The sequence below is a fragment of the Zeus faber genome (assembly GCF_960531495.2).
Source record: "Zeus faber genome assembly, chromosome: 14".
NCBI classification, from domain to species: Eukaryota; Metazoa; Chordata; class Actinopteri; order Zeiformes; family Zeidae; genus Zeus; species Zeus faber.
Window position 1 is genome coordinate 18,996,566 of NC_137200.1, and position 72,089 is coordinate 19,068,654.

The following is a 72,089-nucleotide window of genomic DNA, read 5'->3' on the forward strand; positions in this document are numbered from 1 at the left end:
AACACACTGGTTCATCCAGGTAAATCCTAAATGTGGGAAACATTGGAATATGTAACTTGTGGTGACTTTTCAATAAATGAATCTTATTTACAAAATCAAGCTTAAGATTGTAACCTTGATATTTAACAAAATAGGTTGTTTTTTCGATGTCTTTTGAATTTAATAGGAATTATGGAACCGTTTTTGTCAATGTTTATAACCTATGTTTTGTACAACAAATTATTCAAAGTTTCATCAAGTTGCAATTTGAAGTGCGTTTTGAAAACCACCACGGCCGTTCAAGGCATCGTTACCTTCGGATGCCATGACAGTAATAATAATAATAATAATCATAATAATAATAATGTGTAAATATTATTTACAGATCACTGGAAAGTCTGTTAATGTTGACATTTGAGTAAATAAAATTTGAAATTCAAATACATTTGGAAACATCTCCTGTAGATCTCCAAAACCAGAAGTTCTACAAACCTTAAGTTCGAAAATGATCATCTGACTGATCTTTGATTTTATTCAGCCACTAACAGTGAGCGTATCAGCGGACAGTAAATGCCCAATCTTCCTGCCGACATTGATTAACAGTTAGTTTATGCTAAAGTCAATTTCCATCTGCATTCCCTGCTCAGCGAGTGTTAATTTCGGGGATCCTGGAGACCATTAGGGTGCACAGAGGCTGGGCAGGTACCACAACTCACATCTGTACCGAACAGAGCAGAAGCGCATCAATATAAGAGACATGTCTGCTGTAAAAAGATTTTGGTTATGCACAATGGCCTGGAATACTTTGGCTTGAACCTTGGAAAAGTACGGCAGACATTGATGTTGACTCACCTGTGCTGTGTCTAAAAAAAGAATCTTGTTTCATTAAGCCTCTCTGAACTACCTGTTAAATATTTCCCCAAATACTCTCCAACACATGACTTTAGATCTGTTTCCACCTCTTCTTCTATTTCCCATCTCTAAACACTGCAGAGACTCTTAGGTTCATTCGGATGATGATACAACCCCAATTTCATACATATCCGAGGCCAAGCTATCTCCTTTAATATTTTCAGCAAAAATCTTGTTCCCCTCTTGTGCTGTTTTCAAAACATTTCAAGATCAGTAGAATAATGTACATTCTGCATTCCAAGTTCTGGGGAAAAGCCACTGCATCAACCGAGGAGTAGTACATGGGCGAATCAATCGGACCAACGCGTGACTGGGCTGGGGTGAAATGGAAGATAACCACTGAGACAGTGAGCGCCGAAACATCAAGGTCAGTCAGCGTATATAATCTACAGCCCACAGTTCTACGTGTACAGCGCACGTGGACGGTCCACTTCATTGCTGCGAGTTGTATTACCAGTAGGGAGTAGCGTTCATGCCTTCAATTATAGAATTAAGGATATACACGCACGGCTGCATTTATATGCCATGGACGACAAAAGCCATGATAACTATTCATCTGTCCTTATTGAATTTGTCTCAATATACGTCTATTAAAATGAAATTTGAATAGCGGTATACATCATATTGCTTCCAGTACAATTGCGTAGAGTTTCTGCTACCATAGGCATGTTCATGAATCATAAATACTGTACGTACCAATATCAACAGTGAAATGCATACACTCAAAATGACTTGCAAGCTGTAGAAAGTTTTACGCTATAAGGCGACATACTGCCCAAGAACTGAATAACTTCAACTGCGTGGTAGCGTACAGCACTGGATGCAGGACCGAGTAGGACTGTCCAAGTTAAAGAGAGAAGGACACAAAGGCTCATTTGTCCACTCTGGAATTAGATAAACGGAGTTCTAGTCTATATTTGCCATCATGATCACAGCATTTGCCACGTAGACTGCTGCAACCTTAATACAGTTGTACATATTGGAGTGAGAGTGGTTTCTGTGGTTACTGCGCTGTATCAATGGTAAAACCAAATCTTTCCTTTCGGCAGGTTTGTAAGCTTCACGCCATTTATTTCCAGTCGGTGATGCCATTTGACAGACGTAAGGAATGCTACAATAAGCTTCACTGCTATTACTGAACTCCCCTTGGGGTATCCATCTAAATATATCCCACATGACGTCGCTGCATTGCTCTAAGCTTAACCACTAAGCTTTGATCACATGGGTCTCTTCAGCGGAATATGAGACAAATAATGTTCAATTAAACCAACACTTTGCCAACTTGCAATCTTATTTACGTATGCATGTATTCGTCATGCAGGTGGCGTGTCTGAGACATCCACAAGCTTCACGCGGTCATCTGTATTGCCCGAGCCAGCTGTAGAGACCTAGCTTCCTTCCGTCACACACTGTCAATTCCCTGAGCTCAGGGTGCAGGGTGCAGGGTGCAGGGTGCAGGGTGCAGGGTGCAGGGTACCGTCCAGGGAGCCTCTGCGGAGCGCAGTGGGCGTCCAAAGTGAGCAGAGACAACTTCTCTGATCACCGTAGCCCGAATGGCTATCGTGGCACACAATGACATTCCACAAAGCAAAAAGCGATCTCAAAATATCGGCACAGAGGACATAATGGATCGCTTTGTGTTTTGAAAATGTTCTTGTATGAGCCACCATGCAGATCAAACCAAGAGAGGCTGCACACAACTACCGGGAACAAGGAGCCGCTGTGAGCCGACGGTGACTGGTGGCGTTGTGTTGGTGTTGGTCAAGTCACCGTGTTTGAAACAACTACACTGTTAACCGTAATAGAATTGGCTATTGTGCATGAAAACGGCATTTCTGAAAGCAACGGCGGAGGACTGTGCTTTCCGCCGAGAACTCAACCGTTCTACGAGGGCAGAAAAATGTCCAAAATACAGAAGCCGTCCCGAAACACCTGTGCAGCAACACGTCGCTTGCCAGAACAAAAATAACGTAGCTCACACTAGATCCTGAAAGTTTACTGTAAGAAATAGCGAATGGTAGAAGCACTGAAAGGGAAACCGACTACAGAGTAGGTATTCCTGTTACAAAACTCTATGTTAACATGGGCAGCAATGTTACGTGACATCGGTGCTGTTTCCAGTTGTTAAATGTGCTTAGTCCAACTGCTAATGGAAGCTAATTCGCAAATCTAATGACGGGGTGTTCATCTGCACAAAAGTAGTCAGAGTTATGTTGTTTTTAGTGGTGACCCAGTCAGCAAAAGGATGGATTTGGAGCTCTCACTAAAAGCCAGTGTGTAGTCCTGAGTGTATGCCATTGAAGACGACGGACTAAGCTCTCGCACAACACCTAATAGTACATAGTTAAGTGCCAGAGATGCCAAAATGAATGGTACCTGAGGAGTTTCAAAAGACTACACGGAGCACTCGCACTTCCCCGGCTGTCCACAATATTAGTCGCAAAGTTTTCCACTTTTTTTTGAGGAGCAAAATTTACACAAGGCATACATGCAACAGAATGCACATATACACACTACGTGTAGGCTGTGTATACTTCGGCCCGTACTGCCAAGCTTGTGCATATGCTGACCATAGAGAAATCCTTGACCACAGTGAACCCCAATCTCCCACTGAAGCCCCTCAAGCTCGAGACACAATACAAATGCAGAACAGAGGCTCGCCTGGCATTAACAGGTTCGTTAAGTACCGTAACTGTGCCAAAACCCACGATTTCCCACAAAGCTCTCAGCCTCTGGGTTATTATTAAAGCAGCATTGGGAAACATTTACATACACTTGCACAAATATTTTGCTTGACGCAGCTGAGTAGCACGGAAAATCTTTTTTCTGTTACCCGTAGCAACACAATCACCTTGGAGCTCATTAAATTGTGCAAGGAGGACTCGGGGAGAACACTTTTTGGGCACGTGCTTAAGCTGGGGCCACATTACGTGATATTCCAAGGCCGATTCGGCAACGATTTGGGATCAGAGATACATTCGCAGATACACTCCCGCCGGCGCCGGAGCAACACAAAGCTCTGTTCGTCTGTTCCGTCTTCAGAATCGTACTCCTCAAAGACAAGCAGTTATTATGTGCGTGCGCGCAGAAGAGACAGGAAAATCTGCAAATTTCAGTCGTTGAGTGCGCGCTGCTCCATCTTTCCGCTGTCGTCACGCGCCACGGACGAGGCTTGGGCCACGCTCATCTTTCGCCCGGACCTCAAAGGTTAAAAACAGTCACCATGGCTGGCGACGCCAGTGGCATGACAGTGATAAATGTCACCACCGGGTCTGAACGGTCGGAGAGACATGTATGTGTGTATGTGTCATTATTCATAGACAAGATCAAGACAAGCAGCGCGCGTGTCCGGTCTCCGCTGGTCAAATGTTTTGTATGAAGGCCCTGTCTCATACGCGGCCTGTGGCCGAGAGGGAAAAGCCGTCTATTAATAGAAGGCTTTTCGTAAAATGAAAATTTGCTAATTTTAGTACGTCGGATATCACGGGCTGGATTGGATACGATTATGTGTCCGCTTTCAGGAGCGTTGTCAGGAAATTTAGTCGTCCAAATGAATTATGATAAGATCTAAGATATCACGTAAAACATCTGAAATATTTAATAAATTAATTATTAAACGAATCATTTATTTTCAAATTAGTTTTCATGTATCACACCGGCCCTTTTGCTAAAGTTCAATGTTATCCGCTTCGGTTTGTTTCACATGATTTAAATGTATAAGCACCCAGTGGTGAACTATGTCAATACGCATGGAATTCACCATTTTTGGAGTGATAATGGGTACATCCTGCAGTAGTACCTACAATACTTCCTGAGAACCCGGTGCCGGTGGTTACACCCGCGTTAGTGGGCCTTCTCCTGTCTTTCTCTGTGGGGCCGCTTTGCTTCGCCCCTGACATTCCATCCATGCCAACTGGACATTCCAGTCCTGACCCACAACACCCGACATTCAGTATCACACAATATCTGACGTAAATGCAGTTTCACCACCTGCTCCACTGACTGGACTCTCTCAGAAGAGTTTAGATCTAAGAAACATTTGACAAAGGGAAATCTCTTAGATTCTCCCTTAATCTCTGAAATCACTCTGAACTACTTTCCTCCGCCCCTCCCCTCCTCTTAACTCCTCCCCTCTCCTCTCCTTCCTCTCTCCTCCCCTCTCCTCCCCTCCTTACTCCAGGTAAGGGTTAGGGTCTCCTCTACTTTTCCCCCCTCCCCTCTCCTCCACGTCTCTCCCCCTCTCGCCTCCCCCCCTCCCCTCTCCTCCCCCATCCCCTCTCCTCTGTCGTCCCCTCCCCACTCCTCTCCTCTCCACCTCCCCCCTCTCACCCTACTCCTACTCATCCTCCTCAAACTCCTCCTCAACCTCCTCCTCCTCATCCTCCTCCTCTTCTTCATCCTCATCCTCCTCCTCATCCTTCTCCTCCTCCTCCTCACCCTCCTCCTCCTCTTCTTCATCCTCATCCTCCTCCTCCTCATCCTTCTCCTCCTCCTCTTCATCTTCTTCTTCCTCCTCATCCTCCTCACCCTCCTCCTCCTTCCCCTCCTCCTCTTCTTCATCCTCATCCTCCTCATCCTTCTCCTCCTCCTCCTCTTCTTCATCTTCCTCCTCATCCTCCTCCTCCTTCTCCTCCTCCTCCTTATCCTCCTCTTCTTCATCCTCATCCTCCTCATCCTTATCCTCCTCCTCTTCATCTTCTTCTTCCTCCTCATCCTCCTCACCCTCCTCCTCATCCTCCTCACCCTCCTCCTCCTCCTCCTCCTCCTCCTCATCCTTCTCCTCCTCTTCCTCCTCATCTTCTTCTTCCTACTCCTCATCCTCCTCCTCATCCTTCTCCTCCTCATCTTCTTCTTCCTCCTCCTCCTTATCCTTCTCCTCCTCTTCCTCCTCCTCCTCTTCTTCTTCCTCTTCCTCCTCATCCTCCTCCTCATCCTTCTCCTCCTCTTCCTCCTCCTCCTCATCTTCTTCTTCCTCCTCCTCATCCTCCTCCTCATCCTTCCCCTCCTCCTCCTCCTCATCTTCTTCTTCCTCCTCCTCATCCTCCTCCTCATCCTTCTCCTCCTCTTCCCCCTCCTCCTCATCTTATTCTTCCTCCTCCTCCTCCTCGCGCGGCGGGTCAGGTACCAAACGCGCCAGAAATGGAGACGCATGAACCAATCAGAGCGCTGCAACCAGCCCGCAGTGATAACAGAGCAACACACCGTCATCAGCAGGGAGCGGACAGCGGGAGGACGTTGTCGGGAATATGTATGTGTGTGTGTGTGTGTGTGTGTGTGTGTGTGTATATATATATAAAGAGAGGGGGAGAACGGTAGTATTGTTATTATTATTAAGTGGTGCTTCTTATATACAGATAAATATCTCTCTCTCTCTATATATATATATATAAATATCGATGTTTTACTCACGTGAAGTTTGTAACTGACGAAACGGAGGCAGGAGGCAGGAAGTTCAGCGGCAGGTCAGGTCGTTTCGCCTCCGGCGGGAGGGATATCCGTCCGAAAGACGCGACATGGCGACAGCGAAGAGGGGAGGCGGGCGGGGGGGGGGGGGGGGTGGGGGGATAGGCCCCCGGCGGTGAATAAAGGCAGTAAATAGAGAGGGTCGTTCCGGGGGCTGGATGGTGGACGTTGTGATTGAGGATGGACGACGGCTATGGAGACCGGGGAGGGGGAGGAGGAGAGCGGAGGCAGGGGGCGGCGCCCAGATGTCCTGCAAGCTGATTGGCTGCCCGCGAAATGGGCGGGGACTAACTTGCCCAATGGGCTGGGCGATAAGCAAACCAAAGCGGAGCTAGCAACAAAGAGATGGAGGTCATCCCATTATACCCCCTCCCCTGTATTTGGGAGTGTTCTGAGGATATATATATATATATATATATATGATCTGTGTGTGTGTGTGTGTGTGTGTGTATATAGATATATATAAAGATTAATTATTTATATTATATTTTATATATATATAAAATATAATCTATCAACCATCTATCAACCATACTGCCAGTAAGCCCCCGTCATAGCCTTTTAATTGTATTTATCCTGTGCATAAAATTACTTTCAATTATGTATTCTGTTTATATATATATTTTTTTTTTTTGTTATATTTTGGTTTACTTCTCAAGCGAATTCTCCGGGCGTGACCAACGACAGACGCTCCACTGACACCCCTCTAAACAAAGCCCATGATGTGGCCACGCCTCCGGTGGAATGGGCCTTTAAAGCGTTAGGGGGCTGCAAACCCGGACACCCGATGAGCCCGGTCTTTAGTCTCCACGATCCCGTGACAAGGTAGGGGCGAGGTGAAAGGCTGCAAGTTCCACTGTGGGACACTCACATCTGTGGCATCATCTGTGGCTGGCAGGGAGGAAAAAGAGTGGGCATTGAGTGTTTCCTTGTGATGAAAAGGGATCGTCGTACGCTCGGACGAATCGCCGCCAGATCGCCTGGGCGCGAGGTTTCCATTCCCCGTATTGGGGATTTCCCCTTGACAACAGGTCCTTCCTTCATTTGCGGATTTTTGCCCGAGAGAATATAGTGGCATGGTGCCCGGTCGCGGGGTTCGACCTGTCTGTCACTGAGAGACGTGATGTCATTGGAGCTTCCATAGTTCCAGAGAAAAACTGTGGAAAATTATCTGAACTGTTAACAAATGCATGGTAGTTTGATCTACTATGTCTGTGTGTGAGTGCATTTGCATGTGTGTGTGTGTGTGTGTGTGTGTGTGTGTGTGTGTGTGTGTGTGTGTGTGTGTGTTCAGCACCTGGGTTTGATGCACATGGCGGTGGGGGCTAAGACTAGACGATCATCTTCCTGGGATTTTTGCAGCGGGAGCACCATGTTGCCATGGAGACTGCATCCTGTGCAGCAGGCACACAGATGGCCTCTCTCTCTCTCTCTCTCTCTCTCTCTCTCTCTTAACCTCTCAGTGACGGCAAAACGAATCCCCTACATGCAAATCACAAAGGCTGGTTTCCATGTGTTCTCCTTACAACGCCTTCCAGCTCCTCACCGTGGTGGTGACTCAGCATCGGCATCGCTGTGCACAGAATACTCCATGTGCCCATGTTACATAAGAGGACAGACACTTTGAGAAGATACTTCACGCAAATCACCCAAATGAAGTTTAGCATGTATAATAGGTTTTATCGCCTACGGTATACACAGGGATCAGCCACAACATTAAAACCAGTATCAGGTGAAGTGAACAACCTTGTTCCTCCCGTTCAATGGCACCTGTCAAGGGGTGTGATGGTTAGACGACTGCGTCAGAGCATCTCCAAAACGACAGATCTTGTGGGGTGTTCCCAGTATGCAGTGGTTAGTACCTACCAAAAGTGGTCCAAGGAAGGACAACTGGTGAACTGGCGATAGGGTCATGGGCGTCTTTGGGCTCAATGATGCACGCGGGTCTAGCCTGACTGGTCCGATCTCACAGAAGAGCTACAAATTGGCCGAAAACGTTAATGCTGGCTGTGATAGAAAGGTGTCAGAACACATAGTGCATCGCAGCTTCCGTCAGAACTGGACCATGGAGCAATGGAAGAAGCTGTCCTGGTCTGATGAATCACGTTTTCTTCTACATCATGTGGATGGCCGGGTGCGTGTGCATCATTTACCTGGGGAAGAGATGGCACCAGGATGCACCATGGGAAGAAGGCAAGCCGGTGCTGCTAACGTCTTGGTGCCAGATACCACAGGACACCTTCAGAGGTCTTGTGGAGTCCACGCCTCCACGGGTCAGAGCTGTTTTTTTGCAGCACTAGGGGGATCTACACAATATTGGGCCGGTAGTTTTAATGTTGTGGCTGATTTTTGGAAATGGTCCAAAAGCCAAACTTTCAGATCCAGTCTGTAAATGTGTTCATTTGTGGAATGACATCCTTATCACAAAACCTCCATGAACAAACTTTCCGATTGTTCCTGGGACGGAGCAGTTCTACGGGAGTTTATAATTAGGCTAAACCCATGCGTCCACGGGCATTAGTGTAGTGAGCGTACTGTAACCTGAGCATCATGCGGTGATGAAAGGTCGCTTACCAGGACTAATGGGGATGTGAGGGGACTCGGTTTTAAAGGTGGCTCTATTAGGGCTGAAGCGAGAGCAACTGAAAAATAATTAGGAGTCGTAAATAGTCATTGTTCATTGTGGGACAAAGTTGTTTTATATTAACACACACACACACACACACACACATTCTTGTACTGGTACCAAAGTGAGGTCACAGTCGATACACCTGGTAAGTGAGGGCCCATGTTTCTGGTGCAAAACCAAAACAAACAGTACAGTGACACATTAGAGTACTCAGAATTACTGTACTTACTTTTTTGTTGTAACGAGTAATGTAACATGTTAGTTTTGCAATTCAAGTAGTCAGTTGTTCAGATAAGTAATCGGTTACCGTTGACATCCATTTCCCCGCTGCGTTTGTTGCCAAAAAGAAGATAAAACGTAATAATAATAACTCCATTCGCAGTAAACGGCCTCTCGCGACAGAACACGTGACAGCGGAACCCTGTAGTCGGCGTAGTTTCCGGGGGAACATTAACGACGACACACCGAGAGTCCGGAAGCTCGTTGGGCCTGTTTTGATTTTTCCCCGCGACACTTGTCCGCCCGTTGAGACGTGGAGTGCGAGAAACCCGGAGAGCAGATATCAGCCGTATTTCCTGCAGTTTATGTCTCTTTCCTCACGGTGCTTCGTGGCGGGTGGGTGCGTTGTAGTGGACGGTGTCCAGTCCTCCGGTTGTGTCGCACCGTGTGCAGCTCAGCTAGCGAGATGGCAGCGCACAGCCTTTACGTCGTGGGAGTATTCGCATTATTTCGAATTTAAATAGAAACCAGGTACCCTCGGTTTCTATTTACTTTCTCGCACTTCAAGTAATCAAACGGGGTTTTGTTTTGTTTTTTTATTGCCGTTGAATTGCAAAAGAAATACATGTGAGGTTAGGCATATGAATTCACCTTAACCACAGTATATGCACTGAGCCCCGGTACCCTTTTGATTTTATGTTTACATGTACCGAACATAATCGTTAATAAAGATCTGTAAAGGGGATATTGCGTCTGTCCTTCCTATAACTAGTCTGCAGTTACAGATTATGGGCCGTAGACAAGGCGATACGATGGTAGAGTCAATACATTTAAAGGTAGTCGTACAGGAGGCTACGCGCCCCTTGGACAATATAACTTGACCGACATGCGCAAGGAATTGCAAAGAGGTTTTCGTTTTTTTGGTTGGAGTTAGTTTTTTCAGTCGGTAACACTGGGGTGCCAGGCCAATGTTGCAACGGCCCATTATTCTGAAACCCCAGTAGTCGGGAAAATGTCCCATTGGGATGTTATCCCTAACCCTCATGTCCCATCTCTAACAGTAGACCTTAACTTAACCATCTCTAACCTTAAACCTAAACTTAACCATCTCTAACATTATACCTAAACTTAACCATCTCTAACATTATACCTAAACTTAACCATCTCTAACATTAAACCTTAAACTTAACCATCTCTAACCTTATACCTAAACTTAACCATCTCTAACATTATACCTAAACTTAACCATCTCTAACATTAAACCTTAAACTTAACCATCTCTAACCTTATACCTAAACTTAACCATCTCTAACATTAAACCTTAAACTTAACCATCTCTAACCTTATACCTAAACTTAACCATCTCTAACATTATACCCAAACTTAACCATCTCTTACCTTATACCTTAACGTAACCATCTCTAACATTAAACCTTAAACTTAACCAGCTCTAACCTTATACCTTAAACTTAACCATCTATAACATTATACCTACACTTGACCATCGCTAACATTAGACCTAAACTTAAACACCTCTAACATTAGATCTAAACTTAACCATCTCTAACCTTATATTTAAACTTAACCATCGCTAACATTATACCTAAACTTAACCATCTCCAACCCGACATTTTTCGGAATACTGGGGTTTGGGTATGATGGGGCGTTCGGAACAATGGGCGGTCCCAAACGCTGTAACATAACTTTTAATGGCAGTAATCTTGTAATGTAACAAGTTACTTTTCAAAGCAAGGACCCACGGTGCACTTCTAAACCAAAAAATATTCAACTCAGAGAGTCCTCACAAGTATTGCAAAACACACACACACACACACAAAGATGCACTCAAAGAAGAAGCTTACAGACTCTGTATACTCTTAAGTCTTTGAATGGACCCCACCAAACCCATCACGAGCAAACCACACCACATCTTTTTTTTTTTCTCTGTACATTCTTGTATGTCTTCTCAGTCCAAACAACATTGTCATATTGATCCTTTAAGTAGGTCAATCACGTCCCCCGGTAGTTACGGCGGCGGCTCTGTGACGGGACCGAAATAGCTTCAGCCCCCGCGAAGGGCACGTCTTGAGTCCCCTGTCAGATAATCCATAGCGGAGGCACCGAGCTGTTTCAAGGGAGCCACAAATGAATGGCCAACCTTGTCCCGTGACCCCTTTGGACTCTGGGATGCGCAAACTGATTAGTCTTTCTCCGGTCATCCGGTAAGTGGTCGATTTAAACAATCCATACATACATTTCTCGCTGTACTATTTTGCAACATCATGATGTCTCAACAGGGATTGCATCTTGGGCAAAACTTGTTGATCGGAGCAAATACCGAAAAAGATATCCTCTCAGTCCTCATTATACATTGTGCTGTCTACGTGATGACATGTCTCTGAACTAACGAACGCGCCGGGGGAGCTTCATCGTTGTTCTCAGCTCTTAGTGTCTTTCTTCGGTGAACAATGTAAGAGCTGCTGTTGTGTTTTTTTTTTTAAATACGGTTTTTACAAATTATACTTATGTTGTTTTTTTTTTTTTATGTGAGCATCGAGGGAATTAATGCATCACTTACCTGTTCATCTTGCGCTGAGGATGGGTGGTCACTAATGACGACGCGTGGCCTCGATTCTGCGGAGGCCTGTTGTCCTGTGCAGGAAGCAGCTTGCAGGAAAAAAAATTCAATAAATAAACTAAGATAAAATGATAAAACATTTTATTTATCACAGGGGAGACGTTCAAGTGTTAAAGCAACAAAACAGTCCAAGTCAAGAAAGAGATAAAAAATAAATAAAAGAAAAAATGTAAAGAATGCATATGCGTGCACACATCTATCAATCATATAACTAAGTCATATGTAATAAAAATTTGGAAGGAAAAAAAAAAAACGAAATAGTATGATTTTTTTTAAATAAAAGACATTGTTCCATTGATATGTAGCAGGCCAGGATTGGATGTCTCCACTGCGCCATCTGGCGGCTGCAGTAAACAGCGCCGGTGGAAAAGAGAGCGCACTGTCCTTTTCAAAGATGTTGTCCTTTAAAACTGGACTTCAACGTTTGCATGTTATGATGAAACGTGGAGCCGTGACGTGAAGACTGGGCCGTCGGTGCGGCGCCGCATTCGCGTCCCCGGGCACATAACTACCGCGCCGGGGCAACTATCGTGCAGCCCGAACCGGGCGTGAAGAACGTCGGGCGCGCCTAGAAAACAAACCGGCCACGTGGTTGCCGGGGTGAGTTGTAACTGATCACATTGTGTTTGTCCCGTGCAGCAGTGCAGTCTTTGTGCAACTTCTGTGTGATAGAGACTGAGGTGTCTTGGAGGGTGTGGCGTCCCAAGACAGCCCCATCGTATAAGATAATTACTAAGAGATGGTGCCAGGGGTCCCAAGAGAGAGAGCCCATTGCCAGGGGGCCCGGAGATAAGGGAGATGGAATGTGTCCTGTGACCTATGTGGGGGATCAAAGTGGTCACCATTGTCTTTGGGCAAGGATAAAAGAAACCGCCCGTGTCTCATTCAACAGAGAATCCTTTCGGCTCGGTTCTCTCCCAGAACGTCCATGGCAAGTCTGGTCTGATGCTGTTCTTTTGTAATAAATCTATTATTTTACTCAAGTCAGCGTGAGCGGTCTCTCCTTCTTCATCAACACATCAAATTCATCAAGAAACTACAAGACTTAATTGGCCAGCAAATGTAAGATTCATGCAAAAAAATAAAAATAAATAATAATAATAATAATAATATTAAAATAAAAACAAGGCATTAATGCAATGCAATGAAATGCTCTGGTTGACCATGCAGCCGTCATGGGCTGGAAAACAAATTGTCTGGTTATAACACGATGAGTCCGATACGGTTTTATGACCAGTTTTCTCTCACTGAGAAAAACGTAGGGTATATCCGAGCCTATTCATTGTAAGTTTCCTTTGGGTAATAACCGATGCGATTTAATGCTCAAACCTCAAACCTCGAATGACAGCACTTTTCACACCATTCCACGCGGGGTTGCTGTTATGGCCAACCCGGAAAACAGCTACCATAAAAAAGAACCACAGCCGCTAACAATGTGATCTTCTGTCCGTCCCTCTTTTTAAATGTGCGTTCCACTTATGTCATTATTAGAATGAAATGATCTCATTTTGATTCTAAGAATTCCAATTCTGAATACAGAATGTAAAAGAGCATTCAATGGATACAGTCATTTAATGTTAAGTCAGTTTTAAAGGTTACCTGTTGTTGCATTGAAAACTCCTGTTACGAATAGAGAAATATTAATACACAAATACCTTTTTTTTTTTTTTTTTAAGTCGGATTGCCAGCCTTTCACAACTCAAACAAATTCCTTCCCCTCAGATCGGCGATCCTCTCGTCCTTATTTCTTGCTCGACGCAAATAAGTTCATTTACTTTGAGTCACCCTCCGCCTCCCTGGTCCGTCCTCACAGCACAACTTCACTTCTGCCTTTCATTCCTCTCCTTTCCAGCCTTCCCCCTCCTACTCCGCCTACCCCTCCACCCTTTTCTCTATTCATTCCACTTTCTCGTCTCTCTCTGGAACACACAAACACACACACACACACACACACACACAGAACGAGAGAGAGAGAGAAGGAGAGAGAGAGAGAGAGCCTGATTAGTGTAGCCCTGGAGAGAGGGAAACTCTGCAGGTCACCTCCAGTCCTCAGGTGATGGCTCACATGAGACGGCACTCGGCGCGACGTCACAATGGTCCGATTATGTTCCGGGATCTCTCAATTTACCCGAAACAGCTCATCTGTCCCAGACATAACGTTGTGTTCCAAGTGCCCTACCATTATCTCTCGGCTTGTGGTAAAGGATATTGCTTTGAATGCCTTTTTGTTTATGCACCCAATGGATTCGAAGTGCTGATGTCAAATTATCGAACGCTGGGTAGTGGCTGCCAGTGGGAGGATCTGCAAAATAGTGCCGCGGCGAAGCTGGCCAAATTAAATGGTTGTCGTCAAGTCAAATTCATTTGTACAGCGCTTAATCCCAGTACAGTCTCAAAGGATCTTCACAGACCCACATTTCACATAGAAATCAACGACATCACCTTGTCTGAACCCTCATATGGGCAAGGAAAAACTCCTAGAAAAGCCTTTGGGGGGAAAAAAGGAAGAAACCCTTGAGAAGGGAACACAGGAGGAATCTCCCTTCCAGGAGGACCAGGGTGCAATGGGCGACCAGGGAGCAACGATGATAGTATAACGTAACAAATAATAGGATATTGTACTTCTATGCCACGTAATGTCAAAGCTAAACATTATGTAGAAGAGCAGAGTATTTGCTGGTGCAGAGCGCCGCAGGTAGACGCCTCCAGGGATGCGGTCCTCATCAGGCCTGATCCAGGAAGCTCGCAGCAGCCTGAGCCCCCCTTTCAGAGCAAAAATAATACACTGGGTTCACATCCAGACATCATCTTCCAGCGCTAAAGGATGAAGGCAGGGTGAGAGGCAAGCTAACAGGACAGGTGTAGTTTACCAAAGGAAAGACTCTATGAACGAGTCTTAAGTCTTGATTTAAACATTTCAACAGAAGTAGCTCCAGGGGCACCGGGGCCCGGAGTGAGAGTGCTCTGGAGCCTGCAGACTTCTTTTTTAACTCTCTGAATCGCTAAATAGCCAGCATGCTGTGAGCGTAAGGCTCGAGATGGTACATAAGGTAGCGCTAAGACAGGAAGGTGTTAGGCTGTGTAGTACTTTATATGTGAGTAACAAAACCTTATGGTCACGTCTGAGGTTAACCGGGAGCCAGTGCAGGTTGAATGGCCAATATTGGGGTAATAAATCAAATCTTTCAAGTCCTGGTCGAGATCCTAGCCGCAGCGTTTTGTACTAACTTAAGGCTTTTAATACCAGACAGGGGAAGGCCAGAGACTGACAGACACATTACAGTCATCTCGGCGGGATGTTACAAATGCATGGACTGTGGTCTCCTCATCAATCACAGGTGGGATGGGCCGTATCTCAGCAATATTACGAAGATGAAACAATGCAGTTCTGGTGACTTTCTTAATATGCAGTTGAAAAGAGAGAGTGGGGTCAAATATAACTCCTAAATTTCTTTCTGAGCTACTTTGGCTAGAGCTATCAAAGTTCAGAGTGGTATCCTTAAACAAGTGCCTGTGCCTTGCAGGACCAGTAACGAGCATCTCAGTTTTCTCAGAGTTGAGAAGCAATAAATAACAAGACATCCACTGTTCACCTCTAGGTTCTGACAATTGCGTGGGTTAGTTAGTTCTAAGGCGAGTATAGTTGGGTGTTACCGGCACAGTAACGGAAGCTAATTCCATATTTCTATATATCTCCAAGAGGCAACATATAGATGCTAAACAGTAAAGGACCGAGTACTGATCCCTGGGGGTCCCCACGAGTAACACTACAATACTCAGAGGTCACGTTGCTGTGAATTACATGGTGTGTCCTTTCTGAAAGATAAGATCTAACCAGGACAGTGCCAAACCTCTTATGCCAATAGACGCATCAAGGCGAACGTGGAGTATTTTATAGTCAACAGTATCAAAAGCAGCGCTGACATTGAGTAATAGTACTACTGAGGAGGTGTCAGTGTCCATTGCTCATAAATAATCATTAACCACTTTTGTGAGGGCCATCTCAGTGGAGTGGAGCGCTCTGAGTCCAAACTGAAATAATTCAAATAGACCACTGGAGGACATGTGATCAGTATTCTGTTGTGCTACAATGTTTTTCAAGAATTTTGGGAATTGAGACGGCCTATAGTTGCTAAGACTCTCAGGGTCGAGGTTGGGTTTTTTAAGTAAGGGTCTAATCGTGGCTGTCTTAAAAGCCAAAGGTACAGTGCCAGAGGACAGAGATGAGTTGATAATGTTATTAATAGTGGGTCCTAAAATTGGAAACAGCTCTTTAAGGAGTTTTCCAGGGAGTGGGTCTAGTAAGTATGTTTTTGGTTTTGCTGCACTTACAAACTCTGATAGAGTTTGAAGAGATACTGTATCTGCCCTAGTGCCTGTTCCAGTCTCACTATCGGGAGCTGTTATAGTCGCTCGCCATTTACGCTCAAGGTTTCCTACAGGATCTCTTCAGCGCTCGGGGCTCATGTGCAAACCAAGGTGTCGGTTTCTTCACAGGTGATTTTATTCCTAGTGGTGCTACTGTTTCTAAAGCATTACGGAGGGCCGCATTCAATTCGTTTGTGAGGTTATCAGTGGGACCTTTGTCAAATGGAAAGGAGGCAACAGCTGTTGGCAATTGGTCAAAAAGTGCAGTGGTAGTTAAGGTACTAATGTTACGGCTGCTATAGCTCTGGTCATACTCGCAACGCTGGCGGTGAGTTAAGATTTAAAATTTGATCAAATAGTAGTCAGACATGACAGAGGTATAGAGGAGAACCACAACGTTAGAGGTATCAATGCCCCGGGTTAGTACGAGGTCAATGGTGTAACCATTATTATGGTTCAGTACATGTATTTGCTGTGTAAAGCCAAATGTATAAATTATTGTCTGGAATGCCCTGTTAAGGGGTGCAGACGGTAAGCTCATATGGATATTAAAGTCACCCATAATTAATATATTATCTGCGTGCATCACCATGTCGGAAATAAAGTCAGAGAATTTATGGAAGAAGCTGGAGTAGGGGCCAGGAGGACGGTAGATCACCGCGAGATAGTTAAGCAGTGGTGATGAGGACCACATAAGAGCCTCAAAAGTTTTAAAGTCAAAGTTAAATTCAGGATTGGGGCTAAGAGAAGATTTTGCGATAAGGGCAACGCCACCGCCTTTCTTGGATGAATGCGCAACATGGGAGTGAACATAGTTTGGGGGAGAAGCTTAGTTTAGTGATAAGAAATAGTTTGGCTTCATCCAAATCTCACATAGAACCATCATATGGAGGTTTTGGTCTCCGATCAAATCATTAAGAATGCTTTGGAGGGGAGTGATCTGATATTCATTAGACCAATTCTCATTGGTCTCATTCTCATCAAGTAGGCTGATCGATGCCCTTCACTCTAATTCCCTCCCTGATATTAATTTTAATGATGTAGTATTGTTTAGAGCCTGATTTGTAATTCGAGGAACTAAAAGCACAGCAGGGAATTGATATATCTGGTAGGAAGTGCTGGGTAATCTACAAACACTGTGATTAGGAGAGAAAGCCGTCAGAGAGCTATGCCCAATAGAGCTTATACCGAGATGAGAGGAAGAACGATTAAATGGGTCACACAGTACTACATCAGTCTGTCTGGCAGGATCTGTCCTCTCTAGTAAGGTAGGAAGGTTACTACGGTCCTGCATAATACTGGCTAAACTGACAGACTCTACACCCTCTGAGGGTGTAGTATGTGCAAGCTTACTATTAGCCCACACCCTTTAAAGTGGTACTAGCAGGCTCTCTACACAGCTGCGTCCCAACCTGCCTCTAAAGTAAGATCCTTCCCTCCCTCCTTCCAAGAGCAACACCATGAGTGTGGCCTCGTGCACCGATCGCACTAAAACGTAAAGGTTTCGGTGACTTAGGTTAGGCACGGCAGCCTGTGGTAATATTTGATGATAGCAAGATGGCCAATCATTAGAACCCATTCCTCTTCTCTCGGCACATACATAAAGGAAAATTAAAGAGATTGGATGAGAACCTCGACAGAGACCTCACAAGAAAGAAGTCGAGGACACACTGGAAGAAGAAAATAAAAGATGAGAGGGGACGAGGCAGTGGAATCAGTCACTGACCACTAGGAGATATCCAGTAGAAAGCACTTGAGCAACTTAAAAAAAAAAAAGTTTAATTTTGTAAATATTTAAACAAAATACAACCAAATTTCGCCCAGTAGTTTATTAAAAGTGAAAGTTAAATAATGTTAAAGTACACTATTCCACATATTGCACACACATACAAAAACAAGACATGCTTTAAAATTATGTTTTTAGACTTAGCCTCTCGTCCAAAAATCGACATCCTGGCATTACAAAGCAACTCCCTATTTGCTTTGGTCCCGCTGAATGGACACAGCCGACAAAAAGAAAACAAATCTCATTCAAAAAACAAATAAATTAATACATTTAAAAAATATATACAAAAATAAAAGACAAACTTTTATTTATGTCTTAATTTATTCAATCAAGTAACTGAGAATTTCTGTTCTTCTACGTCGAGCAATTTACTCTTGGTCCCAATGCGTCTGAAGAAGGAGATGATTCCAGCCGAGGTTCCTACTTTTGCTTCTGGCGGCGAGTCTGCGCCTGACCCCGAGCACGACTTCGCCCTTTGAGAGAGGCCTCTCTGGATCAGCTCTTCCAGCCAGAAACCTGACTCCGGAGACCTCCTGGTCTCGTCCAGGGAGCAGGTTCTGAGGATGGGTGCTGTGGACGGCCCTCTCTTGGCTGGACATTCGGGAAGGGATGCGGATCCTCCTGATGGAACCGTTTCGGTCGTTAGACCGTCTGGGGTAGGTGGTAGACCATCACCTCCTCCATCAACATTCTCCAGCAGAACCATGCGTGGACAGGAAATCGCAGCGGCAGAAGGGGAGGTAGTCGCAACGAGTGATTGGCTGGGTGACATCCTCGAGATTCCGTGCTCCATCCTGTCTCCAGCCGATATGGAGAAAGAGCGTCTGAGATGTGGGGGGCGTCTGTTGCTCAAGGGTGTGTTCCCACTGGGGCAGTTAAAAGGGCTGAGAATAGTCCAGGGAGAGCCCAGATTCCCGTCGCTGCCAAATGAGAAGTCCCTCGTTCGTGGGCAAGGCACGTCCGGGGTGGCAGGGGTAGACTCTGCTGCCTCCGGTCGGTGAGGGTTGCCCGAGCCTTTGTCTTCGCCATATTTACAGTTTTGGTAACGGAGCACCTTCCGTGTGATCTCTCGCATCTTCTCGCTTTCCTCCTTGCATGCCAGCACGAGCTCCAGCTCCTCTTGGTGCACTTCTGGCGGCCTCCCCTCCGGGCTTTGTCTTTGGGTACTTTCCAAAACTGCTTTCGATGCTTCTGCCGATGTTTGGGTGCGCAACGTGAGGTGGGAAGGCGTTGGAGGGGGAGGCGGCGCACTCCTCCTGCACCGGGGAATGCCCTCCGTTGCGGTGGAGAGGAAGCTGTGAAGCACCGACTCCAGGGTGGAGCTCTCCAGGTCCGGCGGAGGTTCCAGACCGGACCACGTGGAGCGCCGTTTGACCGTGCTGCGGAAGCTCTCCTTGCGCTTGCGTCGTTGCTCCGCTGCCTCTCGGCTTCGGTTTTCCTGTGGCGTGGAAGGCACACGAATACAAGGAGATTTTAAAGTTACAATGTGTAAATGTCAACCACGAGGTGGAGCAATATGTATCGTCGCCTTATCAAAACAAACAAACAACCGGTGCAAAGTCGAGATAGGTGCCAAGAATCCCAATGAACCCTTTGCCTCCTTAAGTGTGCTCAACGTTGTGAAAGCTACACGAACCCAACGATGCTTGTAGATCTTGTGTTCTCACCTGCACAGCTGTGTCAAACTTCTTACAGAAGGAGTGGAAGATGGAGCAGCACTCCCCCAGTTTGAACAAAGCCGGGTCCTCACAGAAGAACTCTGCCACCGCGCTACTCAGGGAGTTCAGCTCGTTGAGGTAAAAATCCACATCGGCCAGCTTGGCTTCAGCCCTCTGTAAAATTCAATAATCCAACATTGCGTACAGTTTTAGAAAACGGGTCTAAATTCAGTTAAGCAAATTGGTTCCAATTCCCCTGCTTGTCCTCGCTTTTCCATCAAATATTGCAGTACAGTACATAGAGTATGATAGGGATCAAAGTGTTTCTCATATTCTTAGCTAGTTGGCCTAGAATATTGGGAGATGCAGTACAGGGCAACTTTGCTCAACATGGTTAAGGAAGAAGTAAAGGGCCCAAATGTAACGTGGGAGAGCCTCACCATGAGAAACGTGTCCATCTGCTGGAGGAGGCCAGGCTGCCTGCTGGCATAGCCTCTCACTTCCTTTATCTTTTTGACTTGTCTGTAAAAGTCTGCTTTGACCTCTTCTTGACAAATCCTGTATAGTAATTTGTAATACAAGTAGGATCAAATTTCCCATTTTCACAACAGATCAGCTAAAATATGTATTAAATAAGACTGCATTTGGATTCAGCTTGAGTGATGACAAACACCTTGACGCCATTGCGATGTGTTGGAGCTGGCTGGGAAACGTAAGCAGCTCAGTGTCTATGTCCTCTGCTTGCTGTGCAGAGACGACGAAAGGGTGGGAAAGCAAAAATATGGGAGACAGGAGGAGAAACACCAGAGGTCATATTTTGAAAAGAAACCATAACGTCAGTATACCATGTCTCTTTATCCGTGCCACGCTCCTAATTACCTTAGCGACAAAGTGCATGAGGTTCATGCCAGGCTTGTTGGCCTTCGTGTCAGCCAGCCTGAGTAGGGAGCTCATCCTGAAACCAGTCGCGTTGCCACTGTATCCGCCCTGAACATCACACGTTTCAAGGGGGATTTTGTTTGTGGGTAAAAACGTATTAAGGCAGCTCAAACTCATGGTAACTAATGTGGAAGTATAATGAGTATAATGAGTAAACACTGACTGAATTCATATAGTTTCCAGCTTTCAACACCAGCCGAATGACTGAATGGAGGTCGTCACACGCGAGGAGCTCTGGGGAGAACGACATTTAAAAGAGGGTGAGAAGGCTGAGAGAACAATCGAAACACGGAGCGACCTCAGAGCAAAGTAAGTACTCGAGAGGAAGAGAAGCCGGATCGCGAGCGCCACCGACCGTTGGCTGCTTTGATCATCACGGCGACAGAGTTCTTTGTCTCCTCCATGAGCGGGAAGAATTCCTCCCTCAGAACCATCGTCTTCAGACGCTCTTCATAACTGACGAAGAGACACATCATCACACCCCGAATTCACCCAACACCCCCCGCGGTGCTGCGATGACTCAACCCACCACAGAGGTCGTTCTCCAGGGTAGATTTATATCTTTGCATGGACACTGGATCTTGCATTAATAGTCTCATTCATGTTATTGTGCAGATTGTTTTTTTTTTTTTGAAGGAAATAATAAATAAGGAAAATAACTCACCCTGACACTTTGACCAGCTGCACCATGAACTGATCAGCCTCAGGTAAGAGAGAGAGGTTTCCACAGAACGCGCACAGCTGCTTTAACTGAACCACAACAATAGCAGCCATGAGAAAGGACTTTGCACTTTAAGATATGTCGAGTTTGTTTTAAATACATCTGATAATATCCACAGGAGTTGTAAACTACAGTTTCTCCAGGCTTGCGTCCCTCCTTGGCAAATGACAAGATTATCTGTCTGGACCGCACGCTTCCCCCAGCATTGGCCCTTCCTCCTTTCAACCAACAGGACTCTTCATTTTGCTGTGCAGAAAGCTTCCTCTCTGTAGCTACAATTTGTGGTCAGAGTCCAAATCGTGGACACTATTCTGCTCATCCACCCTTCCAGGCTGCAGAGCGTTAACGTTGGGACGGGTCTCGGAGGTTTCTCATCCCAGTCACGACCCTTTTCACCCCTTGCACCACAATGGTGGAAGGCGCAGTAGGCCAAAGATCTAGCTGTTAAGGATACACCCCACGTGCATTGTCCTCCCCACCCCTTCTCACACACACACACACACACACACACACACACACACACACACACACACACACACACACACACACACACACACACACACACACACACACACACACACACACACACACACACACACACACACACACACACACACACACACACACAGTTTGATTACTAATGAGAAATATAGTTACTGTAAGTCCCTTTGGAGAAAAGAGTTTATAGGTCGTAATCTTATGTAATTCCAGCAGTTGCATGGTTTCACTTCCCATAGCTTTTTATTTTAAAAAGGCCTACAAAACACAGACCTGGAATGGCACTTCCAATCATCCATATTTGTGTTTACCTCGCTGTCCTCTGGAAGCAGTTTGCAGAGCTCCTTGAGTTTGCCCGTTCCAAATCTGAGCCAGTTACACTGACGAACGTCCTCGACCATTTCTGCCACGGGCCTACAGAGGCAGACCAAGGAAATGATCTGGCATAAGGAATGATACTAATTTGTACTTCTACTGCATTGAAGTGGGTATACTCTTTATATAATATATATTATATAAGGTATATAATCACCTTTAAAAATAAACTATACAGTATATGTAACTTCTAACTTAGGAAGCAGTAATCCGCTCTTAACTGCGGCGCAAATGCATTGGATTATGTTTTAACGCTCAGCAACAGCAATAATTTTTTTCTAATTTTACACAATATCTTAGGATCTTATTTTCTGCAGCTATAGATAGATGCTTACATTTTATATACTGCATATCGATATCTTATATTATAGGCTATGATATTACCATACCTTGGCAAACACACACAATATGTACACGCAACATAATTACTCGTGACATATCCCCTCTTAAAAGAAAACACTAAAAAACAAGTTTAAATTGCAAGTTGGTGTAGGCTTCCTATCAGTCTTTATTTAAACAGCGTATTTTAAGTGAAGGCAATTTAGTATAAATGGAACCTACAGATAATTCACTTTACTGTAAATCAGTTTAAGTTTTTTGTGTTTATTGTATCGTCAGCACCACTTTTTTTTTTAAGTAATAAGGATTAAAGTGGCCCTATTATGCTCCTTTTCAACAAGGTAATATAGGTCTCAGAGGTCCCCAAAAAATGTTTTTGAATGTGTGGTCAAAAAACAAACACTCAGATCTAGCCATTCTAACACACCTCTGAACCATCCTGTCCCAGGACACACTGTTCAATTGGTGGGGCCACCCACCTGGAGGCCCCTAGTTCTGTGCGCCAATGGGGTTTGAGCTTCACTTTTGGGTTTCCGTTCTATAGAGTCGGTAAACAGTCACTGATTTCCCCTCATCAGTCCACCAAAATCTGTCACTGAACAAATTTGAGGCGAAAAATAATCAATCCAGCTGCTGAATCTTCTCCCGTATTAGATCTACAAGGCCTTGTTTAAAAGTTTGTTCTGACTTTTGTTCTCAGAGACGCACAGCAGATGGCACGCCGCAGCCTATCCACCACACTTTTTTTTTTTTTTTTAATGTTTAAATATTGTTCCATCAGTAATCCTTTCTCTGTAGATGTGCATGAAACCTCACGTTCCGTATTGACCCTGTACTGAACAGCGTTCTGCTGATTGGTTGATCGTTTAAATATCGATTATATATTAGATTATACACTGTATTAGAGAACCCGCTGAGCTCAAACCGCCAGTTGCCACTTACGTAAGCGACGCCATCCTGGGCCATCACCTGATCCTGTTTAGGGAATACACCCCTGCAGCATGAATGTATTTAGTCAAATTCGATTATAGCCCCTTTTTACAGCACGGAGCTACTGCAGATTAGATTATTTTGGAGTATTTTACTATTCAAAGTAGGAGGAACATTAACTGTAAACTTGGAGTTATTATGCAATCCAAGTGTATCATCACCTACCTGTCTGTCACGCTCTGGTGGCGTCTACAAACATCTTTTCCCCCCCCCCATCCTTAGATAATTGAAATTAAAGCACTTGACGCAAAGTTTGGCAAAGTTTCTCAGACGAAGCCTTTCACTGACGATCATCTCTTGGGAAACATGCACCGGGAGTGTCTCAAGTAATTCACCCAGTATTTATTTTAAAAAAAAATAATGTTTTTAAACCAAACTTCAATTTCTATGTGCCCCCGTTGGTCATTCAAAAGGCTAAATTAATTCCGCAATTATTTGCTTTGCTTTTATTATTGCCATTTGATGGCACTCTTCATTTTAATGTAAAGCACTTTCAGTTGCATGTCGTGTATGACAGGTGCTATACAAGATTATTATTATTATTACCATCAAAGCTGCATCATCAATAAACACACAATAGAGTGCACTCCTTAAAACTTATAGTGGTGCATCTAGTACAGTACAGACTCTCAAAGCAGCTTCAGCATGGAGACTAAATGGGGACCAAGACCGATCATTTTCTTATCCGATAAGTAGAGCGACGAAGATGGTATTTCATTTAATGTGGGCGTCATTTCACATCTTGTGACTAAGCGCTAAAAAGGCACTTTCTTTCACTGGGCTGATTTGAATACAACCAACGGCGATAAAGACCCGGCGACACGGTGGAAGTTGGGAGTGCTCAAATGTCCCCATTTCCACCCTGCCCTCGGTTCGACTCTTTAGCTTGCTCCCACCGTCTCGCGGCGCATGTCGCCGGATTGTGCGTCGTCTATTCTTCTCCCGTTACCTCTAATGAAGGATCTCAAAAAGACGCCTCCCCCACCCGCCCCCCTTACCGTTTAAAAGTTTTCAGGAAGATGCCAATGTTCATACTCTTCTTGGAGTCAAGAATGGAGACCTAGGAGAAACGACAACAACCAAAACTGCTGATCCGGAGCGCTAAATAATAAATCCAGACGGTTCCATGTTCGGTCGTCCCTCAGATGACGCAACAAACATAGAATCATAAAAGGGTTCATGACATCATGTATGGGGAAGCAGAAAATGTAGCGACTATTGTTCTTTTTTTTTACACCCAAGCACTTCCTCAGCGACGAAGCGGTTCATGAGGAACCTTCAAGACATGATTTCCCGAATTTGGCCGAAGTTCGTTTACCTGGCCGCGGTGCCGCGTCTCTATTTCACCTGCCCCGATTAAAAGCCCGGTGTCCTAGTTTATCACCTGTCGCTCCTGGGGAAAGGGAGGCGCGCCTTCGAACCTCTTGTGACCCGCAGCCCGGCTCCTACGTTGCGGGGCCCGACAGTCCACGTGGCTGAACAACTCCTCCATACTCTGGATGTTGAGCACCAGGTCCTTCTGCGGCCGATGGGACGTCCACACGTTCAGCTTTCCCAGAATGCACTGGCTGGGAATGGCGTCCCAGTTCAGCTTCTTCATGGAGCGCCTCTGGACATTGCGAGATGCGAAGGGCGCGGGGAGGGGTGGCGGCGGAGGGGGCGGCGGCGGCGGCGGAGGGGGAGCACAGGCGGGTGGAGGCCAAGCTTCGCGATCCGGAAGCTCCTGAGCGTTTGGAGGAGGAGGAGGAGGATGGGGTCCCAGAATGAGAGGGTTGCCACCGGGAACGCAGGGTTTCAAGACCAATGTCCCCTCCATCTGCCTCTAGTTTCTATGACTTGGAAACATGAGAAAACAGAATACATTTTTTTTTTTTATGACATTCTAGAAAAGTGCAGGACAGATAGCAGTTATCTATTCAATGGTTTCTCCTTGTAGTTTATATGTAAATTCACCATTTTGCTTTGGTAGTTAATGCATTGACAATTGTTGAAACGCAAATTAGCACTTATGAGGTATAAGTGCTTATTTGCGTTTCAACAATTGTAATAAGCAGGCATTAATATACAATAGTATTTAACACTATACACTTATATCAAATAGTATAACAGTATATAAGCCTATACACTTATATAAAATAGCATATAACACTTTACACACACTTGTATAAAATATATAACACTATACACTTCTACATACTAGTATAACACTATACACTTACATCAAATAATGTTTAACACTATACACTTACAATAGTATAATATACAATAGTATAAACAGTGTTATATACACAATAGTATAAACACTAATGCTATAAAATATAAATAGTCAACACAAACTCTTTAATTATTCATCAGACAAATGTTCCGCCTTTAAAGACGAACAAAAAAAACAAACAAACATGTTTTCTTTCAAATATTGTTATTATTAATATTAATACTACACAAAAATGCATATTATAATATATAATAATAATAATAATATAATACTGCACATACATTTTGAACTATTTTGAGCGACGTCGCTCAGCATCATCAACCGCGTGGGGCATCCCAAACATTAGAATGTATTTACGATCAAATAAAACATGAACTTGTTTGTCTTCTTGTTCTACTGAAAACAAACGCCCTCACCCTCTGTTCAAGTTTTTTAACGACATCTTTAAACGGATCATTTGGCTGGAACGTCTTCGAGGGTAAAAATCGCCGTTTGAACGCCCCCCCCCCCCGCCCGGCGGTGGGTGTGTCGGTCAAGGTTTTACTTATTTCCACGGACACGGTGTTTTAAAAAGGAGCCCCGGGATCCGGCTCCTCGGACGAAGCGGCGGAACGAAGCCCGGCACGCCGCCGCCGCCGCCGCCCCGCGCCCCGCGCCCCGCTCACCTGTCTCACCCGTCTCGCGGGGCTCGGTAGGAGCCGCCGCCCGGACCCCGCTCACCTGTCTCACCTGTCGGTCACGGTGCGCGGCGCTCGGAAGGAGCCGCCGCCCCGCGCCCCCACTCACCTGTCTCACCTGTCGGTCACGGTGCGCGGCGCACGGAAGGAGCCGCCACCCGCGCCCTACTCACATGTCTCGGGGTGCTCGGTGCTCGGTAAGAGCCGCCCCGCGCCCCACTCACCTGTCTCAGGGTGCTCGCTAGGAGCCGCCGCCCCGCGCCCCACTCACCTGTCTCAGGGTGCTCGGTGCTCGGTAGGAGCCGCCCCGCGCCCCACTTCCCACTCCCCACTCCCCACTCACCTGTCTCACGGTGCTCGGTAGGAGCCGCCTCGCGCCCTCGGCTTCCGCCACTAATCTGCTCGCTCGCCCGCGCGGGCGGCGAGGGCACCTGTGCGCGCGCGACCCACAATCAACGCGGGCGCAGGGTTCTCGCGAGGACTCGGGGACCCGCGAGACCCGCCGGGCTCGTCCGGCGCACACGCGATTCCGCTCAGGTGACGCAACCCCGTCAGTCAGCTTTTATTATTATTATTATTATTATTATTATTATTATTATTATTATTATTTATTGAATTATTATCATCATGCTGCCGTTATCCACCTCGTCCTCGTTTGTTCGGTTTCATGTGCTGTTTAATCACCATTTTGTGTCTGTCGACGCCTTTTCGGAGGAAAGTCGCTCGCGCTCGCTTCCAGCTGACGTCGCACGCGCGTTTGCCCGTCGATGACGTCACCGCGCACGCTATTGACCGCGTCGTTTCGCGGTTGAGTGCGTGTCGAGGAGGATCGCCTCAAGCCAAATAAACGGTAGATCGAGAGGTCCTCCGCCAAACAATCCCAAACTCGCCGCGGGGATATCTGAAGGTGTATTTGAAGTTTAAGAAAATAAAAAATAAAAAATAAAAGTACAAATATGTACATTTACAGATGGAGGGAGAAGATCGAACGGACTGTTTACTTATTTAGAAGATGAAACAAAGTATTTACATGCCCGAGAAGAATCAGAGAAACTCTTCGACACTGTTTATGTACCAGAGAGCCAACGATTTTATTACCTGAAACTAGGTGTTTATTTGCGCAACACTGTTTACGAATCATGTCTCTCTGGCGTCACGGCTCCCCCTGGCGGTCACGGAGAGATGAACAGCCAGCAGCACAGCGCTCATATGGTCCAGTCAATTCAGGACCCTTTCGAATCACCATAGCGACCACAGTTTGCTTCTTACAGGACGACAGCCTGGTATTTACAGTCGTGTTATAGGATCGTACGGCTGTAAAATATTTAAAGAGTCGATTGAGGAAAAGCTTTCAAAAGTTTTTTTTTTTTTTTTTTTTAATATTGTCCCATTGGTGGACTCGGGTGTCAGGGAATAAAGGCAAAAATCACACTGATCCAGGACACAACTTTCAACCCCCCCCCCCATCTGAAACACACTTATGTACAATCATTTATACATCACATCACATGAGCGCGGACTAGAAAATATTGATTGTAGACAAATAAAACCCCACTTTATAAATCTCATTTCTCGGCAATAAACTGAAGACTACTATTAACAATGCATTTAATGGTTGCAACATGGGGCCATTCTATGTGTAAAATCAGTAATAATGACGAACTCCTTATTGTCTATTGTACTGGGTAAAAACGAGGAGCGAGATGGCCACGAGGGGGGACGATACTAATGCCGGTTGAGTTTCTGGATTCGGTGTGAAGCTGATTTTACTACTTTGCTCCATTTTCATTCAAATTTCTTCTTCTTATTCATCGGACATTTGGTGTAGGTCAGTGTGTTAGGGAGAGGATATTAGAAGGGGCAATAGTGTGTGCATATATATATATATATATATATATATATGGGGTAGTAGACATATTTGGGCACTTCTTTTGAGATTTGACTGTTCCTTGAAACCAAACTCCACTTCTACAAGGTCGTTTTTAAAGAGTCACAATCAAGCCAGTTAAGTGAAAAGCACAGGATCATGCGAGCCGGGAAAACGGGAGGTCGGACACTATCTGTGCGCGTGCCCTCATTCTTAACTGCGTCATGCAAATTTAGGGAGACGAGCCGCAGAACCGACAGCCACACAGCGAGGCGAATCTCATCGAGTGAAGGTATCGTACGATCTCTCCGGGGGCTCCCGTGAGTTTGACGGGACGTTCTCTCGTCCGTCAAGCGGCGCATCGCTCCGTTTGGGACGTTTCTCCGCGTGAAAGCTAAGCCGCTCAGTTTCTAGTTCGGACAATTCTAGAATCTGAGAAAAGCAAGGTCATTCGTTTTATTTAACAAATTGTCCCAAAGCTTTGTCGGGAGGTGATTTCAGGACAAATTAATTTATTATAGTTTTGTTGTGCATATTGTAATATTTATCAGTCCAGTGCTTGACATTATTTTAATTCAAGATTAAAATAAAGTGGTTAACAGTAAGATTGAGATATATAGGATTTTTAAAATTAATTATTGAAACAATCACAATAAACCCTGATTAAATTTTGTGGTATCTTCTTTTCATTGGCATACTTCATATAATGTGCTTTGAGTTTATATTGGGACAAGGTTTCCGTTAAAGTCAACATAAAGAATTTGTGTTATCCGAATCATAACTACCGCATGTCTGAAGCTTAATAATAAAATATTAAGATATGCGTTATTAGTCGATGGCTGGTATTCAGTGTGAAAAAGTTAACAAAAGAAAGAAAAATAAAAAACAAAAAAAACACATACCTGTTGACTGAAATTGTGTTATGCATGTCAATATTAAATTCTGGGACCTAAACTTCCAAATTACTGAACCGACTTGGACAAAATATAAAACATTTAAAAAAAAACTAAAAAAAAAAAAACACAATGGTGGATTTTCTTCTGAATCAGTACATCGTCCTTCAAACACATCACATAATGGATTGAACTCATTGGAGTTTGATCAGTCTCTGCGCGCTGAAGCCGAACCGTCGACGTTCAAACTGTGTCCCTGGGCTGTGTTAAAAGCCACCCACGAGAGTCCAAAAGACACAAACTGGTAAAACGGGGGGAAGGGGGAGGCTGCGGCAGTGGTTTGTAAATGGTCATTCATTGCATATACCATTTGAGGACAAAGCTTTTTTTTTTTTTTTTTTTTTTTTTCCCCCCTCGCCTCTCTTTTCGAGAGTTGTCATCTTCAAACCGGTGGTGGTTTTCCTAACACTGCAAACAAAAAATGACTACAGTACGTCAAGTTGTGTTCCAAAACACGAGCGCACGTCGCCGAGACAAAGCGTCCGCCGCCGCGACGCGTAGCCTACGGCCCGCGAGAGCCGATTTCATTCCCTTAGCAGATATGAGGACGTTCAAATGAAAAACAGAAACGAGGTGTGTTTCAATTTTGCCGACAACCATGATCCCCTCAAAGTACGACGCTCGTCGACTCAAAATATACATTGATTTGAAATGTCGCGACATTGCAGTTGTCGCGTACCAATCCATTTCCAGTACAGAGTTTGTAAATCATGGGGAGCTTTTTCCCGGTGACACCCATCCATCCATCCTTCCTTCCTTCTGCCGTTCCGTCTTCATTCGACACATTAGTAGATAAGGAGGAAGAGGAGGAGGCACGACGAGGAGTACGTGAAGGGTTGGAAGAGTTTGGCATTGGTGATAAGGTACATTTACGGGGGCCTTTAGTAGTCTTCACGTGGCCCTAAAAATAAAAAACACAATTGTAGAGCGAGAGCCGAATGGAATTACTGGAGTAAGAAAGGAACGGGCGAGGAAGGCGAGGCCAAGAAGGGACAGAGCGGGGAAGGGGAAGAGAGGCACTAGAAGCCCCCCTGATCAGGTCGGACCCCATCGGGATTCCTTGTGCCGGTTCAGTCGTACGTCCACAAGCAGCCGCCTCCGTCTGCCTTTCCCTCATTAGTGGTCCTCTGTCAGGTTGGGGGGGGGGGGGGGGGGGTGTTGACGGGTATCTGGACGAGGTGACGGTGGGGGTGGGGTTGGAGGGCGCCATCCATCAGCTCTCACTGCTCCTCCAACCAGGACGGCTTGTCGGCCCCTGGGGGTCTCAGCTTTATGTTGAACTGCTTCAGCGTCTGCTCCAGCTGCTGCTGGTTCCCGGCGAAGTAGGCAGAGATGGCGTTGTGGAAGAGGAGGAGCTGCTTGTGCATGACCTTCACCTGGGTGAGAGAGAGGGAGAGAGGGAGGGAAACGCTGGTGAGCTCCAGTAAGCGCCATGGTGCAATTCTCTTTTCTTTGGGGGGGGGGGGGGGGGGTTATGCAATATTACTGGATATTTGTTTTTCCCCTCCCTTCAAATTAAAAACATGGGACATTTTTGACAACGGCGATCGTGGAAAATTCCAATCGGGGTGGTGGGGCATAGAACATAATATGTGGCAAATGGATGTATTATTTACAAGTATTTGCCTAAAAACATCCAGCTTTTACTAAATGAAGTCTCATCGCAACGGAAAGCCACAGGGTGACGTGCGTGCCTACTGTCGACTGTTTTTTTTTTTGTTTGTGTTTTTTTGGAACAAGACTGAACCGTCCCTTAACTCAGTTTAGGGAGTCCCTCAACATAACACAGTTACGGGAGCCGGGAACACGGTTCATCGCTGTTTTATGGTGGTGGTGGTAAAGAAATAAATAAATAATTAAAAATAATAATAATAATAACAACAGTAACAACTCTGTTCCAATTCTGAGTTAGGTTTAGGTTTGTCATCTCCCATACAAGTAAAACATTTAGGAAATTAAATTAATCTTAATCTCTCGCTCTGAGATTATATTATATAGTGCTTTATTATAATCACAAGATTTGCATATAGAGCGGCAGGCACGTGCGGGAGGAGCACCTGCCCCCTTGCCACTTGATGCCCCATGGTGGCCCTTGATGCCCTTTTTTTTGTTGTTGTTTTTGTTCAGCATGAATGGTCATCGAGGTAGCGTCTGGGCAGGATTTGCATATTCATGAGGAACGTATCCTCGGCGCCCCCGCGATGTGCGCACAGCGGAGCGCAGAGCACAGGCACCCCATTGAGTCGACCGCATTGGTAAATCTATAATTCATGCATGGAATCTATTGACAGACCACACTCACTCATTTGAAATAGGTAGACCAATCTTGCTCACCTTATTTTCCTCCAGGAACTTGAGTTTGATGGTCACATCGGAGCGCAGCCGCTCATACTTGTCCTTGTGGACCTGGTACTGTTGCTGGGCAGCTTCTATGCGGGCCATGGTCACTGCATCCCTGGGGCCGAGGCTGAGCTCCTCCAGGTCGGCCCGGTAGGCGTCGAACTCCAGCCTGTGGGGGACGAGAGGAGGGGAGTGCTCTCAACTACGCTGTAACCCCTTTGAGGGACCCGGCTAAAGCCCTCAAAAAGTTTGGATTGGTGGACACTGTACAGTAGGCTCCATCCTCTTCTTTTGATAGAGATAGAGATAGAGAAATAAAAATTTGAAAAAGAAGCTTGTTCCACTCGCTGGTAGCTGTGTATTTCTATTGTGAGATAAAAAGGGAAATAGCTCAATAATTGGGGGTCAACTCAAGCGATTGACATCAGAATCTAAAATCTTAAAATGATCCAGTGATGAGCGAATAGCCTCAGCCGACTGCCACGTACTGGGGCAATCGTGGTCGCCGAAAAGCGGGGTGACAATTGCCCCCTTGTATTAGATGGACAGATATTTTATTCATCCCCGGAGGGAAATGGTGGTATTGAGTATTGTAGCTCAGCTGGCATCAAAACCGGAGCTTTACCTGTAAGTGAGAGCCGTGGCTGTGGTTCGGAGAAGCAGATGTTTTGCAAGGTTCTATGGTGTCGAGGAGTAAGAACTTTGCGTCTCTACATTCATGGAGGTATTCAGTGGAACCCCTCCTTAGGGGCTTTAGGGATGATTTCAATAATTATACTGCTTTTTGAAAAGAATACACATATAGTCTTCCACACTCCATTTACGCATTTACTTTTATACGTAGTGTGATGTTGAAAATCTACCATCTACTCCCCTCCCCTCTTGCACGGGTAAGGAAGTGTAGCACGTGTAGTTATTTGTTGTCAATATCATTGCGTCCATGTCACTGTAATGTAGTGAAAAATATTGTACCAATTCCAGGAAAAACAAGGCGGGCATTGGATTCCCTCCAACAAATTAATTGGAAGCCATTGGAAGAGAGTTACTGCTGTAGCCGTCACTGCGAGTTCTGCTGCTGCAGCGATAACACTTGATTTTTTTTTCCCATGTCCCAGTAAAGCAAAAATAAATGTGTTCTGAGTTTGTCACGCCACAGCAATTTGTTAACTGCCCAGCCAAATTTAAATGATAAAAAATAATAAATAAATAAATAAATAAATAAATAAATAAAGAATCGCCAAGTATATAAAATTAGGTTTCCAAACAGTGAAAAAATATACAGTTCCCTCTTTTCTGAAACGCTGTGGGTGTGTCTGCTGAAGACGCTGAAATGTAATGTCCTGCTGCAACAGACAATTGTTCAGTGAACACAAAGCGCACACCCACAGAGCCCAAGAACGAGTTGGTCGCACAGATCTCCCAGCTGGTGCTACGGGGGGGGGTCAGTTCTTGAAGTTGCTGTGTTGGAAGCAGGAAAAATGGTCAAGCGTAAGGATCCGAGCCACTTTGACAAGGGCGAAATTGTAGTGGCTAGACGACTGGGACAGAGCTTCTCCAAAATGACAGGTCTTGTGGGGTGTTCCCGGTATGCAGTGGTTAGTACCTACCAAAAGTGGTCCAAGCAAGGACAACCGGTGAACCGGCAACAGGGTCATAGCCGCCTTTGGGCCCATTGATGCGTGTGGGGAGCGAAGTCTAGTCCGTCTGGTTCGATCCCACAGAAGAGCTACTGGAGCACGAATTGTTGAAAAGGTTAATGCTGCCATGATAGAAAGGTGTCAGAACATACAGTGCATCACAGCTTGCTGCGTACGGGGCTGTGTAGCTGCAGACCAGTCAGAATGTCCATGCTGACCCCTGTCAGAACTGGACCATGGAGCAATGGAAGAAGGTGGCCTGGTTTGATGAATCACGTTTTCTTGTACATCATGTGGATGGTCGGGGTTACGGTCCGATGGAGCATCTGTGGGATGTGCTGGAACAACCCGCCCGATCCATGGACTACATGGGTTACTTTGACATGTACCACCTAACAAATTATTGTTGCAGACCAAGGACACCCCTTCATGGCAACGGTATTCCCTGACGGTGGTGGCCTTCTTCAGTAGGACAATAACACCTGCCACAATGCAAAAATGTTCAGGAATGATTTGAGGAACAAGACAAAGAGTTCAAGGTGTTAACTTGGCCTCTAAATTCCAAGATCTCAATCCCATGGAACATCTGTGGGAAGTGCTGGAACAACAAGCCCGATCCATGGGGGCCCCACCTCGCAACTTCCAGGACTTAAAGGATCTGCTGCTAATGCCTTGGTGCCAGATACCACAGGACACCTTCAGAGGTCTTGTGGAGTCCATGCCTCCACGGGTCAGAGCTTTTGGCGGCACAAGGGGGAGCTACACAATATTAGGCAGGCGGTTTTAACATTATGACTGATTGGCGTATGGTTTAGTTCTATAAATTGCACGATGCATTAATCCAATTAGTCTGCTGTAATTTAATCTGTTTATTTCCAGGAGCCCAAATGTCAGCCGGTTCTCCTCACCTCGCATTCTCATACATCTTGATGGTCATCAGCGTGTCTTCCATGGTTTTGTTGACCAGTGTGTTGATGCTGGACACAAAGAAGTTAATGGCTCCCAGGAGAGTCTCCCCGTTTTTACACAGCAACTTCTGAGTTTCTGCATTGTACCCAAACTCATCCTGGAAAAACAGTCAAGGATCTTAAGTTACATTTAAACTCAGAGACTAATACTGTAGGATAAAAGACCCCTTTATTAATCCCAGACTTATTGTATTCAAACTATTTTCATGTACATGCTGGTGTGGACTTTTTCTCCATCACCCTGGGAAATACATTTCAAGGTCTTACACGTAGCTCCGGAGATTTCTGGCTGAGGTCGGCGAAGGTGTCCCCCAGCGCGTGCTGTGTCTGCACCATGCTGTAGAAGTGGTTGGTCAGATCTCTGGCCAGTCTGAGCACGTTCTCGTACTTCCTCTTGGTGTCCCTCAGCACCTCAATTTGGGCCTCCAGCTCCAGGTCCACCGTCCGAGAGCCTCGGCCGAAACGCTCTGAGATCATTTGTTTCGTACACTGACAACAGAGGAGCGGGGTCAGAAAAACAGCACAAAGGGGAAGGAAATCATAAAAAAATAAAAATAATAATGAATTTTGCAAAAAGAAGCTAGGCAAACATAGAAAGTGGTTTGGGGATACTTAACTTAACTCACTTTTCAACGTAAAGTATTGCATTGTATACGGCTATGAAATTATTTCATAGCCTTATAGCCAGCTTCACACCGAATCCAAAAACGCATTCCATATTCTGACCCATGTTATTTCACGGTAAGGGGGTGTGGCGATTGCGAACGCTAGTGTAGTGAATACTGACAGACTGCGGGAACGAAACTGAGAACGGTGATGAGATGTACACAGTGTATATACAGTACATAAAGGGTGATGCGCGATGAGATGCTTGACGGATGGCTTGCGGGAAGAAACTCCGTCTCAGTCTCTCTGTTCTCGCTGTGTGACTGCGGAGCCGCTTGCCCCAACGCAGCAGCTGGAACAGTCCATTGTTGGGGTGGTGAGGATCCTTCATGATCCTGCAGGCTCTGCAGGGAGGGGAGGGTAGTTCCAGTGGTACGTTCAGCTGAACGCACCACCCTCTGCAGGGCCCGCCTGTCCTGGGCAGTACAGTTCTCAAACCAGGCAGTGACGTTGCCTGTCAGGATGCTCTCCACTGCTCCAGAGTAGAAAGGACTTGAGGATCCTCACCGAGACCCTGAATTTATTCAGCTGCCTGAGGCGGTAAAGACGCTGCCTCGCCTTTCTCACCAGAGTGTCTGTGTGTGTAGTCCATCTTAAGTCCTCCATGACGTGAACTCCCAGGTACTTGAACCTGCTCACCCTGTCGACCGAAGTCCCATTAATCACCAACAGCGCGTGCGTCCTCGGTTGTAATACTCTCCTTAAGTCCACAATCAGCTTCTTAGTTTTGCTGATGTTCAGGAGGAGGCTGTCGTCCTGGCACCAGAGTGACAGGTCAGCCTTCTCGTCGTCATCGGTGATCGGGCCCGCAACAACAGTGTCGTCAGCAAACTTGATGGTGTTGGAGCTGGACCTGGCCACACAGTCATGCGTGTACAGAGGGTACAGTAGATGGCTGAGGACGCAGCCCTGGGGGGGCTCCTGTGTTCAGGGTGAGGGAGCTGGACATGTGCATCCCCACCCTGCCCACCTGGGGCCTGGTTGTGAGGAAGTCCAGGATCTAGGCACACAGCGGAGTGTTCAGTCTTAGCTAGCTCAGCTTGACAGCCAGTCTGGTGGCGACTATGGTATTGAAAGCTGAACTGTAGTCAATGAACAGCAATCTAACATAGCCTCCCTTCCAGCCATCCAGGTGCCGAATACAAGACCTTTGTTGTTAGCGGCCGTGCAAGCAGAAGCCGCAGATGGATTTATCCACCCACGGCTTCTGGTTCGGAAATATCCAAACTTTCCCCGTGGAAACGATGCTGTCCGCCAACGTAGCTATGAAGCTTATAGCTACTTCCGTAAACTGGCTGACGTCACTGGAACATGTCCCAGTCGACATCACCCAGAGCGTCCTGAAGAGCGGCCTCCGATTGGTCCGACCACCGCTTTACGTCCCTCGTCACTACCTTTCCACGTACGATGCAAGGCTGGTAAACAGGAAGTAACGAGACGGCGGCGTGGTCAGACTTCCTGAAAGCAGGGAGTGAGACAGTCTTGTACGGTGTGAAGCAGTGGTCCAGAGTTCTATCTGAGTTAACGTCCGGTAGAAGTGTCGGATCAAAACTTGTCGCACGACTTGGAAATTTTGAAGGCAAGTGTAAATTCTGTACCGTGTCCCAGATTTCCGCATGCAGAATAAGACTAGCCATAGGAATGAATGGACATCTGGTTTGTTCTTGACATTTGTTGGATTCGGTGTAAAGGCATACACATGTGGAGCGTGTCATGAAACATGCAAACAACCCACTAAGCCATTAACATAGGTCAAAAAGCCGTGAATAATACTATTTCCAACAAAACAAACTACAATGATAAGTCCGTAGCCACTCTTTAATGGGCTTGGAAAGGTAACTGGACATACCTTGTACGTGTTGAAACCCCATTTCTTCACAAACTCCAGTTTTTCTACTGCAACGCCACGGCTGGCTTCTTCCGCAGTCAGTGAGGAGCTACTGTTGCTGTTGTGCATGTTGGATCCTGAAGGAGATGGAGATAACTTTCCAGATTGCATCATGAATTTATAGTAAGCTAGGGTTCTGAAATAGCATAGATATTTTACCCATCACCACTGGCCCTTAAAGAACAGTGACAGCATGCACAGGAGTTAGTGAGTTAATGAATGAATAGATGACAGGAGATGAAAGCTGAAAATGAAAGGAAATCTTGGGAGCGCCGAGGAAAACCTCCTCATCTATGTGTGTGTATACCAGACAAGGTCAGCAGCCCACGAAATATTCATGGTATCATTTTCAAAGGCCATTTTTTAGGGCTTTTGTACAAAATAATCAAAAAATAAACAAAACAATATGGACCAATCAACAGTCTACAACCCCTGGATTGGATATTAAACAGTACCTTGGTATTCACTAGATTGCCTGGCTAAGTTGTGTGCGCCAGAGCTGCTTGGAGGGACGCTACCTCGCCTCGCCGCCATACGCAGTTCTGTGGCAGTGGAGGAGTTGGCCGGGGCAGAGGGGGGATGGGTGGGGGGGGGGGTTAGGGTTTGAGGCAGGCATAAGTTGGGTTAAGGCATGACAACGACATTCACACCGGGGGTCTGGCCTCAATTCGGTATGGGAAGGAATTTTTTTTTTTTTAATAAAAAGGGACTTGTCATAGTCGGAAGCCATATAACGAGACATGGAAATGAATGCAACAGAGATGGTTGCAGGAGCCAACATATATATATATATCAAAACAGGTTGGCCAAAAACAAGAGCAGAAGGGAGATCATGGCGTATACTGGGTGAAAAGATGAAATAAAATACAGGAGAACTAAAGAAAGCTTATAAGGGTGGGCAGGAGGGAATGACAGAATGGTCGAGGTAGACAAAGACAGACATATCAGAAGACGGACAGAGACATGGTTAGTGCATGGCAGTCAGTGAACAATGTCGAGGAAAACTAGTAAAAAGGATGGCGTGCACTCAATCATCAGCTCCTATACATTTTTATAAAAAAAATAAAAATAAAATAAAAAATCCAAGGCCAACAAGCCTTTTTGTTTTTGAAACCGCCTGGCTAAAACACACACACAGGCAAACATGAAGACAATGTTTTATGTCCGTACAAAGCGGCAGCTCACAGCTCACTTTGCGGAGGAACTCTAAAAAAGTGAAACGACAGCGGAAGAAAAACCGCTACGAGGAGCCACTCCAGACGCCCGAAAGCGGAAGAGTAATATTGGAAACGGAAAAAACAAAGACGGAGAAGATCCCCAGAGAGCCTCGACGCGTTCCAAGCATGGCCTGCGAGTTGAAAGCCACGTCTCCACCACCCACCACAAAAAGGGTTTAATTGGGTGAGGGGGGGGGGGGGGGGAAAGGGGGGGGGCTGACAGAGCCGCGAGCAAGCCCTCTTAAACCACCAGAAAGGGGAGGAACGGGTCAGGGAACGCAAACTGCATGAAGAGCATCTTCCCAAATTTTGAAATCCTTGTTTTAAAAGAAGGCTGTCACTGAAAATGACAGGGTGGTACGGTACCTGTAAAACAACTGTACATGAGTGGGGGTGGGTACAGTAAGGAGGTCTGGTCGGTACTTCCTACACTGGTTTGATAATATCCCGATAATACCTCCCATGCCTCCAACCCCAGATTTTATTTATTTATTTTTTTTTAAATTTGGGATTCAACTCAACATGTAAATAGTTCACAAATAGTCTGAAGAGCCACCTAGTCCTGTGACAGGGATCCTTTTGTTAAAATCAGAGTTGAAACGCACAGCGGGGCCTGACAGAGGAAAAACAAACAGCGATTAACCACTTGAATCCTGCTCTTGATTCAAAGAAGGGAAACTGTTTCCATGCAGAAAAGGTGCTTTCACATTTCAAGTTGCGATAGCTGTTAAAAACAAAACAAAAACAAAAGAGAAACATCTCCACCGCCGCATAACGTGGTCTAACGCAGTCGTGAAGTCTTTTCGCCAGACAATTGTTATAGCATTTAATTCACTCCTCCATCCCTTCTTTCTCCACATTAGCTTAGCTCTGTTTTTAGTTTTAGTTCAAGAGGGGTTCTAACAATTGCCAGAATCATCTCTGGGAAAAAAAAAAAAAGACATGTCGAGAAAACAAAAAATAATTACGGCTTTTTGATGATATCATCTATAAGAGGACTTTTAGCGCAGGTCATGCTTTAAAAAGGGAATAAAAATGAAGGGGCTAAAGTGGAGGTCAGAAGGGGAAAACAGCCTGCCGCATTATTGGTTTCCCCTTTTAATTGTTCAACTTTTAAACGCTGAGGGTTAAAATGAAACGACTCAAAATGAAAAGCGCAAAACCCGTTTTAAGGCATTTGAATGCGATGCAAATGCCAATGTTGATGAAGCAAGCCAGACCCTACCTTTGATGGAGCTCGTCGCTATGATGCCTTCTGCTGTTCCGCCGTAACCCCCGGAGACGATGCTGGTTTCGTTGAGGTTGGGACCCGATACCATGACCTGCTGCAGGTCCTGGAAGGGCTCAGAAGAAAGCGAGAAAGGACCAGAGGATGGACGGAGGAATTAGATGGGGAGGGGTTTACAGACAGAGGTTGACGACAGAGAGGGTTAGGGTGGAGTAGGCCTGCGAGAACAGAGGGTTAGGGTGGAGTAGGCCTGCGAGAACAGAGGCGGCGGGCACACGTTCAGGATGTGGGGTTATTCACTAGAGGGGGACAAACACCACTCAGTTAGGAAGGTAAGGTTACGGCTGCGCACGTTTGCGGGGCTGCTTCTTATTCTGGAATTCATTGGTGGAAATTTGGGAGGAGAGCTGGGCGGAAAACTAACCACTAACCGGTCTGGTCAACGATTAACCGCCCCCTCCACGCCACCTCTTAGAAGACAGCCAGTGTGATAAGAAACGCAGCGGAGCAGCTGGGACAGACTATGAGCGCAGCTCGGCAGGGAGAGCCAAGTCTAACTTTGGTTTATTTATTTTTATTTATTTTTTGCTTAATCTGTGAGTTATAAAAACACATCCAATGACTCATTGGCAAAAAGTGGCCAATCAACCGTCTGCCAAATTATGACGAAAAACAAACGAAAAACTTCCGGGCTGGAAAAAGATTTGCATGGGCATTATCTTGTGTATGTAGACCTAGTCGCGTCTCCAACGTTTGTCACGTTTGACTTCATTCTGCGGGAAACGCGGAAGTGGTTGAGCTGGTAACGCTACCAGGCTGTGACGCTACAGTGAGGCCCGTCCAGGTCGCCGCATTAAGGACTTCCTTTCGGGACTGACGGGTTTGACGCGCCAGAAACATTTCACGACGAAACTTGCCGACGCGCTCTGGGCGTGCGAGCCAAGTCACAGGTTCCTCTTCATAAACAGACTTGAAGAGCGTGTTTGCTGTAACCCTACTTCAAGATTCGAGCTCTGCGCCCACTTTGCTTCACGACCAAATTCAGACACGGCCCAAAGGGGACAGGGCTCGACATCGCGATATTCTGCATAATAGGACGTCAAACATCGTCAAAACTATTTGTTTTCTACCGAGCGTTGACGGTATTGCAACCTGCGTTCATCTGGGTTTCGAGTTCTATTGGGTTAGACACACGTAAATGACAAAGTTAGGGTATTGTCAGAAAAGGTGATGTTGTCCAACAGGACCTATGCAAATATACAGTATACCCACTCACAAATTCACCCATGTGCAAGGATGGACACACACACACACACACACACACACACACACACACACACACACACACACACACACACACACACACACACACACACACACACACACACACACACACACACACACACACACACACACACACCTAAAATTAGCCCAATGTTAGAGGATGAGACACTTAATTGTGAGCTTCACATCAAGGTTGCAGGAGGTCTCTTAAAAAAAACCAACGTAAACAATTAGTTTACGTCCCCATCTCATACCCGATTTAACAAATCCATAATTCAATTGTGTTTGGGAGACTTCCTTCACCTTTGGGATGGCGTTAGTAGAGGCTCAAGGTTGATATGTTTGCAGAATGGTTTGTCGCCGGATTGGACCGTGCCAGAGATGCTTCGGAAGCAACGGCAGACGCCTGACTCGTCATAGGAGGTCAAACCATTGAGCAGGACACACACACACACACACACACACACACACACACACACACACACACACACACACACACACGCACACAAAAATGAAAACACACACACACTGCTCACCCTGGTGCCTCTGGTACTTCCTACCTTCCCATCTAAGCTCCACTGGAGCTTAGCAGCCTGTACAGAGATGGGGCAGGCGAAATGACACACAACAAGACAAAGAAAGAAAAAAAAATAAGAAAAAATAAGAAAAATAACAAAAAACGATGCACGTACAAGTGAAATCAACAAGGGCAGACATGAGTACGTCAAAGAAAGTGGTGGAAAATCTGCAATGATTTCCACATGATTGCAAAAACAAAAAGCAGTCATGGAGCACAGGTATGTGAGGATTCTAACCTGATCCTAAGCTGGTTGTAGTCAAATGACAATTTAGTTATTCAACACATGGGATGACACTTGAAAATTGGACCGAAATGGATCATTCAACTCCAAACATATACCTATAGGACAGCTGTTGCAACATTTATGTTGTTATCTTAGCCAAACCACTGTGCCGTGGGAGCTGGGCAGGTGTGCCCGTGAAACTTAACTTCTGTGTTTTGGACGGTCAAAGTTACAAGCTTGTACTAATTCATCCGTTCCAGCAAAGAATGCCAACTCTGCATATCATCAGAACAAGTATGACTTTGTAAATGACGACTTCTGGAGGAAGGTTCGACTCTTCTGAGATTTGTTCTGCTCTTGACGAGTCACTCAGTTAAAAAAATAAAATAGAAAATAAAAATCATTGGATTTTTGGACTCTTTGGCCATCTGATTCAGTTGGTTTAATGCCCGGTGAGCGAGGGGAGGACGTGAACAGTCGGTAGACCGAGTTGCGAACGGAATTTCTCACAAGAATCATTTAATTCTTCTCAAAATTATTGAGTTTGATGGAATGCAAAGAGTAGCACATTCAATATGAATCGTGTCAAAACCTTTTGTCTTTTTCTTCTTCTTAAGCGTTGGACTTTAATTTAGTCCTCAGTAATTACTTTCAGTTAGTGAATTGAAGGCTTGCCCACTCTCGTGGCGGAGGGGCTCCCGACTCCGAGTCGTTCAAAACATTTGTTTTCTACGAACATTTGCGAGTCGTACATCACTAACTATGAGCCGTAATAATAAGAAGCAAATTTTGCACATGTTTGACGTTTTTCACTGGTTAAGATAGCAGTGCGGCGTGGGATTATTTCATTGTAAAAAAAAAAAAAAAAAAAAGGTGTACCGTGCTAGAAAGAATGTTGGGAACCACTGATCTAATATAAGCCTCTTAAGATTAAAAAAAAAAAAAAAAAAAAAGCAAATAAAGAAATGACGGTTACATATAAATCACGTGCAAACCCATACATATACAGCACACTACATTACTTACCACTTCCCCGAAAAGAAATGAGATGGAGACGTCTCCTGTGAGACAGCTTAGAACGGTATAAACACTCCGAAACGTGTTCAATCCTTACCCAGCTCCCTGTCTTTATCTAGCAGGACACAGTTTGATGCGGCCTCTGTCACCGCTCAGACCTCCATCACCGACACTGACAGAAGCTCCACGGCTTCATCAACACTTCTTAATCCAGCCCCCATCTAACATCGGTTTTAAATTCCCTTGACTCTGGATGGTAGCATATGATTGTGGACTCGTCGTCGGCGGAAATAATCGTGTGCATTGTGTAACTATCCCCTGCAGCCCTTTGCGGCCCGTCAACATATGCCACTCTTCATTTTAAAACCAAGCGATCACTGACACCACAAAGGTATGTGGTTGCAACACCACAACAGACAGGTTTGTGATGAAGCAGACAAAATATTGGCAAACAGCAGAGGATATCAGGCAGATTTAATAGGGCTGAAAGCCCAAGGACAAAACAAAGCCAGTTTTGGATTAATCGCAGAGTTGCTATGACAACTGCACTAAACACCCTCGTGACGAATACATTGAAACGGCGGGTGACCCTGCCAACTGGCCGATAAATGGTTGAAGCCTCGCTTTACCGCCCGAGCATGGCGAGAAGATAAGATCTCTGACCACTTAAGCGCTGTGCAACCGTTTGGTTAGCAAATAAAATGTGAACAGCCAGATCCTCGTCTGGGATCTTAGGTCACTGCTTTGCTGAACAGTTGTTTGCCCACCGAGGAGTGCCTTAAGGTACACATAAATGAATGTGAAACCTGTTCCTCAAAACCTACTACCTACAGTTTACAACCCGACTTCATTCAAACATATCACAACAAGAGTGACAGGAAAATGTTGTTTTTTTTTCCCCCACCACCATACTGGGACTGCATCCAATCCTACATCCCTCAGCAACACCAGAGACTCCAGGTTTCAGTTTATCAACCCCTGTTAAAACACAAAAGAGGTGTCTCTCTCTCTCTAATCCGGAACCCAGGGCCACGTCAGCTGTTTCACGGAGCCGGTGGTTCCCAGGGAGACGGCAAAAGTTCAGGAAAAGATGACGCCTGAGTGGATAATCCTCCATACAGGCTGGGCCCAATGACAAGGCCTCTGCTTGGCGTGTGCTCATTGTGACATTAAACAGAATGCCGCACTGCCATTATAGTGACAGCAGCCTCCACTCTGCTCCTACTGTGTGCTAGCACACTAGAATATTAGAATCCTCACAGCCATTTCAACTCTGGCGTTAATGATGAGGGCTTATAAAATACCTTGATTTGGACTCAGAGTCAGCGTTTGAAAGGACATAACGCCAAAAGAAATACCGAAGCATGGGCACTTCAGCAAAAAAATAACTGATTAAATGCCAGTTTCGTAAGCTGGTCAAACCATAAGATAACATAAGGTGTCGGGCAAAGAAGTTAGCGACATGACAATATCCTGCTGAGGCTTCCTTTCTGCCTAAATTAATGTAGTCATTTATTTCTCCATTGAGACAAAAATAGCTGTGACACGTTGAGTGTAGGACGAGGGATTCAAAGTAATCTAACACATTATTAAATTGTTATAAAAAAAAAAAAATAATCATGAATGTATATTATGTCAACTTCTTCAGCGAGTGCAGCCATATTTGTTTTGGCAATTTCTGTGAATTTTGCGTAATGTTTGCATGCTGGGTGCTTTTTTCCAGTTATTTGTCACCCTTAACTCACGTTTTGTTTGTGCAAATAAACAAATACAGTATATTTGCTCGACGGCGAGCCGAAGCCAAGCACGATGGTGGGGATCTGGATACAACAACCGAGGTCAGACTGTGGTCCCGTTCTGTAACTTTAAACAAATAATTCCCAGCCCGGCCCAGAATTAAGCAGAGTAGAAAATCTGCTCTGTAACTGCTTACGTGGACAGCGTTTGTTTTTTTTCTTCCCGTAATTCATTATTTGCCTGCAGTATGGCTCAACACATCCCTCTGTGAATCCCAAATGTACATCGACGCACCTTTCCACCACTCAAAACGTATACGAACCCATCATTATATGAGACCCACCTGTTCCAGGCTGTCGTCCTCCGGCAGACTGCCCGTGTCTCCATTACTGTTGATGGGGATCTCCATCGTGGCAGCTTTACTCATGATACTGTCTGTCATAATATACTAGGGAGAGAGAGAGAAAGAGAGAGAGAGAGAGAGGGGGGGGAGGTGGGAAAGGGGGGTGCAACAGGTGAGAGAGAGAAAAGCAGAAAAGAAAGACATCGGTCCAAGGTTGCACGAAAAACAACAAAAAACAAAACAAAAACGACCAGAGTGCGACCAAAACCGTCTCATCGTTAGCCAAATGGTAATATAATTGGCAAAAACAACAGTGGAGGTAGGTTTTCAAAGGGCAAGTACTCAGCATGAGAACATCCACTTTGCGAGGGCGCCGAGCATAGGAGCCGTCAGCACAATGAGCTATTCTGTTCGAGTGGCCACTCCATTTTCAGCTCAATTACAAGTACGCTGGCAAAGTCCACTCCCCACAAGCCGAGATGAGAGGTGCGCTGTAACAACACTGTCTAGTCATCGTTCCGCCGGGTTAACGCCAACTGCAAACACAGTTGGTGCGCGGCAAGTCTGCCGAAAAACGCAAAGGCAGGGCCAATGGACAAGAGAGAAGCTTATCTGGGATTTCACACTGCAGAGCAGGGTGCGAGGTACAAAAATAAACATCACACCTGAATTAACTCCACCCCAGTAGGTCCCGGTTACACACTGGGCCTCAACTAGCTCCCCAGGTACCCTGCTTTTACATTTCCTGGGGGATATCACGATTCGGCACAACATAACAGAGCTGGGTGATACTTCAATATGAACAAAATATTGCGTGGGTGAAATGAAGACACTGAAATTTCATGAAAATGTTAAGTCTAATTTAATGCGGATACCATGATATAACCAAGGCCCAAAGAATAATATACTGTAGCTCAACTTCATGAATCTGAGTAAAATTCTACGGTGATAACGTTTGAATTTTTTCCCCACAGAACTCCAAGTTGGATAAGAAAAGTAGTGCAATATATGGCTAGAGTGAGCTTTTGTTTGTCTTTGGCGGTGTGGGCTGTATATACACAAATTAACACACACACACACACACACACACACACACACACACACACACACACACACACACACACACACACACACACACACACACACACACACACACACACACACACACACACACACACACACACACACACAGTTTAGCTCCCCCTCCTACCGCCAAAACAGCTCTGACCCGTGGAGGCATGGACTCCACAAGACCTCTGAAGGTGTCCTGTGGTATCTGGCACCAAGACATTTAGCAGCAGATCCTTTAAGTCCTGGAAGTTGCGAGGTGGAGCCCCCATGATCCGGGGCTGTTGCTCCAGCACATCCCACAGATGCTCCATCAGCTCGGACCCTAACCCCGACCATCCACATGATGTAGAAGGAAACCTGATTGATCAGACCAGACTTCTTCCAGTGCGCCTTGGTCCAGTTCTGACAGGGGTCGGCATGGTCTGCGGCTACTCAGCCCCATACGCAGCAAGCTGTGATGCACTGTGTGCTCTGACACCTTTCTATCATTGCAGCATTAACTTTTTCAACAATTAGTGCCCATTGGCGCCCATGACCCTGTCGCCGGTTCACCGGTTGTCCTTGCTTGGACCACTTTTGGTAGGTACTAACCACTGCATACCGGGAACACCCCACAAGACCTGTCGTTTTGGACATGCCCTGACCCAGTCGTCTAGCCATCACTATTTGGCCCTTGTCAAAGTGGCTCAGATCCTTACGCTTGCCCATTTTTCCTGCTTCCAACACGTCAACTTCAAGAACTGACTGTTCACTTGCTGCCTCATATATCCCACCTCTTGACAGGTGTCACAATGTTTTGGCTGATCTGTGTAAAGCCTTTGTTGAATGAGACTCAGGCCTAATGAACGTTCTTTCCTATAAATGCATGCTTAGAGTCACTCTGCAGGGACCCATCTCGCCTCACTTAAAATGGACAAGAAGACATTTAAGCTGTTAATCACGAATTATTTGTATGAGGATTAGTCGTCAGCTCAAGTGTCATGATCGTTACTGCCCTGCTTGTAATGTCACAGTACCACCACAGAGGACTAGGACTAAAACGCACTAAATAAACTTTAGAACCTCAAAATGACCCCCCCAAAAAAGTCGTTTAACGTGCCCTGCCAGTATAATAAATGGGCTTCTCCATACGTTCGGGCATTACTTTTGTGTGATATGTTCGGGGTTAGGGCTTTCTTTCTCCGGATCTAGTAGGCGACGGGGAGCGTGTGACGCTGTGCTCGGGGAATGGCAGCGCCATCACGAACAACCAGGCTTCATATCGATCAACGACATTAAGGAATTGAAACCCTTTTACACCGTAGCCCACCGCCCAAACAAAACAAAAGCAAAAATCATAGTAATTCCCCAACGGAGGCTCCCCGTTGTGGCGGAGACAGCAGCCATATGCGCGCCAGGGAACAAGGACAGGTGCGGTACAGGTGCGGTACAGGTGCGGTACAGGTGCATCCCCACCCACCCCACCGGACAGGTAACTCGGATTAACACGGATTCCGACACTGTCCGGGGCTTACCGGACCGGTTCTTATTTCCGTGCCGTGGGTGGGGGGGGCTTACGTCCATACGTGACGTACAGGCCTATTCCCGGGGCTCAACGAGGTGGAAGCCGCTGCGGCGGAGACGACGGCACCGCTGCGCGAACACGCCGCGTCGCGCCGCAACAGCCGAGGCTGCGCCGGTCGCTCCGACTTACCGGTCCGCTGGCTCCCGCGGCGACACTGCGGTTCGGCTGGCTGGCGGAGCTAACGGCAGGCTAGCGGCGGCGGAGCATCCCGGTGCTCGTGAGGCTCGGTCGGCGCACTCGACTGCGGTCCTCTGTTAAAACGAAAAACCCCCCAAACCAAAAAACCAAAACAAAACCGAGTGTTTATTTTAGTTGTTGTTGTTGTTGTTGTTGTTGTTCTTATAGCGTGACCGGACCGGTGAGCTCTGCACCGGAGTCGGCCCAGTCGGTAATCTCCTACTTTATTTAGATGGGAACGATGCGCGTCACGGAAGTAACGTCATTCCTCGTCGCTCTTCGCCCGTGTCATTACATTTTGACATTTTTAGGATTGGGAAATATTTTTTACCGGTTAAAAAATAAAAAATAAAAAAAAGTAAGAAAAAATATGTAGGAGGGAAGTAAAAAAAAAAATATCTCTTTTTTTTTTAATTATTGCAATGGAAGATAATGAACTCGAATGCGCATTATTCCGATTTTTTTTTTTTTATTATTTCTCATCGAATTAGGAGCATATAAGCTTCCTTATTTTACTGTCATTTTGGAAACAGAAATACAGAAATGCAATATTGATCTTTTACCCTTTGAAAATACAATGAGTTTCCCCAAACAGCTTTGTGCCGTTGAAGTCCATGACGTCACTCACTGACGCTGAACGACAAAACTGGTGAGTAAAACACACGGATGCCGGGCAGTACGTAATACAAATCTGAGCTATCTATTTATTAAAGACGGGCCTTTGGATTCATTCCTATTCAGGCAAAACCTCTGCACGGTTGTGAGATTTCTTACATTGAAAATGTCAGGGTTATGGACTTTCTATTCTCAAAATGTTGACTATATATATCTATTGTTTTTTAATGTGTCTAGTGAATGCAAAAAAAAAATACCTAGTATACAGCCATGGCTGTATAGAATGAATTCACTCTGAAAATATTTTTTTAACATCATATATTTATATTAACCTTGTCTGCCGATTTTGCAAGACAGAAAAAAGGTGTGGTCGATAAGGTTTGCAGAATGCCTAAGAACTAATTACTAAATTGATTGCTGAACCAGTGTTGCCAGGGTGTTTGTGACCAAAACGCCGTACTAAACTAACAGTGGTTGCGATGTTTACCTCTGGCCAATAGATGGCAGCGCGATCTCACTAGGAAGACCGAGGCCTGGCGTCGTAAGGGACTGTTTTCAGCGTTGTGTGCTTTCATTCAAATTCTTGTCTTTTTTGTTTTTGGCTTTCCCACTGTATTCCCTCCACGAATTGAGGCGAAACGGAATGTCACACTTTTTTTTTTTTTTTCCGTCTCTATCATATTTTATTCATTTATTTATTGTGTCATCCAGGGGTGGCAAGAGCACAGCTTGTTGTTACACAGAACCGCGTAGGAGGTGGGTTTGACACTGTGGTGCCTCCAAGCAGCGGGAAAGGCCTCGAATCCACCCCTGAGTCCCGCAGCCGTATCGACACCACCGCGACCGCAGGAAAGCCCCTAGCACCCCGCCCTGCAGCCACAGAAGATCCAGCGGCCCCCGGAGAAGCCGGCAGCCCGCCGAGCAACACCCGCGCCCGGCCCCGAGGAGCACGACCCGGTCCCAGAGAGCGCGAGGAGACGCCGCACCCCTGAGGCGCACACATAGAAGCCACCCCCGCGTGGCAGGCACGATATGCAGCCGCAGAACCTGGGTGGCGGACGGCAGGCGCAGAGCCAGGTCCCGCGCAGACAGGCCGACGCCCCAGGCGAGCCGGCGGGGGCCCCCCGCACCCACCAATGCCCCGCGAAAAAGGCGAGGCATGCCCTACTGCCGTCCACGTAGCCGGGTGTGCTCAGTGCAGGACACCCGGAAGTCAGGCGTGCGTGGGGGTGGCCAGTCCCCCAAGCATGTCGAACCCGAAATCGCTCACACCGCTCATCTGCTCGCGTTGTTCGGAGTAAGATTTATGCGCCAGGGTATGTGTTCTGAGCTTATACCAGTGGTATTAAAATTGCAGGACGGACGTGGAGCACGTCGGGGCAGGAGCGTGACGGGCAAGATCACAGCGGCCCGCCACATCCCCACCCACATAACTCGCACCCCACCCCGTCCCTGAAAAAAGCAGAAAGACACACATTTAATTTGCTCAGAGTTGATAACATCTCAATAACTGACGGATAACCTCGAACCGGCCTATACTTTCACCACAAGGCCAGAAGCATAACCTGGCCTAACCCCCAAACCTTTTCCTATTGTGGGGCAAGTGAAATGTCCTAGTTACCGAAACTGTTCCTCAGTCATTTTGTGCATGCTCGGGAATTTAGTCAAACGCATTAAACACCCTTTGACCCGACTCCAAAATAACAAGCTAATTGGATGGCTCACAGCTTATGCGGGAATAATGCAGAGCAGTGTTCCAGATGAAAGCATCAGTGTGTTTCCTGTTGGAAAGTCATTGAGGGAAAGACCTGAGACTCCCGAGTTAGTCAGCGAACCACGAGACCCGTAAACCTGGCGGTGGAGGGACTAGTGATGGGAATCGGGAGGGGGCGAAGTGGCACGCAGACTCTCGCCCGCTGACTCACACACCGACACACGCAAGGTTTAGTCCACCTCTTCCACGGCAAACATGCATCACTTTGCCTCAAAGTTGAGCCTAATGACCGTTTTTCAGATTTTCTGAATTTGGAGAATTATTTGGATTATAACGCCTTTCTTATACCGTCTAGTTTGAGGTTTGCGTCTGGGCTGTACTGCTGGTCACTGCCGGTGTACAGCAAACATAGACATACCGAGTGAGCAAGAAATATAGGAGTCCTGAGTTTGAATCCCCCGTTGGATAGGAGGGTGGAACCCAACAGGTGGATACAGGGGAGGTGGAGGGAGCGCAGCGACACAGCACGCAAGAAGGCCGCAAAGTAGGAGGCATTAGTATAGGACGGCCCATAAGGTCGTAGAAGTATGTGGCGCGGTTGAGTTGTCTGACAGAACTGGCTCCGTAAGCTACTCCTCATTTGTAAACGCATCAATTAAATCACTCAAGGTATATTCAGAGGCGCTCACGTCACCATATTGTTGATGTGAACACACTCATATACGTATATATATACATATTTACAGTTTGTATATACACTGATCAGCCACAACATTAAAACCAGTGACTTGTTAAGTGAATAACATTGCTCATCTTGTTCCAACGGCACCTGTCAAGTGATGGGATATATGAGGCAGCAAGTGAACAGTCAGTTCTTGAAGTTGATGTGTTGGAAGCAGGAAAAATGGGCAAGCGTAAGGATCTGAGCCACTTTGACAAGGGCCAAATTGTGATGGCTAGACGGTCTTGTGGGGTGTTCCCGGTATGCAGTGGTTATTACGTACCAAAAGTGCTCCAAGGAAGAACAACCAGTGAATCGGCAACAAGGTCATGGGCGCCTGTGGGCTCACTGATGCCTGTTGGGAATGAAGTCTAGCCCGTCTGGTCCGATCCCACAGAAGAGCTACTGTACCACAAATTGCTCAAAAAAGTTTATGCTCTGATAGAAAGTTGTCAGAACACACAGTGCATCACAGCTTGCTGCGTATGGGGCTGTGTAGCCGCAGACCGGTCAGAGTGTCCATGCTGACCCCTGTCCACCGCCGAAAGCGCCTACAATGGACACGTGAGCGTCACAACTGGACCGTGGAGCAATTGAAGAAGGTGGCCTGGTCTGATGAATCACGTTTTATTCTACATCATGGGGATGGTCGGGGTTAGGGTCCGATCCGATGGACCGCCTGTCGGATGTGCTGGAACAACAAGCCCGATCCATGGGGGCCCCACCTCACAACTTCCAGGACTTAAAGGATCTGCTGCTAACGTCTTGGTGCCAGATACCACAGGACACCTTCAGAGGTCTTGTGGAGTCCATGCCTCCATCATGCCATGTCAGAGCTGTTTTGGCGGCACAAGGGGGAGCTACACAATACTAGTGGTTATTCGTGGTGGTTTTAATGTTGTGGCTGACACACACACACACACACACACACACACACACACACACACACACACACACACACACAGATCAGTTTCCTCTATATAATATATATATATATATATATATATAGAGGAAACTGATTATCTGGATGAAGACCAGCACCAAGACCAGACAGAAGGAGCTGACTAGTCCTTCATCACCTTAGTCCAGTACTTCCTCATCTAGGACTCATTCATCTTAAATTAAGCAACATCTGAGAAAGGTATTTTTAAGTTCTGGATTTATTTAAGTAGGATTATCTAAGTCCTGATTTAGATTAAACCCTGTCTGCGGAACAGCCCCCATAGATGCAAGTTAAAATCAGTTTTTGCTAGGAAAGCTCTTTTTGGGGGAAAAAGATATACAGTATAATCCTTGTTGCTTACTCTAGGGGGAAAATGACGTGGACCCTGTGGATGATGACTACCCCGGCATCAGATCCAGGAACCAAACTGGAAAGCTGACAGCGTTTGAAGAGCCCAGATGATTTGAGTTAACATTCTAGAGTGACTACTACCTGACTGTGAAATGTCCCGAACCAATCTGCTTTCTTTCAACCTCCCAAACCTTTCAAAATGCCAATTTCTACTGGATCGCACCATGATCAGCAATAGAAGGCCTGCAATGTGCAAAAAGGGTCTCATTTCTTCCCAAAGACATACTTCAAAACTGAATTTCAAACAATATCCCCATTTAATCAGTGTATTTAAGATTTTAATATTAAGTCGATGGAAACCTGGACCTGGTAGATCAAAGAAGAAAATCATAGCAGCAATGCTTTGTTGTACACACACACACACACACACACACACACACACACACACACACACACACACACACACACACACACACACACACACACACACACACACACACAAAGCAAGCTGTTTTAGCAGACGTGCTTATACTGATCGCCGAGTTTGGCCGCTTTTACGACAGTAATTGTTCGTGAATCAGTCGTTTTATGGTGGGCCCGTGGGTCATGATGGTCTTGATCGAAACATCTCCAGAGTAATAGGAGGCTCGCACGTAGACTCACCTCACACAAACTGCGCACACACACGCAGGCGTAAAATAAATCCCCACCCGCACACACTCTGCAGGGCACAAACCACATCCAAGCAAGCATCCAAAATCCCACCAATAAACTAGTGATCCGTAGGGCTGAAAAAAAAATAAAAAAAAAAAAAAATATATATATATATATATATATATATATATATATATATATATATGATATATATATATGATATATATATATATATGATGTAATTTGCCTTCAAAAGAAGTCTCTCTAAAAGGCGCTCATTCATGAAAATATGACAAATGGACACGACATTATGTTTGGAAAAATTACAAACAATTATGATAATGCAAGTGTTCACAATGTAAACTTCAAGACTTGCAAGACGAGATGGTTGCAGTTTACTAATACACCGCCACACTGAAATAGTGCAAGACTTAAATAAACAAACCATACAGGGAGAAAATAATATAAATAAAGAGGACTGCAAGCGGTTATTCACTTTGACAGTTTGGCACTAGATCACACATAACAAACTTTATGATGACGGGACGAGCTGTTGAGGAGTCGTTTGTGTTGACGATGATTTTTGTGTATAGTGTCACCGTGTAGCCAACACATACTAACCAACCAGCCGACTCACCCATTTTTCGCACAGAACAAAATACGAAACATATTTTTTCACGCATCACTTTCATACGGACATCGCTAGGATATCACAAATACACTCTACACGGAAATGTCATCGCGATCGGACAAGGGGCTCAGTCGTAGAATTCATTCCGTTTCTTTCCTTCAGAACAACGCCACCATGTGGCCAAACGGCGGCGTACGTCAAAAATGTGATTTTCGAAAATCTCAAAGATGGCGCCTTTAAGGGCCCAGGAGCTGCCTCTCTCGGTACAGGTTTTGTGACATTTGAAAATTTAAGCTTTGGCGTGATGCCGATGTTAAGGGAAAAGGTGATGTGGGTGACCCAATCTGCTGTGGTGATACAAGACTTATCTATCACTGTGGCAAGCGTCATAAAAAGGCATCAGTTGGTTCTACGCGCTGCCATAGGCACCCACTACAGAAAGAAAAAAAAAAATGTGGAAATGGAAAAATTCGACTGCTAACTATAAGTGGTGGTTTTTACCTGCTGAGTGCCTGAGTGAATCCAGTTGGAAGGCTCATTCCGAGAGGAGAATCTATGAGCAGCCACCTGGTGGCGCTGTGGGAGAGGGAAATTAAATGCCATCAAATGGCACAATTCATATTTTTCCAATTCAATCCATCCAGTGGTTTGGGTTGCCCATTTACTGTGAGTGATTAAGGAACATTAACAACTACATGTGATAAGCGTCCGTTGAAAAAAAAAATAAAATAAATAATAATAATGATTTCACTTTTGTTCTCCACAGCTGTGAATTTTACGACGTACACAGCATTTGAGGACGTGATACACACTTCTCAGAGCAGACTGCTATGGTTTGGAGCTCTCCGTGTGCTGGTGAAGATTCAGCTGGAATGTCACTGTGGGGGAAAAGCCAAGTCAGACACAAAAAAATATATAAAATAAACAATGGGAAAGTAAAAGTCCAAGGATCAGGATGTAACCACATTTTTCCTTTTGTCATTTCTAATAAAGGACGGGAGACTTCCATACTGGATTCACTCGGACAGGTGCTGCGGTGCATCTATAACATTTTTATAGTACATTCCCCTGCAAGACTTTGTGGAGCGCTCCACCCTACCCTCTGTTAACAGTGAATACAGCTAGTCAAATATATATTAAAAAAAAAAAAGAACAGTTAAAAGAGACAAGGGGAACTAGGTCGACCTACACAACCAACGTTTCAGGTCCAGAGCAATCAAAAGCCGCTGTCAGGCTCCATTTCTTTTCAACGGCAGCCACGTCTCATGCTCCGATTCCGAGTTCAGTGGAGTAATGCACCCGAGGAGCAGCAGAATGCCTCTCGGAAACATCCCAGCATTCACAGTTTTACTGGAGTTTGTGCGGTTGTGGCCACCGACATGTGCGCCACGCGGACCGCTCACTGACCCAGTCTGATCAAATCCAGCGTCAGGTTATACAATGCTGTGCGAAAGCGACTCAGAATGACTGCCTGGATGATTACGGGTTAAGCCAGAGAGAAGAAGCAGGGGAAAAAAAAACCAAACAAGTTAAATAGATGCAAAATTCTCCTGTTTTATAGGATCCAAACGCTATTGCTTCCCGCACAAACCTCTCTCACCTCTGTCTCCCGTCTCACCCAACTCAGCTCCAGCCGTAACTGCACTTGAGTGCGCCAGACGTGCAACACAAGGAGGTGCAAAGCGATTCCGCGCCAGCTCAGCGCTGGACTCCAGGTCCGTATCGTACTCTCACGTCAGATGGGGCTTCCAACCTGAGTCCCAGGCTTCCCGAAACACTGACTTGGCAGAACACGGTCACGCTTCACGACCACGTGCACTGTACGGTACAGTGTGAGGGTCTGAACTCTATTTTAACCCTAATTTTGTGATCATGATTTAATGTCCTTATAAAAAGGGTTTAACGATCTAATAAACTCTGTGCATCTGCTGATTTAGTGTGATCGAACTATATGCAGACATACTGGCTGTACTTCTGTCTGTATATATGTCCTTCGATTATCTCGACAACCGTTTATCCGATCTACTTAACACTTGGCGGGTATTTTGCTGGGGAGCCAAGGACGTGCAGTGTCGAATTTGGTGCAATTTGGACACGCAAACTGTAATATTAATAAACTTTCAATAAACAGCGAACAGTGGGTCAGCAGGAGGCGGGGCTTAAAGGCTCTGCGACTGACTCACAAAAAAGCGTCTTTCCCCGGACTAATCAGCAGTTTCTTCTTCCATTGCGGAAAATTGCACTGAATCATTGACATTTTGTTAAACTGTGCCATTAAAATGTCTGAAAAAGTCTTAAACGTTGTACACAAGTGATTCAAACATTTTGAAGTGCTGTTCTGAATCTAGATAATCCTAACTAATCTCGCGCCTCTAGTATTTAGTAAAGGTTGTGGTGTTGTTCAAGCAGCCCCACCTGTCTTGGGTCTAGGTCATTTGGCCTGGGACCAGGGTGGCTGTACGCCTGTTGCTCATTAGACCAATCAACGAGCAACAGGTAAATCACCCATCCCCTACGGGAGGAGCCCTTGTCATGACATGTGGTCCATCTGCTCCCGGCTTGTTCCACCTAACCCTAACTCTCTATAAAAAAAACTGGTGTGTATTCAACCCCATCGCCTGTGTCTCTGTGTCGGAGAGCCCTGAAAACGCCACTCGGGCGGCGTGTGGCAGGCGGATCTGCCACAAAGGTTTTTCTAGATAACTCTGTAATGTACCTATGTGTGTGTGTGTGTGTGTGTGTGTGTGTGTGTGTGTGTGTGTGTGTGTGTGTGTGTGTGTGTGTGTGTGTGTGTGTGTGTGTGTGTGTGTGTGTGTGTGTGCTTGTTTACATGTTTGGCCACACAGTTCATCTTTCATACCCCTACTCCTTGTTTGTATTTTTTTTATTGGGCATTAATCTTTTTTACTTGTCTTGGCACAGAAATCTCTGGATACTGTATATGTCAACACAATTCATTTATTAACACATAAAGTCATAGCAAAGACCAAGCTTACTATGCGAAAAATCTGCACGCATTCACCGCCGCTTCACAGTTTATGTACATCATACACGTCTACAAGTGGCTCACAAAATAAACCCGAGGATTATCCAAAAACCAAACTCTGGACAGCCTTTGAGTTGGAACAATACACCAAAAGAAGTTTGTATACAAAAAACGATTGTGACGAGTTGTTGCTTCTCTGTGGGTTCAGGACTCTTCTGTGGCTGCGGTGATTTGGGCTGGGAGGGTTCTTGCAGCCGCTGGGTGTACGGCTGTGGGGGCTCGTGGGTAAGAAAAAAGGTTGAAAAAAACCCCAAGATTCTACAATAACCTCCTCAGTATAGACAGTGTTCCAGCTACTGAGAGTTCCAGTGTGATATTCACCTGCGCGGGGATATTTTCTCACGTGTCTTTGGGACCGATTCTGCGCGCTGTGCAAACAGTCACATATCATTCCCCGCTGCGCTACTGCTCTGAAATGCATGGAGGGAAAGATGGATGGTTCCACCTCCTTCTAAGCCATTAAGAGGGTGAGCAAACAATCCCTCAAAACCCTTTAAAATGGCAACGCCGCCCCGACGCCCCCACCCCCCCCTGCAAAAAAAACAAAAGGGTTCCTAATCTCCCTAATCTTCCATCTTACTTTCCTTCTTCTCTTCTCTATGAAACCGCTTTGCTCTTCAGCTGTGCCCTCAACCTGATCTCATCTGGAACAGACTGGGAATGATAAATGGAGAAAGTAAAGCCAGTTGTTGACCTTTGACCTCTTGCCGCGATGGAAGTGACTGGGTATAGGAAAAACTGTGCCGGCGTCCCATGGAGATACTAATCGAGGATACTGCCTTTACAGATTTAAAGCGACATGGAACAGTTACGGCTGTGATGTCACATCCTTTTCTGCTGTCGGGGGGGGGGGGGGTTTGCGGGTGATCGAGCAAACACAAAATCAATACGCGTGGTGGAGGCGAGAAACTTTCATACTAAGAAAACGCATTATCCTTGCATGGGTCACGGCCGTGGGACTCAATCCAAAGAATGAGACCGTGTTTATCACTTTCCGACTGTTCCAACTCGGCCGCCTCCCCAGGGATCAAAAAGGTGTTTTCTTCCCTTCTCACATCTATCTATCTATCTATCTATCTATCTATCTATCTATCTATCTATCTATCTATCTATCTATCTATCTATCTATCTATCTATCTATCTATCTATCTATCTATCTATCTATCTATCTAACCTACACACACACACACACACACACACTCACACACACACACACACACACGCACGCCCGCGCACGCACACACGAGCAGGCCCGGGGAGATGTTTAAGCGCGGCTTGGCTGGGTAGACCGCCATTATTCAGCTGTGATTTTACCAGAGCAGACGAGAGGTCCTTACTGGAGAAAGTGAACATTACTCAGCCCACCTGCCTTCTCCTCCAACCACACATTTTACACTTTCTCCATTCCCCCCCCGCCCCCCCCCCCCCCCTCTCGTTCTTGTCCGCCGTCCAAACACATTCCTTGTTTTGTCCCTGAACTCTTTTTTTTTTTTTTTACGTCACAGTCTGCAAAGCGAAGCCCAGTGAGACCGAGAGAAGGAGAAACCGCCGCGCGGAAACATTCCCCGCCGACGTGGGCATGATCGTAACGTGTTTGGATTGAGAATGCCACGTGGGGCACCGTGAAACAGAGATGCCACATCACGCCGTCCAATGAGATGTGTTTCTGTCTCCGGCAGCCAGGCAAAGGTTGACTTTGGAGAAAGTCACAATATTCCGCTGAAGTTGGCCTCAAAATGGGGATGGGAATTTATTTTGTTCTTGTAAACCCGGGTCGAAGTTGGCAGCTCCGCCGAATTATCTTGTGTAAAGGAACTTCTAATCTCGCAAACAAACCTCGGATCATGCAAAGCGATAATTGCACGCGCGCACGCACGCACACACACACGCACGCGCGCGCGCACACACACACACAAACACACACATACAGTTGCTGTCTTAATTGTTGCAGGCCTGAAATCACAGTGCCCATATATGGTATCTTATCTTTCTCCCCCTCTCTCTCTCTCGCTCTCTCTCTCTCTCCCTCTCTCCCTCTCTCTCTCCATCCCACCCCCATGGAAACTCGTGAGGGCGTGATACATCATACTAGTCCCGAGTGGTGTGAGTTTGTAGGCGCTGTGATACATGAAAAGTTCATATTTTAATATTTGATTGTGTCAAGTTAATTGAAGTGTCCAAATCCGGGAACAAGTACGATATTTCCACGCTATCCTAGTGATAATGCCAATGGACGGCGACACCAGATGAGACAGCTCGCTCGTTCCATCTCACCGATCCTCTCTTTAAACGCCTCGACCGCAGCTTTCATTGCCTGATGAAGGTTTGCTCTTCAAATTTCGGTGAAGTGCAACACAACACGGGTTTGTTTGATCATCCGCTGCTGCATTCAGAGGTCCGGGACGCTCCCCTCTTGTTTTTTGGACGTCTCCTCACACCCCCCCCCCCCAAAGACAGGACGCTCACGGGATTAACCGACTTCACTGGGTTCGGCGATCAAAACCGTCCTCACCCTACAGAACAGAAAAAAATGGTAAATATATATATATATATATATATATATCTGACTCAAAGTTAATTCTGGACATGTGCGGCTTACAGCGTTGCTCATCGCCGTGTTTCGGAGCTTCAGGGCTCCATGTGGCTTACTGCAAAGGCTGCTTATCCTCCTCCCTGTCAAGGCTGCGGGACCCGCTGTGAGAGCTCTCCATCAGCGTTAAGAAATCAACTTCACTCCCAACCCGCTCTCCTTTCTCCAGGAACATATCAATCGTAAGGCCTAAATGTGTGTGTGTGTGTGTGTGTGTGTGTGTGTGTTGGGGGGGGGGGGGGGGGTATTGTATATCCATCTGTGGAAGCTTAAAAAAACTATTTTATTCTTCCAACTGGCTCGGCTGCACCGCGAGCCGTGCCCCGTATCCTGAATTATCACGCGGATGTAGAAGCGTAACTTTACGGTTCACTTTTCAAAATCATCCCTGTTAACTTAATTGTCTCTTCCCACCATCTATACAGTGTGTTATGTGTGTTTAAGGCTAAACATTTTCAGGACAAGTTATTTCACGCGCACGCACGCACGCACGCACGCACGCACGCACGCACGCACGCACGCACGCACGCACGCACGCACGCATGGTTTACCGTAACTGTGATTTATCACCCCGTCATGTGAAGTTTTCTATTCTTCTCTCCATTCCGTCTTCCAAGAATCTTTTTTGGCTTTCCCCAAAAAAAAAATAAAAATAAAAAAAGAATCAGAGCAATTGTGTTTTATTGTTCGTCCATATGTGTCGTTGCTCTGGAAGGAGTAAGAAGTGAAGCAGAGGACAGTGAGATGTTGCTACGGAAAAGAGGTGCGTAGAATCCACTCGGTTGCATGTCAAATAAATATTGTTCTTGATTTTTCTCAAAAAAAATGTTTTTTGGCTTTGTTTTTTTTGGGGGGGGGGGGGGGGGGGGGGTTTAGGACCTCTCTCCATTATTTCTCCATCTTCATATTTGAAAAGGTCAACATGTGGATTTATCGGCGTCAATCTATATTCACAGCAGCATACACTTTTAAGCCTGCTTATGACAATAAAGATCATTCATTCATTCATTCATTCATTAACCTCGAATGCGTGTCCACATCCGACACTCGGATCCTCCCCCTAGTGGTTGTTGGCTGAACAGCCGCTCGGCGTCTGAGTTTCGTGTCGCAAAATACAACGGTACAACAGCGAGTTTGGTTGATCAGTTGCACATTTACCACATTCCATGAATAAGGGTTTTAAAACTCCCTTTATCTAATTTTATATATATATATATATATATATATATATATATATATGCATGATTCACTGATAAAAAAAGAGGTTTATGGATGGTGAATGTGGTGACATCCATCGTTAACGATCATAACGTCATTATTTTACATACTGTTGTGACTTATTTACTGAGTTTTAAACCCAGTTCCGATACAAACGTCACATCCGGTCGCCGCACGGACTCCCGGTTTGTTCTTGTCGTTTGTCGTATTAGGTGTGAAGCGGCTTAAATCACACAAAGTGCATCATTACATTGCTTACTTGCGCTTTTTAGACTTCATGCCCCCGGTTTTCGAGACGGATATTAAAAAAAAATAACCCTGGTCTTCTGGTTATCATAATTGATCTTTTGTTTTCATCCAGCATGAAATTTTCCGAGCGGGGCCAAGCTGATAGGCCGGTCCTCTCGATCGGCCCCCGGTGGTTTAGAGCTCGCTCGGCCGTGGCCGGTCGATACTCCCACAGAGGCATGATCGCAGACGTTAACAGTAAAAACAAGCAAATCAATAGGGGAATAAATTACCATTTTTTTTTTAACCACAAGAGCAGCCAGAGGATATTAAGACGGTGGCCTATAAATAGCAGAAAGGGAGAATGGTGGGGAAGGGAGAGAGAGAGAGAGAGAGAGAGAGCGAGAGAGAGGCTCCCGCTCCGAATTTAAATAAGGAACACGAGGAGGAATTTAAACGAGGAAACTCAGCAAAATTAAGAGAAATGAAAGGGGGGTGGGTGGGTGGGTGGGTGGAATAGAGGAGGAGCTTCAACAGACAGGGAGAGGGGAAGTCCTCCGTTCATTCCTCGTCGGTGCGCGCAGTGTGGCTGGCGGTGGGAGGCCCCCGGGGGAGACATTAAACGGATGGAAGGCAGCGCCTCTCCCTCTCTCTCTCTCTCTCTCTCTCTCTCTCTCTCTCTCTCTCTCCGTTTCCAGCGGCGTGAGGTCGTGCGCTGACGGACGGAACGTCCCGGGGTGTCGGCTACACTCGGCAGACCCGTCGCAGTTTGTCACGCCTAACGGCGCAACACATGCGGCGTGCGGGGTCATCCGCCGTCAGTTTCGTTGAACTCGCGGTTTTTCGCGGTTGTTTTACACCTACCTCAGCGACACACGGGGTTTCGAGAACCAAAAGAAAGTATGGTAAACCGAGAAGTTGACGCGGAGGTAAGGAAAATTCGCCGACATAAAATTAACCTTAAATTAACAATAACTAAAAATGAACATTGCAATAGGCAGTGAACCGAAAAAAAATCAAAATAAATTAAGCAGTGCACAATAAGAAATCGTCTTATAATTTGTGAACTACTACAAATTACAGTGTTAACCACACAGTGCTAGGGTAGGCAGGAGAAGGCACCGTGCTAGAATAATATTACAATTGGTCAATTTTGAACACATTTAGGGGCGGTTTATCAGACACAGATTAGGCCCAATTTTAGACTAAATCGCATTTTTAATCTGGACTAACTGAGACGACCTTTCTCAGCCGTGATTTCAAATGGTCTCAGACTTGCCCTAGTCTTAGTTTTTAACATCTGATTTCCAGAAGGAATATTTAAGCTAATCCAGGTCTAAGTGAAGGTTTAAATGAAACCTGACCAGAGGCAGGTTTATCTTTGGATTAATGGACGTGGGGCCTCCAGGTCGACCTTGACAATAGAGGAAACGGATCATCTGGACTAAGACCAGCACCAAGAGCAGACAGAAGGAGCTGACTATTCCCTCCCTAATCCTAACCCTAACCCTAACCCTTAGTCTAGGACTTCCTAATCGAGAACAAATTACTTTATTTATTTTATAATTACTTAATTATAGTCCTGATTTTGATAAAACCCTGTCTGCAAAGCCGCCCCATAATATCCCCGCTTCAAGTGGTTGTCGGTTCTTGGTCGGTGTCCAGGAGCAATATAGGAATACCTTCATCCCCGTGCACGTACCAGTGTGTCGGCGGGAGATCCACATGAACACACCGTGCGTGCGCAAGTTTTGCACGAATGGGTCAAAAAACAGTCATTGGAAATGCAAACCAAGCCTTTTTTTTCCCACACGTTCAGATTGTAACTTGCGCATGTGCGCAGTCACACTTCGTAACGGCATTGGTCATACTCTGAGCGGAACTTTCATTCTTTGGAATGGGATGAAGACTGTTGGGTACGACAGAGCCAGAGAGGGAGGCATGGGGCCAGGAGGCCGTAATACTTTATCGATCCCAGCGGGAACATTTCTCTTTTCGCTTGCCCACCTCCGCCGGGTCAGCGGCGGGACAGCGACCTCGGAGCCGGTCGGGTTTCAGAGTTCCCCCCCCCCCCCAAGAGATTTCGGCAAGATGTGCTCGGCGAAAAACAACAAACAATATAATGCAACCACAATGTAAACTACAGATTATACTGTTGAAAGAATTGGAAATGTTAAAGTGAATAGGAAAACCTATCCTTTTTCAAGGGTAGGTTTGAAATGTTTCCACCCGCGTTGAAACAGAAGGGGCAAAGGAATCAAGGAAACCTTGAAAAAGCGGACGAAATGCAGAGTTTGCAACCTTTTTTTTTTTTTTTTTTCTCGGTACAGTATAACAACCATCTGACAAATCTCATTTTTTGTGAAGGACATTTCAACTCTTGCCCCGCTGGACTGCGTTTGAGCGCAGTGAGAAGCTGCAGTTTCTCCCTGTGGTCACGTTATAGTTAGTACAGTGTTTGCCCGGCAAAGGTCGTGCCACAAAACCCGTTCTAAATGACGGGAACCAACATTTCTAATGAGCTTTTTCGGCCACGCCTCGCCAGCGGGGCCGGCTCGTCCACAAAAATGTTGAGACATAAGTCAAAAAAACGAGCGCCGGTGTTTCACATGAGAGGGATCAGATTTGGTCCGTGCCGGGGGGACATTTCGACTCGTAATACCGGAGGACATTTTTATTCGCAACCCAAAGGGGGGAGGCCGGGCGTCCGGGCGTCGATCGCGGAGCGCAAAGTGCGGGAGGAGAAACACAGCGGCGGTGTCGAGCGGGAAAGAGGAGGAGGGATAGGAGAGGGAGAGAAAAAGCAATAAAAGTTTTCAGGAGGGATCTTTATTTAGGTTAGGACTCAGACTCCAAAGTGAAAGCAGATGGGACCGGAGTCGGGGAATAGTTTCCACTTGAAGCCGTGCGTCCGCTTTTTCGACGCTCGCTGTTTCTGAGCCAATTCCGGCTCTCTGAAAGTCTAACAATACATCATGTGCACACATTTAAGCGTGCGGGATCACGCACGCACACGCGCGCACACACACACACACACACACACACACACACACACACACACACACAGGCGTACAAATGATGCATTTACAACCATGTTCGTGTCCTCCCAGGTATCAGAAGCGTCGTAGCCAGGCCAGAGAACTGGCGGTCAGCTTTGTGGGGTCGAAGTGTGTTTAACCACACGGAGAGAGGGGCGAGCGTGACAGATGTAATGCAACGTAGAAGACAACAAAACAATGAAACCCTGAACTCTGGCCGCTGCAGGCAAACAATGACAACGAGTCAGACGGACGCATTTATACGAGTCAGATGCATTTATGCGGTGCTTTTCCAGCCTCTAAGGACACTCAAAGTGCTCGACGTGCGCGCCTCGCACCAACCCCTTCGCACACCGACGGCAGGGTCGTGCCGTTGTGAGGAGACAACCAGCTCGTCGGGAGGTCTGAGGGGTTAGGTGCCTTGCTCAAGGACACCCTCTGCAAATAAGCCGGAAGGAGCCGAGGATCGAAACCACCGACCCTCCGGTCGCCGGACGACCTTTCTACCTACCTACACTGTATGTCCGGTGCTGCTTCCATAAGACTCCCCAAACTTGCCTGTGTTCCCTTATTTTTTTTGTCTGTCTTCCTCATTCATGCCATCCTTTAAAGAGGTGGTGCCTCCTAGAACGTGTTTTTGAGCTGTAAACCGAAAGACAAGCTTATCTTTCAGTTTACAGCTCGAAAACATGTTCTATCATGAATCAGTTTATTTATATTATATTTAACATGAAAACCAGTGACAGGTGAAGTGGATTACATGGATCAAGCAGGAAAAATGGTCAAGCGTAAGGATCTGAGCCACTTTGACAAGGACCAAATAGTGATGGCTAGACGACTGGGTCAGAGCTTCTCCAAAACACCAGGTCTTGTGGGGTGTTCCCGGTATGCAGTGGTTAGTACCTACCAAAAGTGGTCCAAGGAAGGACAACCGGTGAACCGGCGACAGGGTCATGGACGCCCAAGGCTCAGCCCGTCTGGTTTGATTCCACAGAAGAGCTACTGTAGCACAAGATGCTGAAAAAGTTAATGCTGCTATGATAGAAAGGTGTCAGAACACACAGTGCATCACAGCTTGCTGCGTATGGGGCTGTGTAGCCGCATCGCAGCTGTCCACCACTGAAAGCTCCTACAATGAGCACATGGGCATCAGAACTGGACCATGGAGCAATGGAAGAAGGTGGCCTGGTCTGATGAATCACATATTCTTCTACATCATGTGGATGGTCGGGGTTAGGGTCCGATCCGATGGAGCATCTTTGGGATGTGTTGGAACAACAAGCCCGATCCATGGGGGCTCCACCTCACAACTTCCAGGACTTAAAGGATCTGCTGCTAACGTCTTGGTGCCAGATACCACAGGACACCTTCAGAGGTCATGTGGAGTCCATTGCCTTCACGGGTCAGAGCTGTTTTGGCGGCACAAGGGGGAGCTAAACAATATTAGTGGTTATTATTTTGTGGCTCATCGGTGTACTATACAGTACTATATACATCGGTGTACTATACCTGGTCATAATGGTAGTGTTTCTTTGCATGTGATCAGTATCAGTATGGGGCACGGTAGCACAGTGCATTGCACTCACAGCAAGAAGGTCCTGGGTTCGATTCCCACCTGGGGCGCTGTTGGCACCGTGCTCCGGGCGGGTTATCTCCCAAATAGGAGCCTTTCTGTGTGGAGTTTGCATGTTCTCCCCGTGTTCATGTGATCATTAAAGATTATTCTTCTTCTATCACAGATCAGTAAGCGTGGCTCCACCGGGTGAAAACAGTACAACGCGTGCATGATGACATGGATCCGTACTGTGAGTCGGCTCTCTACGTCGCAAACGAATTCCAAATGCGTCCAATCCCGACCAACCACCTGCGGTGACAAACGTAGGAAACGCAATGAAAAAACAATCCGGTACATTACCGACGTTGGCCAAAAAGGTGCACAACACCCAATCAAAGAAATAATAAACTCAAACCCAAAAAACCCTTCTGTTTGATTATAAAGGAATCAAACAGAAGGAATCACCCGAAGGAGTCGTCCGCCCAGGACTACTGTGAAACCGCGCTCGTTTTTCACACTTTTTCGGAATCGAGACACCCCCTCACCCGCCGCTCTCCGCCCTCTTCTTGGCATTCTCCCCTAATTGTGTAGTATTTGGGGTGAGGCTCAAACGACTCTTTAGTTGTTACTTAACAGATCTACGGGACATCTGCGGGACATCAAATACCAGGCTGGCAAACAGCCACCGGGCTCGGAGTGCCGAGTCCATTTGTACAATAAACGTTCTACTTTCCGCAGCCTCGGAGCCTCATTACCTGACCGCAGAGCACGCGGCGTGCAGGGGGGGTGAATGGAGGGAAGGAGTGAGTAATTCTGACATCCTCTCTCTCGCGCGTCCTTCAACCGGCCTGGCAGGCCGCGCGCCCATATCCATTTAGCTGCCCCGGGAGCCGCCATCGGGTGGGTGTCTGCGAAACGTGTCTCAGGTTTTTCGGGGATAGCGTAAAAGAATCCACACAGAACGTGTATTTATAGCCCACTGTAAATAAAAGATGCAATCAGCGCCTACTTGAGTCTCCAAACATACACCGGCGAGTCCGCGAATGACAGTCCAGAGGGTTGGAAAACCCAAAAGCATTTAAGTGCACGGTGTAACTGCACACACACACGCACACACACACACACAAGCACACTCACACACACACACACACACACACACACACACACACACACACACACTGTACTGTACATGAAACAGACCTCCATAAATCTTTTATACACAACGCCAGGAGTGATTTGAGCATTTTGCGACGGCTAATAAACCACACACTGAATGAAAGCGACTTTTCCCTTTAGTTTGAGAGTCTATAAGGCTTAATATTTGAGCCATTGTCTCTATTAATTGAAGGCACCCGTCCTTAATGTAGCGTTGCTGAGAGAAATTGCTGAACAATCTTACTCAGGAATCTTTCTGGCATTATAAAATGAAATTGTGAAATTGAAGGACTTTCAAGTACCTCTTGAAGCACTTTCACTTCACTTAAAACAAAGTGATTCTGAAATGTTTATTGTTATGCTTTGATTTAAATAATAAAACCAGGGGGAATATCACAGGTTTTCAGTGATAGCGTTTTTTTAACAAGGACTTTTCAAGAGCTTCGGCACAAAAGGGGCCATTTTGAGGAGGGAATTCAAGCACTTCAAGCACCTCAATGACCCGGTACCGTAAGAACCCTGCTCGCTGCAATTAATTTTGAATTGCGGGAGACCAAATGGAAATATATACGTAAACTATGAGGGAGTAACAACCTTTTAATTTCCTATTAGCCCCATATGATTTAGAGTCGGGGAGGCAGACTTACCTCACTGCGCGTTCATCTTCACGTCATGATTTGTTGCTATCACTTTGAGGTGAAGCCGGAATGGATTCGAATATAATTAAACTTAAAAACATTTCCTTTTTTTTTTTTTTTTTTTTGCTGCACTCCTTCTGTGTGATTTCCGCTGGTAAGAATTTCCTTCATGTTTCTCTGTTTGGATTGGGTGAGTCATGCACAAAGACATACACCTTCAGCTATCTGTTTAATAGTTGTGGATATGCAGCATTTAATCACACAGCCCTGTGTCAACAGAGCGGAATGGCTTTCAAAGTGTACATTTAGCAATAAATAAATCCTCTCCTGAGATCATATTTCACATCAGCAGTGTGTTGGAACCCTGCAAGCCAAATAGTGAGATGTCATCCAGTGAACACCTCCAGGATAGAATTTCCTTCCCCGCCACCCCGAGAAAACACTGCAGTTTTAATTGAGATATTCCCTAACGCCGCATATTTGAGAAATTCTCAGCCTAGCAGAAAAAAAAAAAAAAAAAAGATGGCACAATCTGGCCTCCTGGTATAATAAAATGGAATTCTCACCTCATCCATCTTGCTCCGCCACTCCGTCCTTTGTCTGCCTCCCCCTCTCCTCTGGTCATCTGAGATATGTTTAGCGCCGCGTACTGCACATTTTAGAACCTGGAGGAGACACACAGCAAGTGGCCGGAGGAGACGATGGAGAAATCCAAGAATTTGAGGTTTGAGGTAGAGGAGGTGAAAGCACACTGCTGACCAAGCGTCTCCTGCTCCACCGAAATCTGGCCTCCCCTGCAGCGAGCTGGAAGGTGGAGGGACGTGGGTATTTGGGGGGGGGGGGGGGGGGGGCGGTTTGGATTTGTCTCAATATTATTTGTGCGAATAGAAAAGACAATCCGTGTGTACATTTCTAATCTGTAACTATGCACACAGGGCGCTGACATATCCCCCGTACCTGCGTGGCGCCGTCTGTAGACCTCCACTGCTCAAGAACAGGCTTCACTTTTTCCTGATTTAGCCCAGACTTTGCACCATTTTCCGCAGATTTAGCGAAATAACACCCACAAAAATGCACGATTGCACAATGCACAATTTTCGCATCACTTTTTCCGGATGCACAGATTTAAGAACTACAGTATATGTTAAATCTAAATATTAAACCGAAATCGAAATATTAAATGGAAGTATAAATCCTAAATATAAATGTTAAATATTAAATATTAAATATAAATGCGCCCCGCATGGCAGGTACTGCCAAATGGCAAAACCGCTGTGAGAGAGACCACATGAGGTTCATTAAGTCGACTAAAACCAAAGATCACGGTGAAAGAATGACTCACCCCATCCACCTATTACATCACGCGCACACGCTGACTGGAAGGATCGGTTTTCGGTCGTTTGAAAAATGGCATCAACAGCAGCGAACCTCACAACTCTTAGAAATCATCAAGACCAATCCAGCAAAAAAACAAAAAACAAAAAAAAACAAAAAAAACAAAAAACCCCCAATGATTTTCCAAAGTAACAAAATACTGTGTAGCCTACATTAATTTGCGTGACTGGACATTTGCTCACTCTTGTTCCGTTCCATGCGAGAGAAAGAGAGAGAGAGAGAGAGAGAGAAAAGCGGTTGAATTTCTCGAAACTCTTGATTAGTCTTTTTTTTCTTTTACTTGGTGTGTTCCTCAGCAGCACGGCCCGTGAGAGAAGTGCTGAGTGCCGAGACGTTGCAGGTGAAACAAGACGACGGCGCTCTGACTCAGCTTCCATTTGCTGGCGGTCACAGTGAATCAGCCTCGGGGGGGGGGGGGGGGGGGAGTACAAAATAAACTCTTTAACGTCTCGCATCGTAAAAAAAAAAACACACACACAAAAAAAACAAAAAACCCCAGCTCAAAAGTTTTTGCGGGCAGAGCTCAGGCTTTGAAGGGAGGTTAACCGAGAAAGGCCCCGGGAAAACATTCACGGCACGGTGTTGAGGAGCGCTCGCTCGGCGTCCCGTCGAGATTGTTATTTGTGTTAGGGGCGACGTTTCCCGGGGCGACGGCTCGTGATGCGTTGGAATGCATTCAGAAATACCCAACGCGGCTGGAAGCTAAAAAACGCGGACGCGGGGGTTTGCGTACAAAGTCGGACGGTCGGATTCTCCTCCTGGTGGCCGGCGGAGGAACTGCGTCTGAGTTTCGGGGGAAAAAAATTAAAAAGTGCAAAATAAAAAAAATACATATACTTCTTTTTTTAAAAACTGCTATTCCCCCCCCCCCCCCCATACAACAGCGAGTCATTTGCTCAGCTGGACCATTTTCCACGAACGAGAGATTGAGACTTCGATGGTGAAGCGATGAAGCGATGGCGAATACGGCGACGTCCGTCACGAACCGGAATTGTCGTCAACAACGTCACAGTTACGTGAGTTACATCAGTTACGTTCGTTTGGAGCCCAGTTCCGATAAAAAAAAAAAAAAAGCTCGACGGACCCCCCTTCCCCTCGTGGCGTCGGATCGGAACTTGTCGCGTCGAGTTGAACATTTCGAACGCATCCCGGAGCCTCGACCGAACGCGGAATTTCCGCAACGCAGCTTTTTTTTGGGCGGTTCGTTCTTGTCGTTTGTCGGGATTAATTGTGGAGCTCGACATTTTTCTTTCGGATTCGGCTTTTGACCGGTCAGTCGGTGAACAGATTTTCCGACTCTCGGTTCACTACGGCCGAATCGTTCTTGAGTCTCACATCACTACCACTAATAACTACATTCATCACTTGGTTTCTGCGAACAGGAGCTATAATTTGCGTTTGTAATACAGGAGCACGAGGCTTGAGCGTGATTTGTATGAAGTTGTGTTATTAGCTCAGTAAAGCAATGCGTGACACACACATTCAAGCGAAGTTGGTCCTATTTGGTCCTCTCTCCCTTCAAATCATTCTCTTTAGCAACTCCACCGGCCACGGTGCCAGAGAATGATGCTGCTTTCACCTTCATATGTCACGGTAAGCGCACTGGACTTAAAGTCAAATGAAATTACACCAATGGCAAATTATGTGGAAACTACCCATGCTGCCTTCCAGCACTTTCTTTTCAAACTTAGTCTAAATAAAGTGTTGGAGCAAAAAAAAAAAAAAAAAAAAAGAAAAGTTCTGCGCTCGCGGTACTTAAGTTGTCCAAAGCTGTAAGCTGCGATGACGTGCAGTTGGCTTGTCTCAGCGATAAGCCCGATCCACGTCTCTTCTTGGCCACGTACTTCCATACAAATGATCTCCTCCGTGCGCTGGAAATACTCCCTCAAATAGGGCGGAGTAAGGGGGGTGGGGGGGTCCTTTGCTCAAAAAATCAAACCGGAGAAGGCGTCGTGAGCTGTGTGAACACAGTTTGGAATGAAATCTGCCGGGGATGTCAGCCACACATCAGGTCGAAACGACTTCAATTTCGCAGGTAAATATCGCGGGACGCAGTGCCTCGCATGCAACAGCGCCCCCCCCCCCCCCCCCGCCCGCGGCAAACTCACGGGGCGCCACTCATCCGCGGCGGTCATTCTTCGTCTTTTGCGGGACGACAGATCATGTCAATTAGACTAGAACACCAGAGCTGGCGGGGTGAGAATGGAGGGAGGTGAATGACGAGCGAGGCAGAAGTCGCGGGGATGGAGAGGGGAGCGGGGATGAAAAATAACTTCTGCTCCAAAATGAAGACCGGCCACGCGGGCGCTGATGGCGCCCGGCGTCAGCGCCCGTTCCTTTTTTTTTTCCTTCCAAAGCTAAGCCCCGAGGGATTCGACGCAAAGCGGCTTCTCTGGCGGCCAAGAGTTGGTTTTTTTCAAATCCGTTTTTTTGATGATGATTCAAAAAAAGCGAAGACGGATTTCCCCATCTGCACTTTGTAATCGCCCACGTAATCCCTTTCATTGGCTGTTATCACTGAAGATTTATTTCACTTGGAAGCGATAATAATTACAGAGTACACATGACATTTTTGAGGCTTTGGAAGCGTTTCCACAACGGAGCGCTCACATGGAGATCTAAACCGTCGAGCGGTTTCACCCCAGCACGGAAAGATGGTTCGCACAACAGACTTTGGGGCAAAGGGGCAATATTTGGATGAGGCTTATCTAGTCTTTGAAATAGTTTGAAAGTCCTGAGGAAAAAAAACAACCCAAAAAACGAATGAAAATCATCGACCGCTTCGGCGTCGGTTTCTTCTGACGATCAGACTTTTCCTGAAAAAGAAGCAGTGAGAGCGCACGCCGAACGGGAACGGAACACGATAAAATGTTGACACCAGGAGGCCACGGGGACTGGGACCGGACTGGAGCGCCGCGTTAAACCCCCCCGAATGCGAGGCTTCCCAGTTCCCGGGGACGGTTTTTCCGAGAAAAACTCCCCCAGGAGGATATCTTCTGGAGGTTTCCTCGACAGCGAGGGGGGGTCAGACGCCCCGCAGTGCCCTCCACAGCCTTGAGACGTCGGTAGCGCGTGTGGTACAAGGTACAGTCCCGGCTTTATACTGTATAGCTCCTGCATTGCACTGCTGTCTCACAGAAAGAAGGTCCTGGGTTCGATTCCCGCCTGGGGCGCTGTTGGCACCGTGCTCCGGGTGGGTTATCTCCCAAATAGGAGCCTTTCTGTGTGGAGTTTGCATGTTCTCCCCGTGCTCACATGGGGTTTCCTCCACCTACCATCAGTAAGGACCCCCACCAAAAACATGCACCCATCATCGTCTGACCAGCGATGGACACTCGTCACCAGGTCCCCGGGCGCGTCCACGAATGCTGCCCACTGCTCCTGGCTGTGCCCCCGGAGGAAGGACAAGCCAGGATGGGTTAAATGCAGAGGCCTCATTTCACCGGCCACCATCCAAAGAGCGTGTGTGTGTGTGTGTGTGTGTGTTGCGTGACAATTAAAGGTTCTTCTATTGGATCGCCTTTTTCCGTGTATGAAAACGCTCGACTCCTGGCCTATCAATCTACCGTATCAATCACAAATCAGTATAATGACCCAGAAACATATTTTTCCGCCGCCGGAAACGTGTTTTCCCTTGAAGGGTTGAGCGCCGTGCTGTTTCGTCTGCGCCGCAGAAATGTATTTGTTTTTCCGTTGCTTTTCCCCGCGGCCCATGTGGCGCTGCCTTAACCTCCCTGATTAGGAGGTTGTTTTCCTTACTTTCCTATCTGCCTCCGACCTTTGGCTCACATCTCGGACAGTGGTTGCGAAGCGGCTTAAATTGGGGGGGGGGGGGGGAGGTTGGATCCAGCCGGGGAGTGATGGAACCGAGGAGATACGGAGGTAAAGGGAGAGGTCGGGAGGCGATGCTGAAACGCATTGGGTAGGACCGGTGCTTGATGTGGATATAAATATGTTCACATCTTGGCGTTGCCCCGGAATTTGCAATTTAGAAGGGAAGGCGCCCTTCAAGCGCGGCGTAGGACCGGGATCCCCAAAAACGTGCTGCTGAGATTCTGACAACCCTCGCAGACAAACAGGCTGACGACCAAGACCAAGGCCAAGACCAAGTCCAAGGCTTGTGTTGCAGGCACAGATTACCAGAGACACCTAATGTGTATACGTGTGAAAAATAGGGAGAAAGAGAGAAAGAGAGGGAGATCGGGACGACAAGGAAGGGCTGAAAGTCGATGCAGAGAGTCTATTCCATCGCGGGTGTAGCTTCACCAGGCATCCTAGGTCCGTCCCCTCTCCGCTCTGGTGCCATCCACATTGACCTTTGAACCCTCATCCTCGGAACCGTGGCCCCTAACACAGCGAAACAAAGCTTTGCTGTCAAGAAACCCGTCGGGCAGCACATGCCATGGTCTTTGCGGGAATTCGATTTTACCC

General features: G+C 46.3%; 3 protein-coding genes across 3 annotated transcripts in view; all 3 read right to left on the bottom strand.

The window, feature by feature from the left end:
- trim3b (tripartite motif containing 3b) overlaps positions 1-6,414 on the bottom strand; it is a 36,643-nt gene extending 30,229 nt beyond the window's left edge. The window contains exon 1 of the mRNA XM_080013249.1: positions 6,301-6,414. The gene's annotated coding sequence lies outside the window, so the exon portion shown is untranslated. The remainder of the gene's footprint in view (positions 1-6,300) is intronic.
- Positions 6,415-18,322: 11,908 nt separating this feature from the next.
- fhdc3 (FH2 domain containing 3) lies at positions 18,323-25,330 on the bottom strand (the record flags this gene model as incomplete). Its single annotated transcript, XM_080013496.1, has 11 exons — positions 18,323-19,432; positions 19,662-19,826; positions 20,093-20,210; positions 20,326-20,396; positions 20,532-20,639; positions 20,755-20,825; positions 20,947-21,047; positions 21,256-21,341; positions 22,122-22,224; positions 24,513-24,574; positions 24,899-25,330. The coding sequence occupies 11 exons, from the start codon at positions 25,328-25,330 to the stop codon at positions 18,323-18,325; spliced, it is 2,427 nt and encodes an 808-aa protein (XP_079869622.1).
- Positions 25,331-27,884: 2,554 nt separating this feature from the next.
- arfip2b (ADP-ribosylation factor interacting protein 2b) lies at positions 27,885-47,380 on the bottom strand. Its single transcript, XM_080014275.1, has 9 exons — positions 47,119-47,380; positions 44,355-44,459; positions 40,991-41,047; positions 39,168-39,276; positions 36,687-36,802; positions 34,439-34,660; positions 34,112-34,269; positions 31,561-31,735; positions 27,885-30,602 (listed from the first exon to the last, which is right to left on the bottom strand). Exons 2-9 carry the CDS (start codon positions 44,451-44,453, stop codon positions 30,447-30,449), a joined length of 1,092 nt encoding a protein of 363 aa, XP_079870401.1. The 5' UTR covers positions 44,454-44,459; positions 47,119-47,380; the 3' UTR covers positions 27,885-30,446.
- Positions 47,381-72,089: the final 24,709 nt, after the last annotated feature.

Bases quoted from the DNA above. Each gene is read 5' to 3' on its own strand.
- arfip2b (XM_080014275.1), bottom strand. From the start codon at position 44,453: ATGACAGACAGTATCATGAGTAAAGCTGCCACGATGGAGATCCCCATC. The intron at 36,803-39,167 runs GTAGGGTCTGGC...CATCTCCTTCAG, and splicing joins AGCGACGAGCTCCATCAAAG to GATCCAACATGCACAACAGC. The intron at 30,603-31,560 runs GTGAGCAAGATT...TCTCTCACCCAG, and splicing joins AGTTCCTGGAGGAAAATAAG to GTGAAGGTCATGCACAAGCA.